Source organism: Quercus robur, chromosome 10 (assembly GCF_932294415.1).
Source record: "Quercus robur chromosome 10, dhQueRobu3.1, whole genome shotgun sequence".
Lineage (NCBI taxonomy): Eukaryota > Viridiplantae > Streptophyta > Magnoliopsida > Fagales > Fagaceae > Quercus > Quercus robur.
This window is the reverse complement of record NC_065543.1, coordinates 2,822,015-2,893,281: the sequence shown is the minus strand read 5'-3', so window position 1 is coordinate 2,893,281 and position 71,267 is coordinate 2,822,015. Positions and strand designations below refer to the sequence as shown.

General features: G+C 37.0%; 5 protein-coding genes and 1 long non-coding RNA gene across 25 annotated transcripts; 5 read left to right on the top strand and 1 right to left on the bottom strand.

Moving 5' to 3' along the window:
• Positions 1–12,946: 12,946 nt before the first annotated feature.
• LOC126702942 (uncharacterized) lies at positions 12,947–14,962 on the top strand. The gene is made up of 3 exons (XM_050401809.1): positions 12,947–13,165; positions 13,502–13,846; positions 13,961–14,962. The coding sequence occupies exons 1-3, from the start codon at positions 12,947–12,949 to the stop codon at positions 14,960–14,962; spliced, it is 1,566 nt and encodes a 521-aa protein (XP_050257766.1).
• Positions 14,963–18,790: 3,828 nt separating this feature from the next.
• LOC126702938 (uncharacterized) lies at positions 18,791–19,969 on the bottom strand. The gene is made up of 2 exons (XM_050401807.1): positions 19,415–19,969; positions 18,791–19,321 (listed from the first exon to the last, which is right to left on the bottom strand). Exons 1-2 carry the CDS (start codon positions 19,802–19,804, stop codon positions 18,791–18,793), a joined length of 921 nt encoding a protein of 306 aa, XP_050257764.1. The 5' UTR covers positions 19,805–19,969.
• Positions 19,970–26,560: 6,591 nt separating this feature from the next.
• On the top strand, positions 26,561–32,864 carry LOC126703523 (uncharacterized). The gene is made up of 2 exons (XR_007648110.1): positions 26,561–26,613; positions 32,407–32,864. It is a non-coding gene; the product is annotated as an uncharacterized LOC126703523 (long non-coding RNA).
• Positions 32,865–39,697: 6,833 nt separating this feature from the next.
• LOC126702936 (putative disease resistance protein RGA3) lies at positions 39,698–41,794 on the top strand. The gene has a single exon (XM_050401805.1). The coding sequence runs from the start codon at positions 39,698–39,700 to the stop codon at positions 41,792–41,794; it is 2,097 nt and encodes a 698-aa protein (XP_050257762.1).
• Positions 41,222–50,703, top strand: LOC126702295 (disease resistance protein RGA2-like). 12 transcript variants are annotated; one of them, XR_007647713.1, is made up of 8 exons: positions 41,222–42,881; positions 43,623–43,726; positions 44,023–44,060; positions 44,219–44,239; positions 45,390–45,721; positions 46,168–46,419; positions 46,978–47,309; positions 50,371–50,703. XR_007647713.1 is itself a non-coding variant. In XM_050400962.1 (3 exons), the coding sequence occupies exons 1-2, from the start codon at positions 42,019–42,021 to the stop codon at positions 43,717–43,719; spliced, it is 960 nt and encodes a 319-aa protein (XP_050256919.1). In that variant the 5' UTR covers positions 41,222–42,018; the 3' UTR covers positions 43,720–43,735; positions 44,146–44,243. The 12 variants fall into 12 exon arrangements, 4 of the variants coding, with proteins under 4 accessions (XP_050256919.1, XP_050256917.1, XP_050256918.1 ...); XR_007647709.1 differs by having other exon boundaries at positions 46,848–47,309; XR_007647708.1 differs by having other exon boundaries at positions 46,552–47,309.
• Positions 50,704–55,797: 5,094 nt separating this feature from the next.
• Positions 55,798–69,098, top strand: LOC126702848 (putative disease resistance protein RGA3). 9 transcript variants are annotated; one of them, XM_050401708.1, is made up of 13 exons: positions 55,798–56,097; positions 57,073–57,389; positions 58,165–60,884; positions 61,721–61,825; positions 63,180–63,274; positions 64,071–64,129; positions 64,271–64,401; positions 65,392–65,717; positions 65,903–66,002; positions 66,222–66,557; positions 66,648–66,746; positions 67,800–67,900; positions 68,541–69,098. In XM_050401708.1, exons 2-4 carry the CDS (start codon positions 57,084–57,086, stop codon positions 61,749–61,751), a joined length of 3,057 nt encoding a protein of 1,018 aa, XP_050257665.1. In that variant the 5' UTR covers positions 55,798–56,097; positions 57,073–57,083; the 3' UTR covers positions 61,752–61,825; positions 63,180–63,274; positions 64,071–64,129; positions 64,271–64,401; positions 65,392–65,717; positions 65,903–66,002; positions 66,222–66,557; positions 66,648–66,746; positions 67,800–67,900; positions 68,541–69,098. The 9 variants fall into 9 exon arrangements, with proteins under 9 accessions (XP_050257665.1, XP_050257666.1, XP_050257663.1 ...); XM_050401709.1 differs by having other exon boundaries at positions 65,370–65,717; positions 66,651–66,746; XM_050401706.1 differs by having other exon boundaries at positions 65,370–65,717.
• The last annotated feature ends 2,169 nt before the right edge of the window (positions 69,099–71,267 follow it).

Genomic DNA, 71,267 nt, shown 5'->3' with positions numbered 1-71,267 from the left:
TGGAGAAGTTCTTTCAGTTCGGAACTTAACTGCCTCCTTGGGAGAAGGAAGAGCTGATAGTGTTTCTTAAGAGGAATATTGACGTGTTCGCATGGAGTGCTCACGAAGCTCCTGCAATGGATCTGAACTTCATCTGCCATCATTTGAACGTCAATTCATCCGTCATTCCCAAAAAGTAACCACCTCAGTGCTCATCTAAGAACCATTCAGATGCTGTTAAGGACGAGGTAATTAAACTTAAGCAGGTTGGAGCTATTAAAGAGGTGTTTTACCTTGAATGGCTAGCCAATACTGTAGTGGTGAAGAAGAAGAATGGAAAGTGGTGAGTATGTGTAGACTTCACAGATTTGAACAAGGCCTGTCCAAAGGACCTTTTCCCCATGCCTCAGATAGATCAGCTAGTGGATGCAACTGTAGGTCATCATCGAATGAGTTTTTTAGATGTCTTCCAAGGATACCATCAAATACCATTGGTACTGGGTGATCAAGAGAAGACAGCTTTTGTCACTCTTATTGGAAATTACCACTACAAAGTGATGCCTTTCAGATTGAAGAATGCAGGGTCTACCTATCAGAGGATGATGACCACAATGTTTGAGCCACAATTAGGCAAAAATATTGAGGTTTATAAAGATGATATAGTAATGAAGAGCAAGGTGGTGTCCGAGCACGTGGGAGACCTTGAGAATATTTTTGAAATATTAAGGAAACACAGACTGCGCCTCAATGCTTCCAAGTGCTCCTTTGATATAGGATCAAGCAAATTTCTAGGCTATATGGTCACTCATCATGGAATTGAGGTCAACCCTGATCAGGTTAAGGTAATTAACCATTTACAACCACCTCAGAATCCTAAAGAAGTCTATAAACTAACAAGAATGACTGCTACCTTAAACCGATTTATCTCTTTGTCAGCGGACAGGTGCAGACCTTTCTTCCAGTTGTTGAATAAGTGGAAGGGATTTGAGTAGACCGAAGAGTCCGCCTTAGCGTTCCAGCAGCTTAAGGAATACCTTTCCCGGCCACCTGTTATGACCAGGCCCAAGGTGGATGAAGTTTTGTTTGCCTATATTGCTGTGGATTCCCATGCTGTGAGCTTAATGCTGATATGGGTTGACAATGGCGTACAAAGGCCAGTTTACTACGTGAGCAAGTCTTTGCATGAAGCAGAAGTTCGTTACTTACCACCAGAGAAGGCCATTTTTGGCAATAGTACATGCTACACGTAAACTCTCTCACTACTTCCAATCTCACACCGTTGTTGTTTTAACCTAACTTCCGCTTCGATCCCTACTTCGAAGTGCTGATTACACGGGTAGGATTGCTAAGTAGGGTACGATCTTAAAAGTTTTTGATATCAAATACATGCCTCACGCCTCTATCAAGAGCCAAGTCCTCGTGGATTTGGTAGTCGAGTTTGCTGAATCTCCATTAGAAGAGGAAATAGAGAAGTAGGACATGATGAAAAATCAGTTGGCTTGGTCTCCTTGCAAGAACCTTTGTCCTGGAGGGTATATGTTAATGATGCAGCAAATCAAAGAGAATCTGGAATGGGGCTAGTTTTGATATCTCCTGAGAAGATCACTATTGAGAAATCCTTAAGATTACGCTTCTCGACTACAAATAATGAAGCTGAGTATGAGGCTCTATTGGTAGGAATGGCTATGGTTTAGAAAATGGGAGGAAAAACAGTAGAGATCTTCTTAGATTCAAGATTGGTTGTAGGTCAGGTAAAGGGAGAATTGAAGGTCAGGGATGTGAGAATGCAAGAATATTTTAGTCAAGTTAAGCACTTACAATTAGGGTTTGAGTCTTTCAATTTACTGCACATCCCTAGAAATGGAAACACCCATGCTGATCCTCATTGGCACAAAGCTTGCCTGGGGCTATCCTTGTTGAGGACTTGTGCAAACCTGCTGAAAAGAAGAAAGAAATGGTCTATGTTCATCAAATTAGGGTGGGACTTGATTGGATGAACTCCATCATGCTCTTCCTTAAAAAGGATATCTTGCCCGAGGGAAAGTCTAAGGCTGACAAAGTGTGAAGAAATGCACCTCAATTTTAGTTGTCCAAGGACCAAAAGTTGTACAAGCGCTCTTTTTTCGGGCCATATTTACTATGCATACACCCTGAGGCATCAGAGCTACTCTTGGAGGAGCTACATGAAGGGATCTGTGGAAGCCACACGGGAGGCAGATCCTTGTCTCACAGGGCCCTCACTTAGGGATACTGGTGGCTGAACATGCAGAAGGAATCACAAGAGTACGTCAAAAAGTGTGATCAATGCCAAAAATTTTCCCCAAACATTCATCAACCAGGAGGTGTCCTTAATCCTCTATCCAGCCCTTAGCTCTTTGCTCAATGGGGTTTGGATATTGTAGGACATTTCCCTAAGACAGTAGGGAATAAGAGATGGCTACTGGTCAACACAGATTACTTTACCAAGTGGGTTGAAACTGAACCATTGGCAAATATCAGGGACGTGGATGCAAAGAGATTTTTTTGGAAAAATATTGTTACCCGGTTTGGGATCCCTCATACCCTCATCTCGAATAATGGCCTTCAGTTTGACAGCTAAATCTTCAGGAGGTACTGCTGTGACCTGGGGCATTACGAATAGATATTCTACACTGGCTTATCCACAGGGGAATGGACAGGCCAAGGCTGTCAACAAGGTCATAGTAAATGGACCCAAGAAAATGTTGGATGATGCAAAGAGAAAATGGGTGGAAGAGCTGCCACACGTCCTTTTGACATATCGGATTACACCTCGTAGGTTAACAGGAGAGACACCCTTTTCAATGACTTATGGAGCTAAAGTTGTGATTCCTCTGGAGACCGAATTCCCAACGCTGAGGACTAGTTCTTTCATTCCGAGCGACAATGATAGGCTGTTAGAGAAGAGTTTGGATCTAATTGAAGAGCGAAGAGAAAGTGCCATGGTGTAATTGGCGTTTTATCAACATAAGCTCAAGCAAGGCTATGATGCCAACGTGAGGTTAAGGCCACTAGTGCCTGGAGATTTGGTACTAAGAAAGGTTTTGGGGACTGCAAAGAACCCAGTATGGAGAAAGTTAGGATCCAACTGGGAAGGGCTATATCACATCACCTCGGTGGCTGGAATAGGTGCATATTATCTTAAAGATCTAAATGAAAATGTTGTATCACGCCCCTGAAATGTAAATAACCTACAAATGTATTATTATTAATGAAAATCTTTTTTGCCATATTTTTGTTTATTACATCATGTGTTATGCTCTTTCTTTTCTAAGTGTTAAACAGAACCTTAGTTATGTCTGGTTCCTTAGATCACATACTTTGGGTAAATTAATATTTCATGACATTTTTTCTAAGTGTTAAACAGAATTTTAGTCATGCTTGGTTCGTCGGACCACATATTTTGGATAAATTAATACTTCATGACATTTTTTTTAAGAGTTAAATAGAACCTTGGTTATGTCCGGTCCCTCAAACCACATGCCTTGGGTAAATTAACACTCTCCATTACCTATGTGAGTATTAAACAGAACATTGGTTATGTTTGGCTCCTTGGACCACATGCCTTGGGTAAATTAATATTTTGAATTATCCATTTGAGTGTTGAATAGAACTTGGGACATGTCAGGTTCCTCAGATCATATGCCTAGGGGAAATTAACACTTAGAAATTCCACCCTAGGTCTTGATTAAAGGATTCTAAGGATACATTAATAAGATACTCTTAAAGGGAAAAGCCTCAGGCACCCTCCCTTCCTACTATGTATTTTGTTTGTCTCTAAGGACTTAGTTATTTTTCTCACCATGTACACATGTTTAATTTATTTAAGTTAACGGCTAATTATTATTGCTAACTTTTATTAAAGTATGGGTGTTCACCTTTGGAAGCATTATCAGTCTAAATATCTTAGCAAAGGGCAAAGTAATGATTACAGCCAACCAACAATAAATATTGCAAGGAAAAAGAGAGATTCATAAGGTAAAAATTGAAGTCTTTTCATTAAACAAAAGAAGGGTACATTATAAACAATGGCAAACTGCCACTACAAAAGAAAAACTACAAAAGGGAAATAAAATCCTAAAACTAAGCCTTGGCCTATGGAGGCGGGTCTTCTTTGTTGCCCTGCTGAGAGGTAGGAGCATCTTTGACTTTGGGATCAGCCTTCTTGGATTTGGCCTCGGCCTCCTTTGCCTTGAAAGTAGCATCCTTGGCCTCTGATGGGGGCTTGACCTCCTTGCCCTTACTCTTATCCTTGGACACCTCAGCCCCCTAGCCTTGGTTTCCAGCTTGGCCGGGCCCTTTGGAAACCTCAGAAGGGAGAAGAGAGGCCTGGGTGATAAAGGGTTGTTCAAAAAAGACTGACGCAAGGGTAGAGAAAGGTGGGAGTGTAGCTAGGACTTCACGAATGTCAGGGGGATAGTAGACATTCCCAGCCTGCCTCCACTTCGAGGCAGTAGGGACGCCAGCAAGGTTGAGGGCCTCCATCCACACCTCCTTACAGTAGTTCCTATAGACCTCGACCAGCTCTTCTACCAGTCAGACCACGGTTTCTTGCACCCCAAGGTCGTAGGCTGCCTGCTTCGAAGCCTCCACCACTTCCTTGGCCGTTCGAGCTGCTTCCTTGGCCCTCTGCAGATCTGCCTTCAGCTCGAGGACCAATTGTCTCTGTGTGGCTAGCTCTATCTCGGTATGATAGAACTTTTTTCGTTGATCCTCAGCCTAATCCTCGACATTTTTCAGACCGGCCTCAGCACTCTTCCGCACCCTCTCCTCCATGGTCAGCTTAGTGACGAGCTCATGGTTTTCCTGCTTAGCGGCTCCCAAGGCCTTGTCGGCCTTAGCGCGGAGTTTGGCTTCAACCCTGACCTCGTTCCTAGCATCCTTGACCCATTCCTCGGCCATAAAAACCTCATGGGTAGCCTGCACATAAACAATAGATGGGTGCGTTAAAAAAAAAAAAAAAAAAAAAAGGGAATGCCCTTAGTAAGGCATGCCGAGGAACTTACTAGGGCTAAATCCCTCTTCAGGGACAAGAAGAGTTTTGGCTGCCTCATGTGTTTCAAGGCAGCCATATCTTTCAGAAGGAGGAGGGGCTGCAGTAGGGCCTCAGCTAGATAGTTGGCGTGCCCCTTCTAGAACTCCCTAATGGAAGAGTTTTGTGGAATGGCCGCCCCGTCCAACTTCAGCCGAGGGCCCCATGTAGGGTTTTGGTGGTGCACCTCGGCCATGTTTTAGTCCTCCATACTTTCCACTAAGGAGGCCCGCTCTTGGTCCTTGGCCGTCTTTTGCTGTTTCGCCTCCTTGTGGCAGACCACCTCCCTCTCCTCAGCTACCTCCGTCTCCTTTCTTTTCTTCTTTAGGTTAGGTATGGGGTGCAGGCCAACAATGGGGAGGAGGAGGGGGGGGAGAGTAGGAAGCGGTCAGGACCTTGAGGCATCCTTCAATGCCGACCCCTTGCCCCTATCCGCAAGGAGATCTCGTAGGCCCTACCTTTGTAGAGACATTCCTTCTTCTTCCTCCTCGGAGCTGTCATCTATATTCGCAACTACGAGGCCTGAGATGCGAACACCTGAAAACCTGTCAAACTTGTCCTCTGCGTCCGATATATGGATGACAGGATCTCCTTGCTCCTCCCTATCTTCCTCGAGTTGGAATTGGTCTATTTCTTCCTCGAGTGATAGACGTGATGCCGACCCCTTGCCCCTATCCGCAAGGAGATCTCGTAGGCCCTACCTTTGTAGAGACATTCCTTCTTCTTCCTCCTCGGAGCTGTCATCTATATTCGCAACTACGAGGCCTGAGATGCGAACACTTGAAAACCTGTCAAACTTGTCCTCTGCGTCCGATATATGGATGACAGGATCTCCTTGCTCCTCCCTATCTTCCTCGAGTTGGAATTGGTATATTTCTTCCTTGAGTGATAGACGTGAGGAAGCAGTCTCTTCCCTCGGAACCGCTACTTTAGGGAGAGCACGTCAGGAAGGCTGATCAATTGGCACAACGTCTTCTTCGATAAGGAACCCAAGTACTAAAACGTCTATCCTACATAGCCGACGATCGCCTGCCCTGATTGCGTGGCCTAATTCCTGGAACTTGTCCGATAATGGCACGAAGTCTAGGATAAGGTGGACAGCTCTCAACTACCTGTCCTCGCTCATAAACACCTCTAACCTGAGGACTTTGTTGAGGTCTATAATGTTGATGAAATTGAGATTGGGCGCAACGTGCCTTTTATCTACAAAAACAACCAAGGAGCAGAATCATGGCCAGAACGATGAAACCAATCATCAAAAAGAAATGAAATACTAAAGGGAAGAGTAACAAAACTAAAGAACTAAATCCCGTGTCAAGGGACCTAACCCTAGGGCACCACACCTGGCTCTTCCTCCCGAGTTGGGCAGTGAAAATCGTCATGCCATTCTCCAGAGACGATTAGTAGTCATCTTTCATGCCCTTATTGGACTTGGGAAGACACGATACAAGCCTAACAATTGGGGACCTATACTTGAGGTAATACCCCGAGTCAGCAAGCGAATGGCACATATAAACGACGTTGTGCTAGGTGAGTCTTAAACCCATTTGCTCGTTGAGAGCATCGACGCTACCTAAGACTCTAAATAGGTTAGGTGCGCATTGATGAGGACACAGCCTATGGGCAATTAGGTAGTCTTTGGTTATCCTACCCATAGGAAGCGTTGTTCCCCCTTCTATGAAGGCGATCATGGGAATGACGACCTCCCCTTCGTTCCTATATTTAAGCACCTGATCCAGGGCACAATACAGTAGGGAAACTCCCTGAAGAATGTGGTACATAGCCCTAAAGCCCTCCATACCAATGAGAGAATCTACAAGGTGCTTGAATCTACCCATCTAAGCAAGCTAAGGGGAAGTAAGGGAAATGTTTTTGAAAAAGGAAGTGAAGGTTAGAAGGCTGAGGAGGCTGGCCGATAAGAAAAGAACTTAGGAATGTGAAGACTTACGAAAATAAAAACATGTGATACTTCAGGAGCTTCTTGGGAGTTGGGAGATTTGGGAAGACTTGAAAGCCTAAGAGTTTGAGAAGTCTTAAAAGTTTGCAGATTTGTGAAGTAGAAAAAATAAACCCAGCAGGCGCCTTATATAGGAGGCATAATTGAGTGGGAGTTATCTCACTTAAAATTCGAGGAGAAATGTCAGCCGTAGGATCTACATCTCACCGTAAGATGAAGGGAATTAACAAAGTGTTGCCTGGAGCATTTAATGAGACATCGCGGGCTCTGAAGCGTTAGGAACAGTTACGGGACACACGAAGCGACATTCTCACCTGTGGAAATCAAAAAAACATATGGAATTAATTATCCAAAGTCAAAACCCCATTTTTTCTCCTTGGATAGGAGGGGAAAACCTAGAGTTTTGAGGGGCTATTGTAGGGATAAGGGGCCCAAGAATGTATGTTGGGCCTTGGGCCTTGTCTGAGGACGCTTAGTTGTCCGAGGACAGAAAAACAATAATGAAGATGTAAGAGTCAGAACTCCATGAGTAAGTCACGACTGAGAAGGCTGGGGAAGGTAGGCTGAGGAGAGGTCAGAAGGTGTGTTTTGTCATCCAGAGTAACATTCTAAGAAATTCTATTGATAAGGATACACATCATGAACATACAGAACAAATGGGAGCTGTGAAATATCTAAGAGAAAGTTGCTACCACCATATTGAATACTTTGTAACTAACTCTCTGGCCGCATTAATGAGGAAGTGATATCTAAACAATAATTTTCAACCTTCAAGCTAGTTTCTAAAGATTTCAAGAAGGTGCTGATGGGACAAGGATTAATACTAACAATCTAATTTACACGTGGAGGGTAGAGATGAAAGAAGGAAGATAGTATAAAATAGAAAGAACACCCTCGGGATAGGGGGATCGAAACATTATGGGAAGAATATTGTAGCAATAAGAACTGTATTTGTAATCAAATTCAGAAATTATATACAAGAACTGATCTCCTCAGATTGTGCCGAGGATGATTCTCTTTAAATAAAACCAATCCATCTTTCCTTTCTTGTGATCTGGATCCGTTATAACTCTTACTCAACTCATTAGAACCTAGTTTTCTGACCCACTCTCTACAAATTCATTGTATTGGGCTCTTTAGGCCTAAATCCTTTTACCTCTTGGGCCTAGGAACTAAATTGTGTCCTCACAATTCCTATATGTATATATATATATATATATATAATTTAAATACTATTGATAGTCATTTTTATATTTTGTCAACTTTTTAAAAATTTTTGTAAGGATATTATTAGGTATAAAATGTAAATTGTCCATTTTTTTTATAATTATTGTGAAGCACCTTTTTTTTTTACGATTCATTTATTCTAGACTCTTTGGTTTTTGTATTTAATAATTGACTTGGATGAATATTTATGATGTGATTCCACATTTGATTCTAAAATTAAGAAATAAAACTTTTTAAAAATAAATAATTTAGGACACATGGCGCAATATTGGAATTCTAATTTGAAATTATAATTTGAGTTTATTTCAGTTTTACTTATTATTATATATATATAGATATAGATTAATCAAAGTTTTAAAAATATTTCCAAAATCAATATTTTAAGAGAATTCATAAATTTTTTTCCATTTAAAAATGTTTAAAAGGTGAACTATTGTTCCAAAGAGTGGCATTCAGTCTTTAGAGAAGTCCACCAAACGAGCAATATCTTTGAAGATGAGAAGAAATAAAGTAGAAGGTGACTCATGCAGTCATGCACAGTGTACTATCAAAGAGACTTTAAAATCAATGGAAGCCAATTTGTAATAATGAAGGTGACATTTTTTCTGTCTAAAAATGTGAACATGAGAAAAAAAAAAAAAAAAAAAAGTTAAAAATTTTAGTGTGAATGTGAACATGAGAAATTAGAGAAGATAGCGATGGCTTCGGTCCTGCAAGGCTCCATTTACATTAATAAAAAAACGGACTTAATAGACGTGAAGTTCCCCTCTTCTAATAATAGTTGTTTCTCCTAGTCTTTAGCGTCACAATTCTTCTTTGCTTTCCAAATACTTACACCATGTCTGTCACTTTACTAGAGCACCAAAGTAAAAATGACTGAGACTATCCTTAATAATGGGTGAGACTATTCTTAATGTTGTTGCTGAGGAAATACTAGGCAAGCTGATTTCACTTACCACTGACCAAATCAGCCTTGCCTGCGGTTTCAAGGAACATATAGAAGAGGTCGTGTGTTATGGTTTGCGTTTTTCACTTTTGAGAAGGAAGGGCCCTTTTTGGATTGAAAATTCACTAATGAAGATTGGAGAACAATAGTTTCGACCAGGTGATTGGATGTAATTTTTCTTTTCAATTTTGAATATTTGTGATTAGTTTTGAATTTTTTTTTAAGACAGTTTTAACTTATGACGTTTGCTCCTGATAATTGATAGATTAGTTTTGAAATTTGAATGTACAAATGCATTAAAAAAATGACCACTTGTTTATGCTTTTCTCCCTAATATGGATTTTTTATTGACAATTTAATGTGATTTTGTCTTAAAATAAATGAATTGCCCTTTTTTTCTATAAAATTAATAATAGAGATTAGGCTAATTGTGTGCACTGTATCTGTTTAGAGGTTTTTTTTAGTTAAATTTTCCATTCATCACGATTTGAGGTTATCTCATAATCCAATGAGATTTATGCATTTGCCATATGCAAATAGTGCAGACTTCGGAATGGGATGAGACCTAGTCCAAAAAATGAATAAACCCACACCCACGCATTGGACAATAACTTCAATACTTTTTTTTTTTTTTTTTTTTTTAGAATCAAACTTCAATACTATTTTGTTCTTCATAACTTTTTCCTCTAAAAAAATCATTTTTAAAATTATGTCCCATTCCGTAAGGCTACTTTTAGAAAAAAGACACGGACCTGATAAACATGTGAAAAAAGATTTAGCATCATTTTAGCAACAATTTCTTAGACTCGAGTTCAATGAAGGAAATCGAGTCTCACACACTCAATTTTGATGCGCTGAAAGGCTAAGGTGGAAATTTTTATACGTGTAGAACTCGAGTCTTAAAGACTCGAGTCCTATTTTTTGTTTTAAAGATCTCAAAAACAGGGAAGAAGAATGACGAAGAAGAAAGAAGGAGAGGAAGAAGAGGAAGAGGAAGAAGAATAAGAAGAAGAGACCCATACCCACGACAAAACCAAACCCACCCTATGAAATCACCTGCAAAATCAAACCCACCCACCCACCTATTATCTCTGTGAACTCACCTGCAAAACCAAACCCACTTGCAAAACTCTTTCTTCTTTCTTCTCCTTGTTCTCTAGATCTATAATATTCCTTCACCAAAACAGAACTCAAGTCTTAAAAACTCAAGTTCCACAGGTACAAAAAATCCACATTGGCCTTTGCCAGAGCATCAAAATCAAGTGTACTACTCTCAATTTCCTTCATTGAACTCAAGTTTTAGAAACTTGAGATTTTTTTGACTAAAGAAGGTAGAAGAAACTTGAGATGTTAGTTTGCTAAAATGTTTCAAAAACATGGCCACTAATGAAATTGTTGCTAAAATGATGCTAAATGGAAAAAAAAAAAAAATCGAAAAGATGTTTCCCACTAAATTAAATAGCCAAAGATAATTATTTTGCCCCCAACTAGCCTAGGAGGTCTTGGCATCTTTCAAATGAGAGCTAGGAATGCTGCCATCCTTGCTAAGCTTTGTTGGAGAATTGCTTCGAGCCCGGATGCACCTTGGGCACTTTTGCTCACTTCTAAATGCCTTACCCCTGCTAGGTTAGGTGAAAGAGGAAGGAGATTACTTGCCTCAAGTACCTGGGTAGCTTGCAAAGATGGGAGTGTTATATTCAATAAAGGATTAAAGTGGTCTATCTCTAATGGGGAGGCCGTGAGTGCCTGGGATGATTTTTGGCTTGCCTCAGGCCCTCTTAAAAAGCTTATACAAGGTCCTCTTTTAGAAGGGGAAGGGAAGAAATCAGCCTTGCAAATGTGTTTGACTCTTCCTTTGTTTTCCTTGATTCAATCCTTAAGGAAATACAAGGAGTGTCGCTTGCTGCCAACCCCCTCCAAGATGATATAGCTATTTGGGGCTTCTCTAAGGATGGAAGCTTCAATCTTCAGTCGGCTTACCTTCTTGCTAAGGGTTTAAACCCTTTGAACCTGACCACTCATAAACTTTGGGTCTAGAAGGCAAAAACCTCTCCAAGAATCAAATTCTTCCTTTGGCTTTGCTTCCACTCCAGCATCCCTACAAAGGAAGTGCTGGGTTCAAGGGGTTTTAACTTGGATAATACTTGTGTGATCTGTGTGGAGTTAGTACGGAGTCTATTATCCATGTTTTGTGTGATTGCAATGTGGTTAGGGAAGTCTAGAGGAACTTGGGTTTTGATGATATTAGACAAGAATTTTATGGCACCACATTGGTGGATTGGCTTAAAAACAATTGTGAATCCCGTGAGTATCTGTCTCAACCGCGTATACCTTGGAAATATGTGTTTCCCTAAATTGTTTGGCAAATTTGGCTGCATAAGAATCGATTTATATACAAGACAGGAAGGAAAGAACACAACATTCATGTGCAAATCATTAAAAGGAGTGCTGAGTTTTTTGCACTCGTCCCAGATTGCTCTAACAAACCGCCTAGAGTGCAAGTTCAGATTAGTTGGAAGAAGCCTTTGGCTGGTTGGATGAAGCTTAATACTAATAGTGTTGTTTTTGGTAACCCGATCCAGGTGGGGGGAGGTGGTGTGATACGGGACAACAATGGTGAATGGGTGGCTGGTTTTGTGAGGAAGCTTGGAAGTATGTCCAGCATTTTGGCAGAGCTTTGGGCACTCAAAGATGGCCTCTTACTTGCTAGGCAACTTGATATTCCTAATGTTAATATAGAACTTGATGCTGATGTGATTGTACACTTACTTAATAACCCCTCCTCTCATAATCTCATGTTAGAACTCCTTTTGAATGACTGTAGGAACCTAATCAAAACCTTCCTTAGCTGCACAGTGGCTCACATCTTTAGAGAAGCCAATAGATGTGCTGACAAGCTTGCTAACATGGGAGCAACTCAAGCTGTTAATTTCCTTTTGTTGTATGAACCACCGCCTGTGGTGGTTGATTTGCTAGCTTTTGACAAAGTTGAGCTCTTTTGTAACAGAATGATTGTTGCTTAGTTTTATGTTATCAGCTTGGTTAACCAAAAAAAAAAATTTATTTTGCACGTGTTTTGTATAAAGCAAATGTCACAACATTATTCATGTAAGCCTCCAAATCCCTAAATCTTGACCAAGTATGCATATTTCATAATGAAATGGCATATGACGGGAAGATAACACTAGTGACGGCGGAATCATCCATGACGAGGTCATCAGAAACAACGAAGAAAGCCATCATCACTGACGAAGGCAGGGAGTTATTCAATGCAGTCAATCAATGACCTGAGCAGTTACTAAATCAACCAGGCAGACCGTTGGGAGCCTCTTAAAAGTCTAATTACTGGACCAGGGGCGTTAATTCAGAGAGCATTAACAGCCTCAACGGCTAGCCCTTAAGGCCTCAGGTATAAAACTCTCATACTACCAACAGAAGAGGAGATATGCAAAAATACTCTGAAATTACATTTGACTTCTTTACTGTTTTTAATTGTTATCCTAACTTTGGCATCGGAGACTTTGTGGCAGGCACCACACCGGTGTCCCTCGTCGAGCAAACCTTCACATTCCACAAGAGATTCCATCTGCTCACTCTTACTGACGGATTTGTGTTCCATCGGTTTGGCGCCGTCTGTGGGGACGAGTTTTCAGATTTACATTCGAAAACGTAGTTTCCATCAATTCTCCATATCCAGATGGAATCCAACCCAGATTCAACGACCTTGGCCCAGCAAGTTCAAGCCCTTGCAGCCACCATTGAGGAACTCACCAGGCAGAACCAGGAAATGAAGCTGCGGCTCCAGCAGGTTCAACAAGCTCAACAGGAAGAAAACCGGTCCAAGGGTAACACGGAGGGAGAGGGGGATAGCCAACAGAGGGAAACCCCCCGGAGACCAACTACTCCGGACGAACAGAACTCAGATCTTCTTCGGGAAATAAGGAAAGAAATGGACGAACTAAGGAGCGCTATTAAAGAAAAGACAGACCGGAGTGTAGACAAGATGGTAAGGGCTATAGATTCGCCCTTCATTGCAGCGGTACTTGATTGCCCCGTGCCATCAAAGTTTCGCCTGCCTCAACTAGAACCATTCGACGGACTCAAGGACCCTCAGGATCATCTTAATACCTTTAAGACGACTCTGGGTCTTCAGCAACCACCTGACGAGATATTGTGTCGTTCCTTCCCTACGACTCTCAAAGGAGCTGCAAGAGAGTGGTTTACTAAGTTGCCAAACTCGTCCATAGACAACTTCGATCAGCTAAGTAGTGCTTTCTTGCGCCACTTCATAGGGGGACAACGCCCAAGGAGACCAGTAGATTACTTACTCACCATAAGACAGGGAGAGAAGGAGACGCTGAGGTCATATGTCAAGCGATTCACCCGGGAAACTCTGGAAGTGGACGAAGCTGATGACAAGGTGCAACTGACGACCTTCAAGGCAGGGTTGAAATCCAGAGACCTTGTGGCCTCTCTTGCCAAAAACCCCCCGAAGACAATGGCTGAGATGCTCCTGAAGGCACAAAAATACATGAACGCGGAAGATGCTCTGGCTGCCATAAAAGATACTGAGAGGCTAGGAGACAAGTCCAAAAGGGAAGACGACCGCAGAGGGCAAAAAAGAGACAGACCAGAACGTCGGAACAATGACGGGAATAGAAGGAGAGATGACAAAAATCCTCGTCAGGTAAAATTTACTCCTTTGGTTATGCCTGTTGACAAGATTTTCACGCAGATCAAGGACGAGCATTATCTCAAATGGCCCAGGCCATTACACTCGTCCCCCAACGTACGTGACAAGAACAAGTATTGCCGGTTCCATAGAGACCACGGCCACAACACAGAAGATTGCAGAGACCTAAAGGAACAAATAGAGGAGTTAATACGGAAAGGAAAGTTACAGAAATATGTAAAGAAAGGAGAATATAGCAAGTTCAGAGACGACAACAGGACCCAACATGAGTCCTTTACTCGGGATGACGACCATCCGTCCCAGCCTCCACGAAAAGTGATCGGGGAGATAAACACGATCACGGGAGGACCATCCTCAGGAGGATCATTTAGATCACTCAAAAAAGCATGCCACAGACAGGTGAACAGCGTCCACACCGTGCCTCCGTCCAAGCACCGACGAACATACCAAGACATGTCCTTTAATGAAGGAGACGCCAGGGGAGTAAAGCAGCCTCACAATGATCCCCTGGTCATAGTGCTGAATATAGAAGGGTTCAATACCAGGAGGATCCTTATTGATAATGGGAGCTCAGCAGATATCATCTACCTCCCAGCCTTCCAGCAGTTGAGATTAGATCCAAAAAGGCTCCGCCCTTTTGACTCTCCGCTCGTCAGCTTCAGTGGAGACCGGGTCTACTCCAGGGGAATAGTGACTCTGACGGTGACGGCAGGGACCTACCCGTTGCAGTTGACCAAACAAGTAGACTTCCTGGTGGTAGATTGCCCCTCGTCCTACAATGTCATCGTAGGGAGACCCACCCTAAACAAGTGGAAGGCGGCGACGTCGACCTACTGTTTGAAGGTGAAATTCCCAACAGACAACGGCGTGGGTGAAGTGAAGGGTGACCAAGTCCTGGCAAGGGAATGCTATCAGGCCGTACTGGCAAGAAAAGAGAACCACACGTGGACGATTGAAGAAAAAGAGGAGGACGGGATGGAGACCCTGGAAGCAGTGGAGTTGGTAGAAGGAAATGCGGACAAGACAACCAGGATAGGGACGACGCTAAGCCCCGAGATGAGAACGAGACTCATAAAATTCCTTAAGGGGAATCTAGATGTCTTTGCCTGAGGTCACGAGGACATGCCAGGCATATCTCCAGAAGTCATCCAGCATAGGCTGAATGTGGACCCCAGCAGGAAGGCCGTTCAGCAACGACGAAGAACCTTCGCTCCAGAACGAGATTAGGCAGTAGCAGAGGAAGTAACCAAACTCTTGACGGCTGGATTCATCCGGGAAGTATATTATCCAGAGTGGCTCGCCAATGTCGTCCTGGTAAAGAAAGCCAACGGAAAGTGGAGAATGTGTGTAGACTTCACCGACTTGAACAAAGCATGCCCAAAGGACAGCTTCCCTCTACTAAGGATAGACCAGCTCGTGGACTCCACCGCCGGGCACAAGCTACTAACGTTCATGGACGCCTTCTCAGGGTACAACCAGATAAAGATGGCTGAAGAAGACCAGGAGAAGACTGCCTTCATCACAAGCCAAGGACTCTACTGTTACAAGGTGATGCCCTTTGGGTTGAAAAATGCTGGAGCCACGTACCAAAGATTGGTAAACAAAATGTTCAGCCAACAGATTGGCAGGAACATGGAAGTATACGTGGACGATATGCTCGTCAAGAGCAAGGAGGAGCTCGCTCATCTGGACGACCTGGAGGAGACTTTTGCAACCCTAAAAAAACACCAGATGAAGTTGAATCCAAGCAAATGTGTTTTTGGGGTAGCCTCGGGAAAGTTCTTGGGATTCATGGTGTCCCAGAGGGGAATAGAAGCAAATCCAGAGAAAGTACGAGCTATCATTGACATGTCCTCACCCAAGACCGACAAAGATGTACAAAAGCTTACAGGAAGGATAGCAGCTCTAAATAGGTTCGTCTCTAGGGCCACGGACAAATGCCTGCCCTTCTTCAAAACCCTCAAGCAGGCTTTTGCTTGGACCGACGAATGCGAGGCAGCGTTCCAAGAGCTGAAGCAATACCTGAGCAGTCCACCTCTCCTGAGCCCGTCCAAAGGAGGGGAGAACCTATACTTGTACCTGGCGGTGTCAGCCTTGGCAGTAAGCGCAGCCTTGATTAGAGAAGAAGGCAAGAAGCAACTCCTGGTGTACTACATCAGTCAAGCCTTTCAAGGAGCTGAGTTCAGGTATCCAAGGATCGAAAAGATTGCGTTTGCACTTATAGTAGCCTCACGCAAACTCAGGCCGTATTTCCAGTCAAATCCTATCCTTGTGATGACGGATCAACCAATTAAGAAATCAATGAACAAACCAGAAGCAGCAGGGAGAATGGTCCAATGGGCAATCGAACTCAGCCAATTTGACATCGAGTACCATCCAAGAGCAGCCATCAAGGCCCAAGCCCTGGCTGACTTTATCGCTGAATTCACTCTTCCAGACGAAGATGGAGTTACAGACGAAGGTGATAAATGGACAATATAGACAGATGGTTCGTCAGCCCAAAAGAGGGGGGGAGTAGGGGTCGTCATAACCACCCCCGACGGAGAAGTGATGAAATACGGGGTTCAACTGAAGTTCCCAGCCACTAATAACGAAGCCGAGTATGAAGGAATATTGACGGGCTTGAGGCTTGGGAAAGCTCTTGGTGCCAAAAACTTGCTGATCCAGAGTGATTCAAAGCTGGTAATCGGACAGATCCGTGGAGAGTACGAGGCAAAGGAAGAAAGGATGCAGAAATACCTTAAACTGACAAGGCAACTAACTCAAGAGTTCGACATAGTGGAGTTCGTCCAGATACCAAGGAGCCAGAATATTGGGGCCGACGAAGTATCAAAACTAGCGTCATTAGAAGAAGGGAAGACGAGCACAGACATGGCAATAGAGATCCAGAAACACCCGAGTATTGAAGAGGTGGCGGTATTCTCCATCCAGAGCACAGACACCTGGATGACGCCCATAATATCCTTCCTCCAGGACGGGCACCTACCTCAGAATACTGACGAAGCCAGAAAGGTCAAGAAGAGAGCAGCCAGGTTTACGATCCTGAATGACGTCTTGTACAAGAAAGGCTTCTCCATGCCTTATCTAAAGTGCGTCGACGAGGACGAGGCCAAATACATCCTGGAAGAAGTACATGGAGGAATCTGTGGCGACCATGCCGGCTCCAGATCCCTAGTCAACAAGGTGATAAGAGCGGGGTATTTTTGGCCAACCATGCAGGGGGATGCTGCTGACATCGTCAGAAGGTGCGATAGATGCCAGCGGTACGGGAATGTGCAACGGCTTCCAGCGGAGAAAATGACGACCATAGCCTCCCCATGGCCGTTCGCACAATGGGGAATCGATATCGTCGGTCCTCTGCCTCAAGGTAAAGGTCAGGTAAAATTTCTTCTAGTTGCTATTGACTATTTCACAAAATGGGTTGAAGCAGAGGCCCTAGCAACCATCGCCGAAGCTCGGATCCGGAGCTTCGTGTGGAAAAACATAATCTGCAGGTTCGGGATTCCCTTGACGATCATATCTGATAATGGGAGGCAGTTCGACAGCCAAGGCTTCAGAGACTTCTGCTCGGACCTCGGGATCAAGAATCAGTTCTCATCCCCGGGACATCCCCAGGCAAACGGACAGACGGAAGTAACGAACAGGACGCTGCTCAAGATAATCAAAACCAAGCTGGACGAAGCGAAAGGTGCCTGGCCAGAAGAACTACCTAGCGTCCTGTGGGCATACAGGACTACAGCCAGAACCTCAACAGGAGAGACGCCCTTCAGGCTTACCTGTGGCACGTAGGCAGTAATCCCAGTAGAAGTTGGAGTAACAAGCATCAGACGAGGAACTTTCAGAGATGGACTCAATGACGAGGAACTGCGGTACAACCTGGATTGCCTGGATGAAGTAAGAGACAACGCGTCCGGTAGAATGACGAAGTATCAAAAAAAGATGGCCGAGTACTACAACAAGAGGGTCAAACTCAGGCGTCTGGACATAGGGGACCTCGTCCTTCGCAAAGTCACTATAGCGACTAAAGACCCTACTCAAGGGAAGCTGGGCCCTACATGGGAAGGGCCTTATCGCGTCATTCACTACTCTAGACAAGGAAGTTACCATCTGGAAACTATGGATGGACAAAAGCTCCCTCGCCCTTGGAACATTGAGCATTTAAAGAAATACCATGAGTAAATGTAATACATGAATGCATTCGTTATTGAAGTTAATAAAAGTATTATTCCTCTGATGTTTTTGCGCAGGTAGTGCTGGTCGACCGTGAGGCCTATTAATCACTAAGTAACAAGATTCCGTCTTGACGGATCTAAGTTACTGACGACCATAATAGTATGGTTAAAAGAATAAGTAACAAGATTCCGCCTTGACGGATGTAAGTTACTGACGACCATAAAAGTATGGTTAAAAGACTAAGTAACAAGATTCCGCCCTAACGGATGTAAGTTACTGACGACCATAAAAGTATGGTTAAAAGACTAAGTAACAAGATTCCGCCTTAACGGATGTAAGTTACTGACGACCATAATAGTATGGTTAAAAGACTAAGTAACAAGATTCCGCCTTGACGGATGTAAGTTACTGACGACCATAAAAGTATGGTTAAAAGACTAAGTAACAAGAGTTCGCCTGGACGGACATAAGTCGCCCAGGCAGCACCCCCTAAAGTCACAAGTGGCAGAAGTCAGTTGAAGGAGAAAAGAGCGCAGTACATCAAATCAAAACAGGATGCCACAACTAATTAACAAAGCACAAAAATTGTAGACAGATGAAAATCAGCCAAGATATCTAGAGGAAAAGTAAGTACGCTTCATTCCAGCCCATTACCACTGGGCCACTATCATTGTTTCCAAAATAAAATTAACTGTTTTGAAATTAGATTTACAAAAAGAAAAAGCCCAAAACAAGACGGGCACCCACCATAAAACAAAAATTTTTCTAAGTATCAAAATCAGGCATCGGCTGTGCCTTCACTGGTCGGTACGTCAGCAGCAGGCTCAGGCGCGTCATCGCCAAGGGCAGAAGATGAAGCCGCCTCATCCAGAGCCATTTCCTTGTCAACTTCTTCCAAGTCCAGACTCTCCAGGTTGACTTGACTCCAGAAGGATGCTTGATCATATACCTCCGAAGAAGCTCGAAACCTTTGAAATACCAACTGAAGAGCACAGTATTGTACTCGTCAGTGGTCTGGAAAGCCTCCACAGATCGAGCAGCGATGGTCACAAGTTTCTCCTTGGCTGCAAGAAGCTGCTCGTCCTTCTCGTGAGTCAACCCGCGCTCAACTCTGAGATCGTCCTCCAGCACTTTAACCTTCTCCTTCAAAGTCGTTGCCTCATCCATGGAAGTGATCAGGTTCGTCCTCAGGTCAGAGTTCTCTTTCTCCAAGGCCTCCATCCGGGTTGTCAGAGACGCCACCTTGGCCCCTTGAGTGAGGTATTCAGCGGTAATATGGAGGCTCTCTCCCAACACCTGGAGGAAATTATGAAGTCGTCTGTAAAAAAAAAAAAAAAAAAAAAAAAAAAAAAAAATGAATGATGAAATATAAAAGGAAGAACTCCATACCTGGACGAGTTTGTGGACATGACGAGAAGCCACATCGTTTAGGGACATGTCAGAAAAAGCCTTCAAGTCCGCTGGAGTGACGACCTCATGAGCCCTCTCTATGGCCAACTTCTCGTCATCCCAAATGGTGGACGAACGAGTATCGGTCTTCTCCTTCCCTTTGCTAACCACACGCAGCCTTTTGGAGCCAGGAGTGGGAATCTCCTCTATCGAGACGGTCGGGGAGGCAGTCCTCGTCGTTTCGGAAGCTATGGAAGGGACGATACTAAGGGGCATGGAAGCAGGACCTTTCCCAGTAACTCGCACTGCCTTCTTCCCCAGATTGGACAGTGGTTCGTCCTTCTTTGATCTCATCTTTGCATACATGTCCTTGTTGAATTTTGTCGTCATCTCTGCAAGAAGAAAATGCCAGTCAAAAATTGCTTAAGTGTACATAAAAAGAATCAAACATTGACGAAGTCAAAACTTACTCTTTTTGCCTTCAATGCCAAGCTGACGAAGAACGAAAGGAGATGGGTCAGGACCGAGATTGTAAAACGCAAGAGACCAGGGGTCAACCAGCTCGTCCCAGCTTTCAATCGTCTCAGCGTACCCGATCGCAGTCTCTATGCGTTCCTTATACCGTCTCTTCAGTCCGAGCCGTCTCTTAACTATACCAAGCAAAGAAGTAAAGAGGTTAGCAAGACCAGAGTCTCAAAATTGGCAAAATTGAAACAACGGGGAGAAATACTGACGCACCTAAGGTCGGGGTTCCCCACCGACGGAGCAACCTCGGGATATCACCCCAATCACTGCTGGATTGAGTCTCGAAGTCGTCCCCAGACACAAAGAAAAATCGCGACTTCCAATACCTGAATGACGAGGGCAATCCCTTGACGATCCTAGTCTTTCTCTCCCAAGGGACCAATTCATAATACCCCCACTCCTTAGACTCTTTCAAACGATACAGGTAGGTGAGCTCGCCTATCCTGATCATATCCCCGTTGGAAGCCAACCATATTTGCATACAGTTGATGCCGATCCTCCACGAGTTAGGCATGAGCTGCCCAGGAGCTATACCAAAGTGATCTAAAAGTTCCATCAGGAACGGGTGGACGGGAAGCCTAAGCCCACAGGTGAAGGTTGACTCGTAAAAGCAGATTTCACCTGGAAAAAAGTGACAGGCCCTATCTTTTTCCCTGGGTAGACGAACACGAACCCTAGACGGAAATTGAAACCTATCCTTGAATCTATTCACGGTCTCGTCATCCAGACCACAAACCTCATTAAGGGCATAAAAAGCCCTAACCTCTCGAGGGCCAGAGACGGCTGTATCTCCTTCAGCCGGGCCACCACTGGATGATAGCCCAGTCTCAAGGTCACTAGACCTAACCTCAGACATTAATCCTCTCCCTCCTAAACCCTCGAACCAATTAAGCGATTGACGGAGCAAGGGCAACAATTCGCTCAAAACGACGCTCAGACTATTGCCTTCGTACACAAAATTTTCTAAAAAAGGGTAAGTACCCAAAGACCCCCCTAGACGCGCAAAAAGGAAGGAGATCGACGGGCAAGCTATCCTAACCTCCAAGCTATCAACCATGGAAAATACAGAAATCGAAGGGCAGAAAAATAAGGTACGAAACTGAAACCCTAAAAGAAAAACAAGAACCAACAACAGAATAGAAGCGAAAGGGAATAGCAAATCAGAAATTATGCTACAGTAAAAAGAAGAAAATGAAGAAAGAAAAAGGAAAGAAAAACGTACCTCCAATGGTGGAACAGCAGAAGCACAGCGCAAGGAAATGTGGAGAATGTAAGAAAATGCTCTAAAGAATCGGTCTGTCTTTACTCTCTAAGAAGTAGAAGAAAAGTTAAAGAGAAGTTTTAAATGTGGGCCAAAAAACGATTGAAAAACCAGCGGGAAACCCAAGGGTCATGCCATTAATTCCACAGACCATCACGCGCCACGTGGCCATGATTGCGTGTAGCGCCGCCACTAAGCATTAAAAGCGGAACAGAACCCCAAGAGTCACCAGAAAAAACTTTTCATCTTCTGTGATCGTCATGACGTGTCACTAACGACCCCAGAACCTGGGGGGCAACTGACGGGAATGACGATTCTACATCCCGCTGACGAAGATAACACTAGTGACGGCGGAATCATCCATGACGAGGTCATCAGAAACAACGAAGAAAGCCATCATCACTGACGAAGGCAGGGAGTTATTCAATGCAGTCAATCAATGACCTGAGCAGTTACTAAATCAACCAGGCAGACCGTTGGGAGCCTCTTAAAAGTCTAATTACTGGACCAGGGGCGTTACTTCAGAGAGCATTAACAGCCTCAACGGCTAGCCCTTAAGGCCTCAGGTATAAAACTCTCATACGACCAACAGAAGAAGAGATATGCAAAAATACTCTGAAATTACATTTGACTTCTTTACTGTTTTTAATTGTTATCCTAACTTTGGCATCGGAGACTTTGTGGCAGACACCACACCGGTGTCCCTCGTCGAGCAAACCTTCACATTCCACAAGAGATTCCATCTGCTCACTCTTACTGACGGATTTGTGTTCCATCAGCATAAATAGTATTCAATGTGTACGTTCTTGTCTGTTAAATTTGTTTTATCATTTAATTCTTTTTTCTTTCATAAGGAAATGGCATAAATATTCTTTCTTTCTTTCTTGCCAATTTTTTTTGGGCTTATAAGTTAGAATTGTTTAAATTTAAGCAATCAAGCAAAATTAATAAAGAATCTAAATTTTGAGGAACCAAATTGGTTTTCTTTTTTAAAATCCAAATATGCGCTAACAAGAAATAAAATTATAAAAATAAATAAAAGTAATTAGTTGGGATACAAAGAATAAAATCAAGGACTTAATTTTGTTATGTTTGCAAAAAAAAAAAAAAACAAAAAAAAAATGTTATCTTGGAATAAAAAAGAAAATTAACAAAAAGAGATGCTTTAATGTTTTTATTTTTTCTTAAATTGTAACAAAATAAAAATCAGTTTTGAAGTTGAGAGTACCACTTGCTCTAAGTTTGAGGGGTAATTATTGGGTACTCCCAGAGTATTATAAATGTATATTCCTTTCTCTCACATAACTGTGAGTCCTATTAATTAAATTTATGGTGGGACTTACAATTCATATGAAAAGGGAGAGTACGCATTTATGGTACTCCCGAAGTATTCAATAATTTGCCAAGTTTGAGATTGATTTAGGTTTTAAAACATTTGCGACGTTGTTTAACATTTAATAGCGGCAATAATAATGTGTAATGAGCATTGATATATGGGAAAAAATTAAACAACTCTTATTCTTATACAACAAGATTGAAATTGTTTAAATTTAAACATGGCAAAACAAGTTCTTAGTTTTGTTATAGCAAAAAAAGTTCTTAGTTTTGTGCTTGGGTTCTCGTTAACTTGTAATTTTTATTTCTCATTAATTCATATTTGTCAAATTTATATTTGTTATCAATTTGATATTTAAAAATTAGAAGTTAACCAGAAGCAAAGCACAAAACTAATAAGGACTTGTTTTGCCATGTTTTGTGAAAACAGTTACTAAAAGAGCAAGATTTAGATACAGTACTTATGTGCTGTTTCTTAGATTATCTTTTTAAGATTCTGTCATATGAATTTTTTCTTATAAAATGAAAGTATTTTTTAGTTAAATAACCATATGGCTAAATCTTAAGAAAAAATTCTAAAGAAAAGCACATAAGATATTGTGCCTAAATTTTATAATTTTTAAAATACCGGTGTTGGTCTTGCTTGTTCAAGCCTGGGCCCCATCTTGAAAAACAACACAGCCCATCTTCTTTCGGCGTATTAATTGATGGTCCTACTCGTTCTAATAATTGTGCCATTCTTTGATTCGGCCAGTGCGGAGTGGGTTGAAATTTTAGCACAATTCACGAGCTCCTTGGCCTAAATATTTTACCTTTTTTAGATCGGCCCTCCAAACTTCTCTTTTCACGTGAAGATTTAACTGTTGAAAATAAATACATTTAAGGCTATTTTTTAGAATAACTTATTTAATTGATATTAAAAAAAATTTGTTGTAAGTATTGTAAATAAAACTAATGTGGTGTTTGGAATGGAGTAATATTTAAAGATTCCAATGTTTAATATTTTAAGATTTCTTGGTACGGGGTAATATTTTAAGATTCTTAGAAATGTTTAAAAATTCTAATGTTTGGTTACAAATCACGTCAGAGAATCAGATACTTGGAGAATCTGAATTCTCCCTTTAAGCCTCTCTTAGTAGAATTGTAGATTCCTTTTAAAACAGGTAGGTATCCAGATTTCTAAACTTAAAAAAAATTGTATTTTTTATAAATTGACAATTTAACCCTTTTTCCTTATATTTAAGCAATTAAGATAAAATATAAAACAAATCATCAATATATTTTCCTATCTTTATCTTTTTTCCACCAAAATAACATAAACAATATAGACAACTCTGTTGATATATTATTTAACAAAATTCTATTTAGGTTTCACGTATGAATTTTTTTTTTTTTTGAAGGGGGCCCTCCATTGTTGCCAGGTATTCACTTTTGCTGTTGTGTGTGTGTTGCTCAACAAATTATTAATAGTTTTTATTTTTTTTTTCATTATTTATTTAGAGGAAGATTTTTTTTAAAGAACTTGGTAGTTCACATTCAAATTGAATGATAGAATAGGAAAAATAAATAATTTATTTAAGATTTCTAGGAATAAACCAAACATTATTATCTTATATTCCTAGGAATCTTAAGAGATTCCGAATGAAACCAAATATAGGAATAACTATATTCCTAGGCATTCAGATTACAAGAAATTACATTTCTAAGAATCTAGATCCCAGGGGTAATGTGGATTTTCCCGTACCAAATGCCATATTAGAAGTTAGTTGAAATAGTACAGTGAGATCCATAAATAGTACCAAAAAGTGCAATGAAACTCATAAATAGTAGCAAAAATAAGCTAAATAATAATATAAAAAAAAACTACCCAATATAAGCTTGTCCAAATGCAACCTAAGAAAGAGATGAACTTTTGAGATGATTAGGATTATTACACACTCACTAATTTTTTTTTTTTTTTTTTGTGTATATAATTCAAAGGGTGATTAAATTCCCCCAATACACTTACATTGATACAATGTTGCACACTCACTAATACACCCAAAAAAAAAAAAAAACTGAAATAGGTTCGTGTGTGCAACATTGTATCAATGTAAGTGTATTAGGGGAATTTAATCACCCTGTGAATTATCCAAAGAGTATTTGTGGGAAACTCTTTGCCAATGTCTGTGCACCCCCAAAGATTAGTTGGGACAAAGTCTTGGACACTTGTACCGATCAAAAAAATAAATTGTATATGTAACATAATTTTCTCTTTTGATATTATAGCCATCGGAAAATAGACGAGAAATAACTCTTACACACGCATTTTAAACTCAAATAGTGACTTCAAATTATGATTTTAGATGATTTCAGCGTATAATTTCTCGTTTGGTTGAGTCTGGACATGTAGCAATCTCTTCAATAATTCCAAGGTTGAAATGTAGCCAACAACCTGGGGACATCACATTGGTCCTATCACATCCCAGCTACACTTTATTCACGTGATCTGGTCTGATCTGCTTCTGAATTTGACAAGTCCATTCAGATCTCGGAGCTCACTTTTCAGACAACAAAAGGTTAAGGCAAATTTTTTGATAATCAAAAGGTTAAGGCAAATTAATTAATTGTATTAACAAATCGGAGTTAAAACAATCTCTTCTGTTCTGTCAGCTTCTAGAAGGAAATGCTAACCCCGTGGGTATAAAAATTTTTAAAACAAATTATACGTAATTGGTTATTATTAATTGTTATAAATGAGAAAAAATAATTTAAACAATAAATTCAAATTAGAAAAATTAAACTCTTAGTTCTTTTTTTCAACATTTGTTGTCCTTTATGGCTCAAACCTTTAACAATCATTAATAAAAATAAATAAATAAAAATAGAAGACTTTTTCATTCTTTTTCAAATGAAGTCTGACACATAAAAGAAACAATAATCTATTAATTATGGTATAAATAAAAATAATAATTGCATAAATAATCCATAAAAATGAAGGAAAACTTAAAAAAAAAAAAAAAACTTTATAAGATGGGTAAAGTGGGGTGGTGTGGGGGACAAATTTATTATAAACTCAACATTTGTGATAATATAAACTCTTTCTGGGTGAGTTGGTTGGGAAAAACCGAAAAACCAAAGAATCTCATGAGGCTTTTTAAAACAAAGAAGGGTCATGGTAATTAGTTGGAACTCTTCTAAAATTTCCAAGATAAGAACCAAATTAACCTCTGAATTAATTTATAAATGTGTCCTGAAATTTGTGATTATGTAAATGCATTGTGTCTGGGCGATGAGCGATGAGTTAGTTGGTAGTAAAAGTAAAACAATAAGGGTTATTTGGTACAAGATTTTTAATAACAGTTTTTAATTGTCAAACATTAAAAATTATTGTTAAAAAAAAAAAAAAACATGTTTGGAAAGTGTTCTAAACATATTTTTTGTATTATGAATATTTTAAACATGTATTTCTATACCACTCTTTAAATTACAATTTTCAAATCTTTTTAAACAAAGCTGTATTTAAAGGGACTGCGATTAATGCTTTCAGTGCTTTGACACATACATATTAAAAGTAAATTGGTGGGCCAACTTGTTCTGATAATTGAGATAAGGAAGGAAACTTTAGCAAAGGTTCAAAAACGCGTTTTATTTTTATACATTGCCAGACCATTACGTCTTTCTCTTCTCCTCCTCTTTATTCTTCTCAGACTATGAGTCTGATTTGATTGAACTTATTGTTACTGAAATTGAAAACTAAAAATATAAAATATTGTAGTAAAATAATTTTTAAATATATAAATAGTACGGTGGGATCCATTTTTAATATTTTTTAATGCGTGAACAGTACTGTTATAGTGTGTGAACAGTGATTTTTGTCTCTGCACAGGAACTTCATGTGATTTTACTATTCATGCGCTGAAAAAAAAAAAAAAAAAAAAAAAAAAAAAAAAAAAAACCCAAAACGTTGAAACTGAATCGCGTAAAACGCGCCATCCAAACCGCCTCTATATATCTATTTCCTTCTCTCTTTTTTTGATAAGCTCCTCTCTTTCTCTCACTCTTCCTAATTGCATCTACCTATTTGCAAGGTAGAACAGTAAGGGCATGGTTGGTAGATTGTAATAAGTGCTGTAATGTAATAGTTATTCTTATGGTTTAGTTTTTCTTTAGTTTGGTTATATTTTTATTACAAGGTATAATTATTCCTTATGAATAGCTATTTTTCAAAATGAAGAATAATTATTCCTCTTTAAAAGGTTGTATTAGCTATTCCTTAGTAAGTGCAATAATTTCAAAACTTAATATATTTCCAAAAAAAAACAAACTTTCCATATACATCTAACCATTATAAAAATAAAAAATTATAAAAGTAATACATATCTCTCTTAAATTTAAAATTAACAATTTTTAAGGAGATATAATTGTATGAGTAAGATATTTCCTAAAATAAATGTTAAGTTTCATTCTAATGTTATAACTCATAACCAAACTAATGAATATGTTTAGTTATTACATTACAACACATTTTATTACTAGTAATAAAGATTACAATTCATGTCGTAATCTCCATTCAGTGTACCAAACGTACTCTAAGTGCATCCTGACATGTCTTTCATGCTATTCAATTTTATTATTATTTTAAATTGGCTGAATATATAGGTTTAGTTAGGGATGACAATTTAGATCCGACCCGTGGATATTCGTCCTGACCTGACTTTAATGGGCCAGATTTTACCTAGCCCGATAAAGAATAGAGGTTGGATATGGATTTTAAAAAAAAAAAAACTCGAAGCGGATTTGGGTTGGGTTTGGGTTTTATCAAAAACCTGGCCCAAAACCCGACTGGGATATGACCCAATTAGCAAGAAATTACTAAAAACCCCTTATATATATATATATACATACATATAGCTGTAAACCCATAAGTCACTAACCCAGTACCCATCCGCCTCTCATAATCTCATTTCAACTCTCGCTTCAGTGCCTCACGCCCTCGCCCTAACCCTCAATCTCTCTATCACTCACGCAGCCACGCACAAGAGCACGAAGCCACGCCTCGGCCTCGCTCTGACTGTCACTCACATTCAATCTCACAGCTCACACAGTCACTCACTCACTCTCAAGTACTTTCCTCTTGAATTGGTTTTGGGTCGTGATCTACTTGTTTCTCCATCTGTTGAGGTGATTATCCTAATGTTATGATTACTGTTACTCTCCCTTGTAATAATGTTCATTGTTTTTGTTCTTGTGAACAAGTTATGTTCTTTTTGTGAAATGTAAAAATTGTCTTGTGCATGATGTCTTTAATTACATGAAGCAAGTTATGGGTATTATCTCGCTCCTCTGCCTACTGAACAACATAGTTATGATAAATCTTCTAAAAGTTTATAATGGCTATTGACAGTTAATAGGATGGGGTTACTGCACAACATAGTTTTGATATAAATGTTTTAACTAGTTGTTTCTGTGGTTGTCATCCTGTTACTTTGGCTCTTGATAATGCTCTAATATATCATTTCAACAATGTTGAGACATGTATTTTCAGTTTATGTTGAGACATGTGTGTGCTTAGATCCTTATTATTGCTGCAACCATTTTGTGCTAATGGAAGAAATTGTTTATTGTTTTTTCTGTTTGTTGGGAATGCATAGCCTAAAACGGAGATGGAAGACACTTTTACTAATCATTAAATCATTTTGATCCATATATTAAATAGGAAAAAAAAAATCAAATCTACTTTATTCAAGTTATTTAAACTAGAAGAAAAAAAATCCAAGGGTTTGTTTGGCACATGCACTTAAAAATATGTGTTTTGTTATTTGAAAACATGTGTGAAAATGTGTGGATAAAAAAGTGTGTGGAAATACATGTAATGTTGTTTAAAAACTGAAAATGATTGTTTGAAATGGTGTACCAAACACCCCCAAATCTTTATTATTATTTTTTTGGGATAAATTGCACATATCTTGTATATTCTTAAACTATGCAACCAATATATGATTTATTTTTGATATACTTTTAGTACTTTTTTTAAATGGTCATTTTTTTTCCTTTAAATATACTATGGCAAGTGGTAGTGGGTTTAATCTCTACATTTTATTTAGTTAGTAGATAATGTGGTAATTTCTCATTAAAACAAAAAGAAGATTTCAGTTAAAAAAATATTTGAAGTAAGTTAAACCCTTCATTTTTTATGACACTCAGGGACTTATCTCTTTTGTGATTTTTTTTTTTTGGTTAAATGTCTCTTTTGCGATTTGTTTCATGAAGTATACAGACCATTTTTATCTAAGTCATGTCTATTTGTTTCAATGAAAAACCTTCTATAAAGATAATTTCTTTTTAGTGCTTAGTAGCATAAGAAAAAATAGGCCAAAAGAAAACTATTTTTGGTCAACAGAAAAAGTATGACTTATTTTTTGAAACTGTTTTTCATTAAATGTTTTTAGAAAACAATTTTATCTCACAACAAGCTAAATAAGGGAAGTTTGGAAATTGTTTTTCAACTCATTTAAAGTTGCTGCCAACATTAAAAAATGAGATAGTTTTATAGAAAATATTTTTTTTTAAATAACTCATTTTTTAGAAAATATTATTGTCGAAACTCGAAACAAACAGAGCATTGAAAATAGAAAACCTCGAATCTAAACTTGCTTTTTAATATATCAACCTTGTTCAATCAAGAGCAAGACTAGTGGTGAAGCCAAAGCGACTCTCATATGCATTCATATGTATATGAGTACTTGAGTCTAATCTAAATAATAATAAAAAACATTCATATCATATTTATTTGCTTGAGGGTTTTATTTTTTATTTCAATGAATGTGTTACGCTTGAATAATTCATTTTGTTTTTTTCTTTTAAAAAAAATTTCCACTTCTCTCATGAAAGGAATTTTAGTAACTTGACAATCTCATATAAAACTCGTGTCAATTCTGAAATTTTGGTTAATATACTCAAAGAATGATCAAGTTGCAATAATTTAACAACTAATGTGAATATATATACTTGAAACATTATAGTCAACTTCAAAAAAATATTAAATTTTGACCACCCTTATAATTCTTATTTGTGCACAAATTTATGTGAAAAAGAATAAATTATTACATGAATTTTTTATTCTTAATTTTTTTAAGTTATTGCTCTCAAAAGTTAGTAATAATGTTCTTTTTCTCTCTTTTATTTTTATTTTTATTTTTAATATTATAACTTTTAGTTCTTTTTTTTCAACTTTTTTTTTGGCTTGGTTTAAACCATTAACAATCTTTGATAAAATAAAAAGACTTCTTATTCTTTTTCAAATGAAATTTGACATTTAAAGAAATAGTAATCTATTAATTATGATATAAATAAAAAAGAATTGCATAAATAATCCATAAAAATTGAAGGAAAACTAATAATAATAATAAAAAAACTGCAAGATGGGTAAAGTAATATAGGGTGAGTTTGGTTCAGTTTTTTGTAAAAGTGCATAATGAAAAAGTGGAGTTTTGTTAAAAGTGCATAATGAAAAAGTGGAGTTTCAAAAAGCTCAGTGTTTGGTAAAAGCTGTTAAAAAGTGCATAATGAAAAAGCTGAGTGTTTGGCCAGCACTTATAAAAGTGGCAGTTTGAGGGATAAATTACCAAAAAGGACAATGTGTATATAAGGGAATTTATTTCATATATATATATTTTTTTTTAATGTGAGTTTGTTTCATACTTAAATCAACTACTTCATTATACTTAAATCAATTTTTCTCTTTCTAAAAAAATTATTTTTTTTCTCACCAATATTAGCTAATAATAACCTACCACTTAAGATTTATTATGAAAGTATTGTGAAAATATTGTGATAAAAATTGATACTGATTTTAATTTTAACATACTATTAAAATTATTTTTTTCTCTTTCTAAAAAAATTATTTTTTTCTTACTAATATTAGCTAATAATAACCTACCTTAAGATTTATTATGAAAATATTGTGATAGCGTTTCTTTTTTTCTCTCTTTTTCTCTCCACACACGTGGGCTCTCCTTACTTTTTTTTTTCTTTTTTTTTTCCTCTCTTTTTTTCTCCTCCACACACGTACCCACGCTCTTTTTTTTTTTTTTTTTTTCTTCCTTTCCTCTTTGATTCATTTCATACCACTTCCTCTTCAGTCCAGAACGTTCCACCACAGCTCTCCTTCTTCTTCTTTTTTTTTCCTCTTAGCACTTCAAAACGAACGGAGGATTTTTTTTTTTCCTCAGTCCTTTTCTTTCCAGAAATTTTTTTTTCCTTTGTTCATTCCACAGTGAGCTAAACCAAACTCACCCAACTCATCCAACTCCAGAGTAAATTTGTATCCTTTTCTTTCCAGAATTTTTTTTTTCCGTCCTTTTCGTTCGTTCCTTTTCTTGTCAGATTGGCTTCTATTTTTTTTTTCTTGATCTTTTGAAGTGAAGGCATTATTGAACGAAAGAGATGCCGGGTCGGTAAATCTGTATCCCATTCTTCAGGTATAGTTTTGTTTGATCACAGATCGGCAGGTGATCCGTCCTTTCTCCCCTCCCCCCCCCCCCTTTTTTTTTGTCAGTCGTCTTGATCTGCCAGAGGGTCTTGAGCTAGCTTCCTTGAAGAGGCTTGATGGGAAAGAGTTGTTGTTCTATTTTTTTTTTTTTTCTGTTCTTGATCTGCTGTTGTTGTTGTTTTGATTTTAGATTTGTTGTTTAATAGAGGGTAATTTGGTAATTTCCTGTGAGCCCAACGGATATATCAAAACGCCCAATTCACGTTTTGATTTATGGACCTCAAGAGGTCCATAAATTTTGCACGTTTTGGATGCTATTTTTGCCTGAGTCCAAAACGCAACTTTTATCAAAAAGTTGCGTTTTGGGCTGAGCCAAACACATTTTTTCTTCAGCTTTATCTAATATGCGTGTTTTGAGCTCCTAAAAGTGCAAACAAACGCACACATAAACTCATTCCGGGTGATGATTGATGAGTTGGTTGGGGGAAAAGCCAAGAATCTCATTCCTTTAAAAAAAATTAAAAAAATAAAAAAATAAATAAAAAAAATGAAGAAGAGAATCTCATGAGGCTTTTTGAAACAAAGCTGTATATAAAAAGGGCCTGTGTTTTGACCCATATAAGGAAACATCTGTTATATATGTTTGTGCTGTAATTCCCATTTTGGTAACAAGAGTCTTAATTTGCAGGCTGACATAGTAATTATTAGTTGGAACTCTTCTAAAATTTCCAACAACATAGGAACCAAATTTACCTTAGAATCCAAAACAGAAAGGCATGTACTGTAAAACATGTTAAGTTCAATGTCTATGGCATTTCTCTAAGTTGTCATTTACACATCGAATCCAAAATCATCTTCTTTCGGCAGAGTGTTAGTCTTACTACTTGTTCTAATCATCTGAGCCTTTCGGCAAGTGATATAAAACACGTTATAATCATCAGAGTGTTAGTCTTACTTATTTGTCTTCATTCTATTGTTCTCAGACTTTGGAGTAAGTGCACTCTGACATGTCTTTCATGCTATGGATTTTATATTTTCTTGGCTAAATATAATATATATAGTTTATTAACACAGTAAACAAAATAAGATGAAAAGTTTGATGGAAAAGTTTCAAGGATTAGATTTATTGATCGTGATATTGCTATTTGTAGAAAGGTTCCTAAAAATACACGAATTCCAAGCTTATCTAGCTATTAGAGGGCTTAGCAAAAAACTACTTGAAGGTGATTTTGATAGACATAAAATAATTATATAATATTTTTAAAGAAATATAACTAGCTTATTTTTATTATTCTATAGATCTATATTATTTAAATTAATTTTATTACTCTATAGATCCATTTTTACTATCAATTTTTTTATATTCTAATATTAAACTCTTTATATATCTGTTGTAAGGGAAAAGAAATATGGTTCGAAAGAAAGATCGATTTTGGGAGCATGTTGAAAAACAAAATAATGGTTGTTTCAAATGTAAGTATTGTGAAAGTATTTTTGCTGGGGGTGCTACAAGGATTAAATATCACTTGGCTGGAGCAAAGGGTCACGATATTAATATTTGTACAAAAGTGCCTAAAGAGGTCCAAGAGGAAGCTTCTCTAACAATTGGTGAACCTAACAAAAAAGTTAAGGGTGCATCAACTTCAAACAAGGATAACAAGAGGAAAATCAGCTCAACTTTAATATCAAAGGATGACATGTTAAGCGGAGTGTTTGAAAAGGTGAGTAAAGATGTAAATATTTTATATTTAGATTATATTTCATCATAATCTTAGCAGTGAACTTGTGATAACATTTTCAGTTATTGATTTTAATTGTTTGAATCAAGTAAAACATTATTATTAATTTCTATGTTATTAAGTGAATTTTTTTCCTTGCAACAAGTGGGGAAGGGGAGTTTGAACTCATGTTCTCTTCCATTGGAGAAGTGTAATGTCAGTAAACTACAAACTTCTTAGCATTATTATTATTTTATTTATTCATATAATTTGATAGTTATAACATAGGGAAGAGGGGATAAGTGTGTTTGTTTCTGAAATTTAAGGGTGGAAGAAGGGGGGGGGGGGGAGAAGGTGGAGAATAATGTGGAACACAAAAAATGGGACAAAAGATTTGTATTAAATACTAATCTATACAATAGCTAAAAGTTAAAGTGTAGCATTTATTATTGTTAGGTTTTTGTTGAACCACGTCGGCGGCCAAGTTGTCATTTTCTTTCCATCATTTTTTCAAAAAATATGTATATAAATATTAGTGCATGCAATAATACATTGTGCCTTTACTCAATATTAATGTGATAACAAATTTGATTGATATTACTTCAACAACAAACCACTTTCATCACATTGGAATACATTACTTATCACAAATAATGGTTTTACATTGCTTTATTATTGTGGGGCCCGATAGTTTATAGGCCAGGCCCACCTGCTCGTGGGGAGCCCGCAAGCCCAAGCTGAAAAAAGTTATGGCCCAAGCTTAAAAGTATAAAGCCAAGGATGGTCCAGATTTGCAGCCGAGGACGGTTTAGTCCTCGGCAAGCCTAAAGCTCCCTTGACAAAAGGGGTAAAAGAGAGCTATAAGAACAAATCTGTAAGATGATCTAAAATATCTCAGGGAAGTTGTCCTTAATACCCTTCATTGATAAGACTTTACACCTAACAGAACCTGATTTTTAGGCTTTATTAACCATCCCCAACAATTCTGGGATTAGATTGATGGGACAAATGTCAGTCCTGGAAAAATTGACCCTACACGTGGACGAGGGACAACAAACGTAGGCTAGTATAAAAGGAAAGGTAAACTAATTAGAAAAGGGCCCCCATCTCACTTCCTGAAAAAAAAACTCCAGGGATGAGAATGCCCGGATAATATATGTACACCACCACGAAAAACCCCCCGCCGGGTAACCGGAGAAAAACATTAGTGCTCCTCGGACCTGATCCGAGGAGTCCAATCCCTCGAGTTATAAAGCTGTGGGGCTTGGATATCCAGGCTGAAGCCTTTTCTTATCTGAGTTCCTTAAAATCTAGTTTGGACCAACGCCCTGTGACCAAATGCTAGCCTTTCAAGCCCACTCTCTACAAATTTTATTGTGAGGGCTCCTTCACGCGCGAGCCCAACGTCATTGTTGGGCCGTTTGAGAATCGTGTCCCTACAATTGGCGCCGTCTGTGGGAAAGGCTTGCGCGTTGGCACGGGTGGCGCATGAGTCAACTCTCTAGCAAGCAGAGATTTACAAGTTTTGGACAGAACCAAGGCCTTGTATGGTCCTCGGACCCAAGCCTATGGGGAAACCAAGTACAAAAAAGAAATCTTACAAGTTTTGGACAGAACCAAGGCCTTGTATGGTCCTCGGACCCAAGCCTATGGGGAAACCAAGTACAAAAAAGAAATCTTACAAGTTTTGAACAGAACCAAGGCCTTGTATGGTCCTCGGACCCAAGCCTATGGGGAAACCAAGTACAAAAAAGAAATCTTACGAGTTTTGGACAGAACCAAGGCCTTGTATGATCCTCGGACCCAAGCCTATGGGGAAACCAAGTACAAAAAAGAAATCTTACAAGTTTTGGACAGAACCAAGGCCTTGTATGGTCCTCGGACCCAAGCCTATGGGGAAACCAAGTACAAAAAAGAAATCTTACGAGTTTTGGACAGAACCAAGGCCTTGTATGGTCCTCGGACCCAAGCCTATGGGGAAACCAAGTACAAAAAAGAAATCTTACAAGTTTTGGACAGAACCAAGGCCTTGTATGGTCCTCGGACCCAAGCCTATGGGGAAACCAAGTACAAAAAAGAAATCTTACAAGTTTTGGATAGAACCAAGGACTTGTATGGTCCTCGGACCCAAGCCTATGGGGAAACCAAGTACAAAAAAAAGAAATCTTACAAGTTTTGGACAGAACCAAGGCCTTGTATGGTCCTCAGACCCAAGCCTATGGGGAAACCAAGTACAAAAAAGAAATCTTACAAGTTTTGGACAGAACCAAGGACTTGTATGGTCCTCGGACCCAAGCCTATGGGAAAACCAAGTACACAGAAGCACAATCGGAGTTCCCTGCTTCCCAGTCGACTGCTCGGATGGATTATTTAGAGATTATCAGCCTTGGACGGTATTCACGCGCTTATCACAGAATATTCAACTGTTATCCCGGTTAGTTTCCTAAGTTTGATTTACTATGAATTATCGATATAATGCCTGGTAGTATTAGTAAATTGGAGTTAGTTAGATTATGTTTCAAGCTATTTTGCTCTAAATATTCTTGAAGAAACACACACATAAGGCACACCCATTCACAAAGTAGTGTTGTCAAAGGAACAGTATTCAAAACAAGTAAAGAAATTTCCATTTTTACTAAAACAAAGAAATAGTACAGCGTACAATGAAAAGCTGGAATCAGTTTGTGTCAAAGCTCACTACATAACCAAAAAGAAAGGAAGATACAAGAGAATAAGATAAAGCCGAGGAAGTAGATCAGAGGAGAGGTTGGCTACAGCTCCAAGACCTTGTTCTTCCTCAATGCTTTCACATGCCCACAACTCAAACAGCAAAAGAGACCCAACTTGAGCCTAACACCGCTGAAGGAAAGGTGCAGGGAGTCGGAAGTTGAGGGGCTTTCTCTAAATATTTGCCTGCCACAAGGCAAAGGCGCTGATGGCGGAGAATCTTTCTTCTGACACACCAAAATTCTGGCATGAACAGAACCTGCTTCGGATTTTGACTAAAAGAGGGAGAGACACCCTTTCCCCTCGATCGAAATGGAGTATTCCCCTGAATTTATGCTTCCTGTGCCCATACCTTACTATTTTGAGCCTCATGAGGACACGGCGCTTCTGTGGCGGAGAGAGTTCTTCCTTCCCAACCTTCGCCTCAAACATGTTGTGTTAAGGGAGGACAGCACTGAATATAGGAATTGTGGTTTGGGAGGAAACTGAAGGAGCTGTGTGTATATAAAGCAACTCTTTCTCCCTCCTATTTATTTGAAAAGACAAGGTGGTGGCAGTCAACTCACGCAGCGTCCCAAGGAACGCTACAGACAAAATGGCTCTGGCCCAACTTCCAACGTCAACTGCAACCACAAGATTAAAGGAGCCTCGTAAAGGCGCACCTCGAACACTGGGACATCAGAAAGTGCCCGTGGCCAGAGATTGCATAAATACCTCTTAATTCGTGGGCCTAGTGAATTCGCGGCCCGGGCCCGTTCTGCATAAGGGCCCAAGGACTATGGCCCACGCCGAGGAATAGCTGCTGCCGAGGGCAACCTCCTGCTCGGCGCCTCGTGATATACCTGAAGAAAGGGAGAAATTGAACTCAAAAAGTTTTGGACAGAACCAAGGCATTGCATGGTCCTCGGACTCAAGCCTATGGGAAAACCAAGTACTCTAAAAAGTTTTGGACAGAATCAAGGCATTGCATGGTCCTCGGACTCAAGCCTATGGGGAAACCAAGTACTCCAAAAAGTTTTGGACAGAACCAAGGCATTGCATGGTCCTCGGACTCAAGCCTATGGGGAAACCAACTACTCTGACGGGAAAGTCCTCGGCTCAAATACTGTAAAATGTTAAGGCCAGTATGTTAAGATGGCAAAATGACCCCCTATTCAATAGCCTAAGGAAACTGTTCGTTTTGCAGATGACATGTCCTCGGATAGTTATTCCTTACACCGTATCGAATACTCAGTCCTCGTCTTGGCTAATTTTGAGGTAAGTGTCATCCCTCCCTGGTCGGCATTGCTATGTCAAGTAATTCTGTTAAAGTTATGGTGGCATCTTTTTATTAGCAAAAATTTTGGCCTTAGTTGTCATTGATTCGAATGCTATACTATTGTGCCGAGCAGTGTTTGCAAATTTATTAAAACATATAAACAGAACATGCGAAGTAGAATAACAATAACTTTTATTAATATGAAAAATTATTACAACGTACAAAGAAGGGCTTAAACAAGCCTATACAAAAAAAAAAAATGAATTGCTAAAGCAACAATAGCATCCGCAATACAGATCAGTAAACGGTCAGGTGTCTTTTAAACTCGCCTTCAAAGTCTCTCCAATCTCTGCCTCAATACTGCTCATATCAGGAGAAGAACCTTCTTTAGAAAAAGATGAAGGAGAAGGAAGAAGAATTGGAACACATGGAAGCACTTCAGCAAGCTCTTGTCAGCAAGGAGCGCAAAGGAAAAAGAAGATGGAGGACATGAGCAGAAGATGGAGGAGATGAATGAAGAAGATGGAGGACATGAGTAAGAAGGAGGAGAAGAAGAGAGAAGAGATGAAAAGAAAGAGAAAGGAGCAAAAGAGGGAAAAGGAAAAGCACCAGGATGGATCTGGTGGTGGAAAGATGAAGAAGGAGAGGCAAAGGGGGGCGCCAGTGAACGAAGAGAGGAAGAAGCAGGGGCACTTGGTCCCTGCCCCACTCCTGACTCCTGACACGCTGGCGCCATGTTAGATATGCTCGTGAAAGAGCGGATGGTGGTGATAATGGACGTTTTTGACTCAGTCACACCGAAAGTGAGATGTGGCGAGTTCCTGCTTCGGATTTTGGCTAAAAGGAAGGAGAGACAAATCTTGAGTCTCCGCCATCGTTGCCCTAACCGAGCCATCTCAAGCTTTATTAGGACATGACGTTTCTGGGAAAGGAATGGTTTATTCATGGCTGACTACTATGGTGAACGTATTATTGGATAGGGTATAACTAAAGGGAAGAAGTGAACTCTGGGAAAAGCCTGGGGGATTCAGATATGAGGGAATCACCTTTTGTCTTCTCTCTTTATATAAGGGACAAAGAAAAGGGTGCATAACACGTTCAGATCCCCAGGAAAACCTACGAATAAGAATGCACTGTTTCGTTCTCCCACACCATCAATAACCGTCAAATCTGGGAGGTCTCGTAAAGGGAGGATATTAAAGACGCGCCTTGAATACCCAAATGACATAAGGGCAACGTGCGCAAATTAAGGGGAACAGCTCGTAGACCGGTACATTCCTTGGGCAAGTGAAGAGTTACCCGTGTCCTTCAAGGGCTGAAATGAATGAGCCACAATAAAGGCTCAGCATTACCAAAACCCACCTTTCCAACCAAGATGTTGGACAGCAGGGTTTTGAGGGGCTATTGTGGGGCCCGATAGTTTATAGGCCAGGCCCACCTGCTCGTGGGAAGCCCGCAAGCCCAAGCTGAAAAAAGTTATGGCCCAAGCTTAAAAGTATAAAGCCAAGGATGGTCCAGATTTGCAGTCGAGGACGGTTTAGTCCTCGGCAAGCCTAAAGCTCCCTTGACAAAAAGGGTAAAAGAGAGCTATAAGAACAAATCTGTAAGATGATCTAAAATATCTCAGGGAAGTTGTCCTTAATACCCTTCATTGATAAGACTTTACACCTAACAGAACTTGATTTTTAGGCTTTATTAACCATCCCCAACAATTCTGGGATTAGATTGATGGGACAAATGTCAGTCCTGGAAAAATTGACCCTACACGTGGACGAGGGACAACAAACGTAGGCTAGTATAAAAGGAAAGGTAAACTAATTAGAAAAGGGCCCCCATCTCACTTCCTGAAAAAAAAACTCCAGGGATGAGAATGCCCGGATAATATATGTACACCACCACGAAAAACCCCCCGCCGGGTAACCGGAGAAAAACATTAGTGCTCCTCGAACCTGATCCGAGGAGTCCAATCCCTCGAGTTATAAAGCTGTGGGGCTTGGATATCCAGGCTGAAGCCTTTTCTTATCTGAGTTCCTTAAAATCCGGTTTGGACCAACACCCTGTGACCAAACGCTAACCTTTCAAGCCCACTCTCTACAAATTTTATTGTGAGGGCTCCTTCACGCGCGAGCCCAACGTCATTGTTGGGCCGTTTGAGAATCGTGTCCCTACAATTATTATAATTATTATTAATTTTTTTGAGTTATGTTTACTAATTACGATTCGGCATTTGGTCCATTTCAATCCAATTTGATCTATTACAGTCTAGTTTGGTCCAATTCATTCTAGTTCAGTCCATAATGATCCAGTTCAATCCATTTCGGTGTACTTAAAAATAGGAAAAAAAAAAAGGTTTGGGTTGGGAGTACTATATTGCTATCAATTATTTGAGTAATATTTATTGTAACTATATGATCAATTTTGATTATCATGACAATCTTCTTAAGAGAATAAAAAATTTGAATAATATATTTGAAACTTACAAATTTTAGTTATACAAAAAGAAATTAGGAAAATATAATGCATAATAACAATAGTTAGTAAAATATGGACAACTTAAAAAAATAATATCAATCAAAAACACCATAAATGACAAAATTATATATTTGTAAAAATAGAGAAATATAAATTACTTTTAGAATTTGTTTAATTTTTAGGGAGAACAAATTATCTACAATAAAATTTAGATAATAAGTTATATATTATACCACATTTAAAAACAACTATATATTTCCATGTATCGCGTGTGTTTGCGACTAATTATTATAAAACTCCAAAAGAGAAAAAAAAAACTATTACTTATGGTATAAAAATTAAGAAGGTAAAAATCGTAATACAAGTTTTTATATTTCCAATATATAAATATATCTAGACCCACCTTGTTTATTTTTAATAGAATTGTACTCTTCACTCCATAAACATTTTCAAACTATTGTCTCTTGTGCAGAGTAAGGCAGAATACATAGCTGAAATTTTACTTGGTGTTTTTATGGAGGGACTTCTAGCCAAGTTGAGATCAATTTTTGTAGAGCAACACATTAGTATTGAGTTGGGTTTCAAGGAAGGGCTAACAGACCTTTTTAGCTTGTTAACCAAAATTCAACTTGTGTTAAATGGTGTTGAGAAAAGACAAGCAAGTGATGAGTTTCTGAGGAGTTGGTTAGAAGAGCTTAGACGTGTTGCTTATGACATTGATGATGTGCTAGACGAGTTTGGCTATAACATCCTTCAGCAAAAGGTACTAAACTACTCTTCATCCTCTAATGAAATTATCAATATGGCAAACGAAATTAAGACTATCTGCAAATCATTAAATAGACTTAAAGGTGACATTGCTAGTTATGAATTTCGAGCAGAGTTTGAGAATTCGATTCCTGAGATTAGCTTTAACATGGAGATAGACTCCTTCCTCGATGATTCAAAAGTTAACCAAAATGTTAGAAATAACATTGTTGAAGCAACCTATTGTGATAGAGTGACAGAAATCACAAAGACTTTTACTCAATATGAATTAACAGAATATGAATGTTGGCTCAAATTCAAGAAAAGAGCATCTGCAAATGAAAGACTTTTAGCTCTAGATTTGGAGAAAATTGGAAAGGAGATTGTTAAAAAATGTAAAAGGGTTCCATGGGCTGCAGAATTTTTAGGGAGAATAATGTACTTTATACATGATAAAGGTGAATGGCTATCAATTCAAAATAATAAAAATTGGGATTTACTGGACGATAGAAATAATGGAGTGTTTCACATATTAAAGTTAGGTTATGATCATCTTCGAACACCATCTTTGAAACGATATTTCGCATACTGTGCAATTTTCCCTAAAGATTATAACATGAAAAAGGATGAAGTAATTCAGTATTGGATGGCTGAAGGGTTCCTTGAACCATCAAAAGAAGGTAATACAGTGATGGAAGATATTGGTAACACGTATTTCAATATTTTGTTGGCTACTTCCTTTTTCCAAAATGCTAGAAAGGATGCCTGTGGTGATATCATTAGTTGCAAAATGAATAATTTGGTGCATGATTTTGCCATTTCAATTTCAAAATTTGAAATTCTAATTTTGGAGGGAGATTCTATGGATAATGTTAGTAAAGTACAACCTTTATTTGTTCGATCTGATGGCAAAACAAGACCAAGAACTTCATTTAGTGGAGATAGTTCCATAAAAATGCGCACATTAATTTCAGAAAATCTAAACTTTGATGACATCTTATCAAATTTTAAATGCTTACGTGTTTTAAAATTATCCGGGCATAGTATAATAAGGTTGCCAAATTCAATTGAGCAGTTGATAAATTTGAGGCTTCTTCACATCTTGCACACTGAAATTGAGGAATTTCCAAAATCCATTACCAAACTCTACAATTTGCAAACTTTAAGAATCGAAGATTGCCCTAAACTCATGAAGCTTTCGGAAGACCTATGCAATTTGATTAACTTGAGACATATTAGTATTAATATTGGTCTTTTGATAAAGTCATGGTACAGAGATAGTCTACTAAAAAATATGGGACGGTTGACTTGCCTTCAAACATTGAATTCTTTTAGTGTGGGTCGAGATGAAGGTTATAGGATTAAAGAAATGGGACCCTTAAAGAATCTCAGAGGAGAAATAAACATATACAATTTAGAGACGGTGAAAGATGAGGAAGAAGCCAAAAGTGCAAAATTAAAAGAAAAGGAAATATTCAAGTTGGGATTATTTTGGAGTCGTTTTCATGGACAATTGGATAGGTATGATAAAGATGAAAAGGTGTTGGAAGGCCTCCATCCTCACCCAAATTTGAAAAGCTTAACAATCGCATGGTATGGAGGAAAGAAATTCCCCTCTTGGGTTAATGATTTGTCGCTATTTCACAATCTGATTCATATCATATTGAATTCGTGTGAGGAATGTGAAGAAGTTCCCACTCTCGGGCATTTACCCTGTCTTAGGGTTCTTGAAATAGAAGGCATGGGGAAGGTAAGAAGTATAGGAAGTGAGTTTTACGGTAACAGTGATGGGAGTTATAGAAATGCTACTACATTATTTCCGGCATTGAGAATACTCAAATTGGAGTACATGAGTTTACTCTAGAAGAGTGGAAGGATGCAGGTGAGGTGTTGTCGGTGTTTCCTTGCCTTGAGGAGTTGACCATACGATACTGTGAGAAACTGAGATATTTGCCAGACTCACTGCATACCTGCATTTCCCTTTGGGATTTGGTAGTAGTGCGTTGTACTAACCTGAGGTATTTGCCAAGTGTCCCGTCAGTTATTCGACACTTGGAGATAATAGGGTGTGATATTGATGAACTACCCATGAAGCTACAATTCTGTACATCTCTTCAATATTTGAAGATTGAGAAATGTCTGAATCTGAAATTTATTCCAGAATCACTGCACACCTGCCAGAAGTTTTTAGTACAGGATTCTCCTGAGCTGAGGTATTTGCCAGGTGTCCCGTCAGGTATTCAACACTTGGAGATAATAAGGTGTGGTATTAATGAACTACCCAGTGGGCTACAATCCTGTGCATCTCTTCAGTATTTGGAGATTAGGAAATGTCAAAATCTGAAATCAATTCCAGATTTAGGAGAAGTATTTCATTCTCTTATTAATTTAAAAATTAGCAACTGTCCTGATCTAAGACTGAAGCTTTTGCGAGAAGGCCGCTTAAAGACTTTGGTAATCGGTGGGTTTATTGAAGAGTTGGATGCTTTCCCAAGTCTGCGTTATCCTTTCATTCAATACTCACACGCGTCCCTCAAAAAGCTAATATTGCGTGGGAGGCCTACGCTCAACTCTCTCCCGAACGAAATTCAACTTTTCACTGCCCTTGAAGAGCTGCGGATACAGAACTTTAACGGAATGGAAGCTTTGCCTGATTGGCTAGGCAATCTTTCTTGTCTTCAAAAGCTGTCTCTTGACTATTGCAAAAAGCTGATGTATCTTCCCATTCTACACCTCACCAATTTAAAACATCTGCACATTGATAATTGCCGCAATTTAGAGAAAAGATGGGCAGAAGGGAGCGGCGTTGAGTGGTCCCAGATTGCCCATATTCCAAACATCAAAATCAATGGTAAATACATCCAAGGGAAGAATTCTGAGGACTTTGATAGCTTTTACGACGCTGATGAAGAATTTGACGTCATTGACGACTCTGATAGCTTTTACTACAAGTATATTCCATTCCCTACTGGCCCCCAATTTATTTATGTAATTTTTTATTTTTAGAAGGGCTATTCTTAAATTTCACATCTTAATATTTTTGATTAATTATTAAATATATATATATATATATATATTTTAGATTAATGCTTCTTGAATTAATTAATACTCTGATTACTGGAATGTTGCAAAAAATCTGATCTCAGCCAATGCTCATAAAATTTGTTAGATTAATCCATTCATGATAACATACATGCTCATTCTGTTTCTCAGCATTTCTTTTAACCTTCACTTATTGGTGTCAAATTGATTATGTCCATTGATGAAAGCATACTAATTCTTTTCAATTTCATGAGCTGGAATTCTAATAATACATGGAGCAGTTCTTATTTTTAGGTCTTTGTAAAAGTTGGAAATAGATTTTGTTAATTTGGGCTGCTGGGTCATAATTCCAATGTTTATTTGAGTGAATTTATTGTGGGAAAGTGGAGTTGGGTTGCATAAGAATGAGATTAGACATTGGGTGGGAGTAGGTCTTGCTTATTTTTGTTTTCATCTTTGGGTTGGAAGGTCAATTTTACTGGTCCATGAAGTTATGTGATCCCCAGTTCTACTAGTGGAAGCAAAACTTAAATTTCTTAATAAAGTTTAATACAGCACTGAAGGTGTTGATGGTTCTAATATATTTATATGTCGGTTTTAGCTTCTGAAGGTTTCTAACACCTTTTAATTTTTTTGGCTAAATCATGAAGCTGGCAAGAAGATTCCATCTTGGAAAATAACCAACTCAATGACAACTGGTGCGAAGGTACTTCAGGTTTGGAAAATAACCAACTCGATGACAACTGATGCCAAGGTACTTCAGGTCTGCTTTCACTTTACCATTTCTGATACATGCATATAACTTACTTCTTAATTAATTGGTGCTTTACGAGATCCAATTCAGTTAATATATATTTGTACAGTGACTGGGTTCTGTACCCATTGTGCCTATCTGCATAAAAAAAATTGTTAGTCTATGTAAAGGTGTGCATGTCAACTCCATATATGTGTTCATATGTCACCAAGACAATGTGTAGAGTTAGATTGAGTAGTCAGATCATAGAATTATGGTTTGACACTCTTTGACATGAAAGTCATTCTGTGCATCAGGTATTACTATAGCTTAACCTGAACAAATGTCCTTTGCTTTCACTCTTTTAATTGCTCATGTATATATTAAACTAATTGCTAGGAGCATGGGATGTTAAAAAACTAACAACATGTGTACACTAGGGACAGCATATCTATTGTGTTCAGCCAGAGGAAAAATTAATTTACTTATGGAGTTTTAATCTAGCCGCAAGCTAATGGAAGCTTATAAGATTTGGCAAGTTTTCTCAAATCATCTCTTATGTCTGAATAATTAGAGTACTAATTCAATCTGATAAGTATATCATTCATGCCAAAAAAGTTTAACAATTTTCAGATCTTAATGGTCAAAAGTTTAAAATAATCTCTATTGTTTTGTGTGGTGGGTGAAGATGACACACCATTAGCACCAGCTGCAGTGGTTGAAGTTGCATGCTGCCTTTTCTATGATTTTCATGTCCCTTTACTGGTTGATTTACACCCGGGTATCACCTGCAAGGTTTCTCTGTTAATTATTCAGAATCTATAAGCAAATAATTAAAGATAACAACAAATTATAAAAAATAAAATAAAATAAAAAATTGAGAGAAGAGAGAATGAGAGAGTGAATACAATATTTGCAACACTTTGAAACCTTGAGTAAAAGACTATGAAGCCTTTTCTTAAGTCCATTAAACCCTCATAATATTAGATTCAATTAAGGTTTTCCATCTATTTTGGTGTTTTCTTCCTGTAAGCTTTACATTATTTTCATTCCCAACAGGTGACCATTCTGATTGCTCTAGATCATGCAATTGTTTGGAGGATAGATCCCACTCACTTGCATATATGGTGATGGACCAATATCTATAAACTGATCACGTTCTTGATACATTCTGACAACTTCCATAGTGATTTAGAAAAGGCAAGATGCAATAAATGTTAATATCTCACTGAAGTGCCTGGTTATGCTTAACTTTGCTAGTTTCTTAATTATTTTATATTTATTTTATTTTAACAAATGGGTAAGTTGTGATTCTTGTGAATGAGTTGGATGTTATTGGTTAATGAGGATGCTAACCAAAAACGGATCACATAGATTCAGGTTCTACTTGGTTTAATATTTATTTTTTGAAACTATAGACAATTAATGACCTCTTAAGTCCTGTGATGAAACCTTTGGTGCCATTCATCACAGATGAAACCTTTTGTCAATCTTAGTTAGTCCCCACAAGAGATAAAAGGAGCTTTGGAGATTGAGGACTCTATTTGGATCTTCCATGATTGTTTTGGGCATACTTTTGAAATAGGCAATCAAACTTCAAGTTGACTCCTATTTCTTCATTCCTCTATTCTGTTTTCCCAAGACTCTTTACTTCATGACATAACTGTATTCATGTCATGTGTAGGCAAATGCAATTGAGACAATATGCCTATTGTTTCCAGCTGGTGGAACAATTGATTATAATTGCAAGCTGATGAGCAGAGGAGGAATGTATATACTTATTATTGAGAGAGCAATCTTCAAGGACAGGAAGCTGGGGTTGGGCTGATAATCAGAGTTGCACAGGGACTACTTATAGCTGTGATGAGTAAGAGAATTTTGTGTATGAATCCAACGAAATCGAGGTGATTGTTGCTGACTACTGACAGAGAGTTTTGCAAACTATCAAATATATGAAGGTACATATGATCTGTTTGCATCTGGGAAAATAATCAACTCGATTCAACTGATGGCAAGGTACATATGATCTGTTTTTTCTTTACCATTTGGGATTTGTGTATATAATTTACTTCAAACTGTATTTATATATAGTCAGTGTGTTCTGTAGCCAACGTGCATATCTACATGAACAAAATTTTTAGTCCATGTAAAGTTGTGCATGTGAACTCCAGATGTGTGTTCATATGTCACCAAAACAATGTATAGATTGAGTACAGTTGGATTGATGAATTGTAGTTTTACAATTTTTGATTTGAAAGTCATTCTGTGTGTCTAGTATTGTTATTGCTTAGCTTGAACAGTGTGAAATGTCCTTTGCTTTGACGCTTTTATTTGCTGACATGGATATGAAAAACTAATTGCTAGGACCCTAGGATGTTAAAAAGCTAAGAACACATGGATTCTCATTGTTGAAAGAATTAAAAGATTATTCAATCAGTTAAATATGTTGCCTTGATATGCAGGCATGGGGTACAACATATCTATTGTGTTTAGCTGGAGGAAAAATTTATTCATGGAGCTTTAATACACTGCTAAGAAAACGGAAGAGAAGAATATCCGTCACTGCCCCAAATTAAAGGAAAGATGTGCAAAGGGGAGCGGTGCAGAGTGGGTGGTCTAGGATTTCCTTCCCACATTCCAAATATCATTTTTTGTTGAATTTATCAAAGAAGAAGCAGTTTGAAGATCGTATACATTATTAAGATGGATGACCGGTAAGTTCTCTCACCTCACCCTCCTTTCTTTTCTAATACTCTCCTTAACAACAACATAAGAGTGTTTTTTTTAATTGCTCCCAATTCCTTCATTTCTCCTTTAATCAATAAAAAAGTTGCCATTAAGTGCAGACACTAGGGATAGCATATCTATTGTATTTAGCCAGAGGAAAAATGAATTAACTTATGGACTTTTAATCTAGCCACAAGCTATGGGAAGTTTATGAGAATTGTTAAGTTTCTGTAATCTTCGCTTGTCTTCAAATATATGAAGTACTAATTCAATCCAATAAGTATACCATTTATGCCAATTATCCCCTCTTCCCTTTCACTTTTCCTACAATAGCATCTATTTCATCTTGGTATTCTGATGATATTCTAATACTATTCACGTGTTGATGTCATTGTATCAATGTTGTAAGTGACAGGTAGCACTTGACATTTCTTCTAATGTAAAAAGCCACCAGAATTCCTTATTTATCAGAGGATTTTTTTTCCAATGTCAAGGATACTTCACACACCACCCATTTTGGAGCCTAATCTTCTTTTGGCTGTCAGAGCTGTTTGGCCAGCTTTGACACCTATATGTGCTTAGTTGGAGGCATTAAATTCTGACGATGTTGGAGCCTCTGCATATGTTCTGTGGTAACTTTTCGTCTTTGTAAGAACTGAAGTTCTGGAACAAGAACTGCTACTACCTACCAACAATGCAGGAGGTGCCCTCACTTTCTATGGAAAGCTAAATGGAAGATTCCTGGAGTGGTTGTCAAAGCTGGATGCTTTGTTTCTTACTGTTTGCTAGAGTTCCATTGGTAGAAGATTGGTCATACTCCAAGAATCACAGTGGGGAAATTTAAATTGGTTCCAATGCAATTGACTTAGTGAAATTTGTAAGTTCTCTCATTAACACCTTCTTCTCTTTTGATTTCTCTCTTCCAACAAAATCTATTGTCAATTCTAATTTTTGGTTCTTTTATACTTTCAATGTTGTATACAAGTTTCTAAATTTGTTGTTCATGTACTATTTCCATATTTGGTTATCCATCTGTAAACACGAAATCTCTACACCTTCATTTTCCAATTAGCAATATCACTTCAATTTTATTTCCAACTTGTTTCCAATGTAGTGCAACAAATTTTTCTGGGTAGTGAATGTAGGCCCTAAGATATATATATATATATATACTCTTTTTTTTTCAATCAATTTATTTATTTATTTATTTGTTTTGGTTAGTTCTTATTAAAAAAAAAGAAGGTTAGTTTTACATATAAATTTCTGGTCTACTTTTTTTTTTTGGAGAATCCTGGTCTACTTCTTACTATTGCATTTTCCCTATAAGTTTTGACTTGTCAGTTTTCTAATAATTAATGTGCTTTATTTGTACAAATTTCAAGTCATTTCTATAGTATCACTTTGACCCTTACTGTGTTAATGTCAAGAATTTTTTTGAATTTTTTTTTTCAAACTTTAGACTAATTGATTGCATCAATTATTTATTTTACCCCAATCAGAGTTGTGCATAAACTTAAAATTCCTGTATATTGTACCCCATAAGGAAGCATCTTGAGACTCAATTCAAATTGAACCAGACAATGATTGCATTTTGTTTTTCTGAGATCAATTTATGACCAAGATACAACATAGTACCAGTAATTAGAATACTTGAAGATTGCACTGAAAATATATTGATTTTATTGTCTTGGGTTCTCTCTCTCTCTACTAAAAATTTTTGGTTGTAGGTCATATGAAACTATATCATATACTTGTTTTTAAGTTTTTACCAGAATACATAGTTGACAACACTTCTGACAAAGCATTAGGTGAGGCCAAGGATTTTCTTGTGCATAGGCCATAGTTTCTTCCATTCTCTATATAACTAGCAATATATATTTTCCTTCCTTAATATACAGATTCTTGATAATTCTTCTGCCTTTCAAATCCTATGTTATTTGTTACGGTTTCCTAACATAAGACTTTCATGCAAATGACTTCAACAGCTTTCGGGATTATGAGGTAGAGATCTATATATAGTCTTTTTACTTGTTGGTTGTCATTAAATTCATTTATACACATCTCTATTAGGAAATTTAAAAGTACCATATTCAGTTAAGGTTTTCACGTACTATTGTGTGGTTTTCTTCTTGTAACCTTGACATGATTGTCTTACCCAACAGGTGACCATTCTGGTTGCTCTAGGTCATGCAAATAGTTGTAGGATTGTTCTCAATACCTTAGATATAAGATAATGGGCCTTTTCCCTAGAAACACTAAATGTCTGTTATTTGATAGTTTTAATACTTTTGGTTGAGAATTTGGTTTTGTAATACCTATCAAAAAAGTTACTATTTTTAGTACTAATATAAGTAGTTCAAGCTACCACCGTGCTGATACATTTTGATGACTTCCATAACGATTTAGAAAAGGAAAAATGCATCATATGCTCCAATATTGTTGTTTCTTGATCCTTTTTACACGGCGGATTAGTAAGGAAGTTGCCCCCGAAACTGGATAAATGCATGACTCTGATAGTTTCTTAATTTTTTTGGATATGAACAAATGGGTAAGCTGTGATTCTTGTGAATGAGTTGGATGTCATTGGTTGTTGAGGATGCTTACCAAAAAAAGATCACATAATTTCTACTTTTTTGTGGTTGATCACATAAGTTATACGCACAACATGCGTAAAGCTTTTTGAGTCATTAGACAATTGATGATGAACCATGTCTTGCTATGACCTCTCATAATCTTTGCTGCTGTAAATTGCAGCTTAAACTTTTTGTCAATTGTCATTAGTCCCTTGCAAGAGATAAAAGGAGCCTTTGGAGATTGAGGAGTCTATTCGGATCTTCTCCAGATTGTTTTGAACATTCTTTTTTCCCTACTTATAATTATATTGTTGTCATCTTTACGCACTTGAGACAATTTGTCAAAGTGTGTGCATGTACAGATATATAAATGATAGCAGATATTATCTAGCAAGTAGAAGTTGTGATTAGAGCTTTGAATATTTGTTCACTGTGATGCACTTGAACGTCTTCATCACACTTGAATTTCTCACCAACAACGCATAATTAAAATCTTTCACATGGGAAAAATTCTTTTGTAATATAATGAAAAGTGAAAGAATCATTCTCATTAGTCAATATCGTATTGATGGTGAAAAATAGGCTGTTATAAATGTGGATGGACTAATCTTTTATCTCCTCTTCATCTACTTGAACACACTACGCTAACGTATTTGAAAATCACATAACCTAATAGGGAGAATATTTTCCACAGTAAACTATAAATTTAGGATAAGCTGCAATATCTGCTTATGGTGTGAGTAGCTCATTGCATCACTACATTAAAATATCAGTGATCTTTCATTGTGTCAATTAGAGGTCATGTAGTTTAGCACAAACTGGTCAAAGATTGCTCATTTTCCCGTTATTAAGATAATTATTTGATACATCCTACTCTAAGGTCAAATAATTTAAAACTAGTATGTTCTCTCAAACCTCCTTCTGTCTAGTGTCTGCTGTTTCACTATGAATTCGTCTAACTGCTCATGATTTGTTCTCTGCTGTGCTTTCTCTTTTTTGCCCTATATATATTGCCATATTCTTTGGTTAATGATCTCTGAAGAGTTTTATGTCAAACCTATAATCCATATATGTGTTCATATATCACCAAAACAGTTAGATCAATGAATTGTAGTTTGACACTATTTAATATGAAAGTCATTTCTGTGCATTATATTAGTTATTATACTCCCTATGTGTGTTATTATACTTAGCTTGAATAGTGTGAAATGTCCTTTGCTTTGACACTTTTAGTTGCTGACATGGATTTAACGAACTAGAAGCTTGGGATGTTAAAAAGCTAACAAAACTAACAACACATGGATTCTCATTATTCAAAGAACTAAAAATTTATTAATCAGTTAAATATGTTACCTCAATATGCAGGCACTGGCATATCTGATGTGTTCAGCTGGAGGAAACATTTATTCATGGAGCTTTTAACCCACCCTGAATCCAACCGAAGAGCTAAATATCCTTTCATTGCTCCAAATTAATTGAAAGATGTGTGCAAAAGCATGTGGTGCAGAGTGGTCTAGGATTTCCCACATTCCAAATATCTATTTTAATGAATGTATTAAACAAGAAGCTGTCTGAAGATCATGTACATTATTAAGATGGATGACCAGTAAGTTTCAGACAATTAAAATCTCTGACATGGTAGAAGTTCTTTTGTAATATAAAAGGAAATGGAAAAGAATCCGTCTTCTTTTTGGTCAATCGTATGTCAATGGTGAAAATTAGGCTATTATATATGTGGATGGACTCTACCCTAACATATTTGAGAATGTCTTTGACAGTAAGTGGAATGCCACCTATTGCTCTTACATGATCTGCACATTTGCAAGAAGCCGCAATATCTACTTATGGTGTAATTGGGTCATTGCAATATCTACTTATGGTGTAAGTGGCTCATTGCGTTACTAAATTACAAATACCTATGATCTTTCATTGTCCCAATTAGAGGCCATGTAGTTTAGCACAAAAGGTTCTAAGATTGCCCGTGTTCCTGTGATTAAGAAAAACCTTTGATACATTCGACATTCCTAAAGGGAAAAGAGTGTAATTTGTCCTTAATTTTTTTTTTTTTTTGGCTAAATATGCTCGCTTGGTTTGGGTTTCGTATAAAAGTATCAAATTTCATCCACATAGTGGAATGTTAAAAAATTATTTATCTTTTGAATAGTACACATGATTGTAGGATTAGCATATGAATGAAACTACCTTTGGTAATTGTTGAATTTTAAATAAAATATCTAAGAAAAAGAGGATATGAGAATGAATGAACTAAAATAAATATAAGTTATTTTGTGACATTACATCAAATTTGATACAACACTATCTTTTTTTTTTTGACCTAATGTGAAAAAAGAATAGAAAATTGATATAACACTTTATTTTTTAACTCTTAATGTGATGTGAGATATGACAAAATTACTATTGTAGGGCCCTTGGGCCCGTAAGTTCATTATTTATTCATATATTGGGCCTGTGGCCCAAGTCGAGAACGAGGATCTGCCTGAGGAGGAGATGTCTTCGTCAGAGGAGATTGCGCTGATGATTAAAAGGTGAGGTTTGGTCATAATGGCTCTGGGGAGTGTGCCGAGGATGAAAACTTTAGGTGAGGTTTGGTCATAATGGCTTTGGGGAGTGTGCCGAGGATGAAAACTTCCTCGGCCGAACTTGGCCGAGGTCCTGGAAGATGGATTGACAGTAAGGATGACAACCCTTGAAATTCAGTTGGGGTGGACAAGCACTACAGAGATATAAGATAAGGATGAGCCCCAAAAAAAATCTGGGGAGAAAGCTACTACCTCCGCATTAAGTGCACTACAGCTAATCCCCTGACCGCATTAATGTAGAAGTGATACTTAAACAGTGTATTTCAGCCTTACAGCTACTACCTGAAGACTTATGAGAAGTGCTAATGGGACAAGTATCAACCCGAACCATCTAGCATACAGGTGGAAGGTGGAAATGAAAAGGGAAAAGAGTATAAAAAAAGAAGGAGAAAAACAAGAAAGGGGATCGAAAAATTGAGAGAAGAAATACTATAGCAATCCACAATCAATCTTGTAACGTTATCTAAAAGCATTATATAAGAACTATTGTCCTTGGATTTCGCCGAGGACGTTCTTTCTTCATTTTATAGTTGTCCATATTTATCTTTTTGTCATCAAGCCTATCTAGATCGTTGTTTGACCAACTAAAGCCCAGTTTTCCAACCCATACCTCTACAAATTCATTGTTTTTGGGCTTTTTGGGCCTAAGTCCATCCACGTGCTGGGCTAGGAACTTAAGTCGGTTCATTACAACTATTATGTATAACCGTACAACCTTACTTATGCACGCCAAAAGTGAGGCTAACGGGCCAACCCTCACTTGGGCTCACAATCTATTTGTAACGTGGGCTTCGGATTTCCTACCTTGGGTAGTTCCTTGTACAGAGACCCAACGGAGCTGCCTTTCCCTCTTATTACTGCACAAGCTTAATTCTCACTTCTTCCACTGTTAGTCTCTTTTAGAACTTTTCCAATAACCCCCTTTTCTTCCTTAACTTCTCATATTTATAGCCAAAAATTAGTAAGGAGTTATGATTACTTTCATGGTTAGTAGGAAAGAAGGTCAAATGTCGTTAACCTTAAGTGGGTGTTTAGTTGGGAATGGGGTGTGGTAAGAGTGGCATTGGAACTGGTTCCCACCTAAGTTAAGCTGCTTGGCAGCAATATTCCCTACGGCACTGCCGGGCAACTGAGAAGAGGTAAACTCGAGCAGTTATCTTAATGTTCGGTAAGTCGTTCACTGGGCGTGGTCCGGGTGATGAAGCATGGTGCGTACTAATTAAGACCATTTGCTCAATGGACTTTAAGGTGGCATGAGACCTAGGCATATGGTCCTTGTGGACCTAGGGTCCGGGCCTTCGGCAAAAAGAGGTTGGCGTCATGGGCTGTGTTGTTGGGTCAGAGCCCAAGGCCCAATTGGGCCTGGGGGTTCGGGTGCCGTACATTACCATTTTAGTAGATGTACTTATTTTCTTTTTTATAATATATATTCAATTTAACTACTCTCTAAATCAAATTCAACTGCACACATACAACTATGCTTTAATCAAGAGGATGAGGTAATGGTATTATTTTTATATTCTACCATTATCCAGGTTGAAAAGATAGCAGATATGTATAAACACATATTTCATGAATACATGTCTTCTTTCCTTTCTTTTTTTTTTTTTAAATTTTTTGGGGAGAGGGGGTGGGAATACTCTTTACCTTTTTATGCTATATCATATTGTTGTAAGATCTACTGCACATTTCTTTCGTTTTTCAAATAATTTAAATTGTGTAGAAGAGATTATAAAAATAAAAAAATCTTACCCAATGTACAAAATTTTTACTTTTGCGTGATCTTGAGAAGATCATGGCAAACAACTTTATCTACTTTAAGCACACTGAACAATCTAACATTTCATTTTATAAGAGCACCCACAGTAGATGTGGGATATGTGCCAAATGCTAAATATTTGGCACATATCCCACACCAAATACAAAAATCAGCTCCCATCAGATGTGGTATATGTGCCAAAATTATACCATTTATGTCCGTACCATTGCAAATTTGCAATGGTACAGACAGATGTGGTAAAACCAAATAATGTTTTATATTTGGCTTTCTCTTTCCTCTCACTTCCGGTCTTGACTCTTGATTTCTTCCCTCTCTCTTCTCACATTAGACCCAAGCTTCCCTCAACAGCTCAACAGAGAAAGAACAAAACGAAAAAAATGACACTCCGATCGGATCCGAGGAGAAGCAAATCATCTTCATGGGCGAAGCCACTCCGATCGGATCATCGGCATCGTCATCGCCGTCGGAGGTGCAAGCGACATGGGCAAGGCCACTCTGATCATCGCCATCGTCATCGTCGTCAGAGGCACAAACGGCATAGGCGAGGCCATTCCGATCATCGTCACTTTGATCGGATCATCGCCACTGTCATCGTCGTCAGAGGCGCAAGCGGCATGGACGAGGCCACTCCGATCATCCACATCGTCATCGTCGTCGTCATCGCCATCGTCATTACCGCTCCAATCTCGCCAATCTCTCTCTCTCTTTTTTGGTGGTTGGTTGTTTTGATTGTTGGTGGTTGGCTGATTTTGGTTGATGGTGGTAGGTTGATCGGGTTGTGGGTGTGAGATTTGGGTTGATATTGGTGTTTGAGTTTGGGTTGATCGGGTTGGCTGATTTTGGTTGATCGGGTTTTGATTGTAGTGTTTTTTTTTTTTTTTTTGGTAGCAGTGGCTGATATTAGTGGTCGGTGGTTGATCTGTGGGGGTGGCCGGTGGTTGTGGGCTGTGGCTGTTGATTTGCGGTGTGGGTTGCTGTTGCTATTGCTGTTGTTGATGATAATGGGGGAGGGGATAATATATTATTTTAATGTGTAGTAAATATTATTTTAATGTATAGAATTGAATTATAAAACATCTGATAAATGAAATGTTGCAAAATGATATGGTAAAATAATAAAGTAGGCATTTGATGTGGTAAAATGGCATAATATTTGCATCAGCTGCTACGGATGCTCTAAGAAAATATTTTTGTTAAGTTAGACTTTTTTATAGTATTGCTTTGATTTTAAATGCTTCATAATAGCCAGTCTTGAACAAAAACAATGAATTAGAGATCCATACAAATGCATCCATACATTTTCACCTTATCCAATTGATACAAGGAAAAGAGTTGACTTTTTGTACTTTGAAAAAAAATTATATATAATAATTTAAAATTTTATATTTATCTATCTTTAAAAAAGATTTGTGACCGCTCTAAATTTTTTTTATAAAAAAAAAACTCTATATTTTAGTACATTTCCAACAAAAAGAAAAAGGCAAAAAAAAAAAAATTATGAACTAAAATCTGAAAAAAAAATTATAATAATAGCAAGCCCAAATGCCAAATAAAAACCCAACAGAAAAAAAAAAAAAAAAAAAAAATCCTCACTTGCTACTCAAGACAGATTTTCAAATCAACAAATATATTAATAATAATAATAATAATAATAATAATAAAATTTCTATAAACTATATTAGGGTTTTCAGCAGTCAGCGACACAGCAACAGCAAAACCAGAGCAGGCGACGGCGACGGCGAGATAGGAAAATAAGAACTTCAGCCTTCAACGTGCCGCCGCCCCCGACCTCAGCCCCATCAACATCAAGGTATTTCAGTTCTCTCTGTTTTTCTCTCTATCTCATCACTGCTCTGACTGAGAGCAGCGCTCTCTCTCTCTTTTTCTCTATCTCATACTCATAGTCTAACTACTGATGACTTGTGTTGTGACTTAGACTTAGACAGGCTCTTATCTTTTGACAATATAAATTGGCTTTTCAGCTTTTGTCTTTTTGGGTAAGTGTATGTAAAATATAAAACTGTTGATTGGCTCTTGTCTCTTCCGTGGGGGTAGATGGGGTCATGGCATTGAATATTTGAATTGGGTTAGTAAGTGAACACTGAACAAGACATTACAAAAAGACAAAAAAAATTAAACCATGTTAGGCAGTGGGTTTAGCCGTGTTTGTTGGTTGTTGTTGTTGTCGGCAATATATGAATTTCTTAAGGGACTACCTTGGAAAAAAATTCTTGGAGGCATCTTCAATTTGTTTTCTACCTATCACAGTCAAACAATAAATTAAGGGCACCTTAATCAAATGTTGTATTAGCAATAAGAGTTTAAAATCATTTTGTTTACTTTTAACTCCAAAATGTTACAATGGGTTTACAAATTAACAATTCAGAAATACTAAATTTACCATCGTCGTTACTAGTTTTAATCTGGGTACATCACTAATATCACTTTTTTACCTAGCAATAACTTGCTAGTTAAGATTTGTTGTTTAGCAGTTATGAAAATGTTGTCGATATATCATTTTTCTTAACAATATACATACTATACACGTAAAAACATTAAATTGAAATGAATGAGTATAAGGATATCAAACAAGTCACAATTGCTACACTATTACTTCTCTTCTTCATCCTACCTCTTCTTCTTAGACGTTGTTACCTCTTCTCTTTCTCTTGGTGTCCACTTGCTGCATCTACCTGTTTGTATACTGATCCAGTAAGTTCACTCTTAACATGCCATTGATTTTATTTTTCTAGGCTAAATAAATAGTTTATTAAACACAACAATTAAAATAAGATGAAAATTTTAATTTGATATTTACCACTATTGAGAAAACAGACCAATTTGGAATGAGTATGGATCTATAATGTTTAAAGCGTGCTCTTAATTTCATTAAGTGAATAAAATAATTCTCAATTGTTTTAATATTTTATTTTATTTGAAGTTTGAACTCTCTCATATATATATATATATATATATATATATAATTGGGAGAGAGAGAGAGAGAAAAATAATTAATTTGATTCTCAAAAAGAAAAATTTTGTAATACTCCTTTATAGATCCTTTTTATTTTTTGCAAATAAATTTATATTTGATCTTGATATGATATTCTTTATGTATTTATTATAAGGAGAAATAAATATGGATAGAAAGAAAGATCAATTTTGGAAACATGTTGAGAAATTAGATTGTTGTTTAAATGTTTTCAAAATAGATTTTTGTTTAAAATATAAGTTTTGTGAACATAAGTTTGATGGAGGTGTTTCAAGGATTAAATCACATCTGGCTGAAGTTATTGATCATGATATCGTTATTTGTAAAAAGGCTACTAAAATTGTTCAAGAAGAAGCTTATCTTTCCCTCAAAAAAAAAAAAAAAAAAAAAAAAAAAAAAAAGAAGAAGAAACTTATCTAGCCTTTAAAATTTAGAGGGCGTACAAAAAGTTAAGGTGATTTTGATTTAATTATATTTATAGTATATGCATGAGCTATAGAGTATAAAGAGAAAAAGACATAACATAATTATATAATATTTTTAAAAATTTAGAAAAAGCTTTTTTTTTTTCATAAAAAAGCTTATTTTTATAATTCTATAGATCCATATCTTTTAAATTATTTTTTATTATTCTATAGATCCAAGTTTACTATCAATTTTTGAATCCTAATATTATATTCTTTATTTATTGTAAGGCAAAAGAAATATGGTTCGAAAGAAAGATCGATTTTGGGAGTATGTTGAAGAACTAAATGGTTGTTTCAAATGTAAATTCTGTGAGTGTAATTTTGCTGGGGGTGCTACAAGGATTAAAGCACACTTAGCTGGAGTTAAAGGTCACGATATTGATATTTGTAAAAAAGTACCTAAAAAAGTCCAAGAAGAAACTTCTCTAAATATTGGACAGCCTAACAAAAAACTTAAAGGTGCATCAACTTCAAGGGTTGAGGAGAGGAAAATCGGCTCAACTTCAATAATGAAGGATGACACATTAAGTGGACTCTTTAAAAAGGTGAGTGATGTTTGTAATCAATGATGTAAATATTTTATTGTTAGTTTATATTTTGCCACAATTTTGGTTGAGATAACTAATTCAATTAGTGATTTTAAATGTTTGAATCAAGTAAGACATTATACTAAATTTCATTAATGAATTTTTGTTATAAGAAGATATTGTGGGGGGGGGGGGGGGGGATGTCAAAAAGTCACGCTTGCACACACACTTTGACACAACTTAGACATGTGGCAAGCGGTGATTAGATTACTTTTCTCTAAGTTCCAATGGTGGACATATATGTAAGTGACATAATTTAATCACACATTGACAAATGTGTAAGTTGTGTTAAAGTGTGTGAGCAATTGTGTGTCCCTAGAAGAACATTAAGTAGTCTAGCCAATTTTATAATCTTTGTACAACCAATTTTTTTGACTACTAATTTTTTACAATTTAATAGTTACAATAGGGGAGAGGAGATTTGAACCCTGGATATCTCAATTAGAAACATAGTCGATGTCAACCGGTTGATCAACAAGACTCTTGGCACTTAGTCACTAACTACTAATTATTCTATGAAAAATTTAGAAGGGAAAATTTGTCATTTTAGTTTTTATCTAGCCTCACTTATATACTTTTATATCTAGACCTACCTATATATGGTTGTTTATTTCTCTCTCCCCCCTCCCCCTCCCCCTCCCCCTTTGGAGTCATATGGTTGTTTATTTATAATATAATTGCACTCTACAATCTACAGTCTACAAATCTTTCTATTATATTTTCTCTTATGCAGAGAAAGGAAGAATACAGAGCTGAAATTATACTAAATGTTGTTGTGGAGGGACTTTTAGCCAAGTTGAGATCAACTGTTATAGAGGACCATATTAGTCTAGAGCGGGGTTTCAAGGAGGGGCTAATGGACCTTCTTATCTTGTTAACCCAGATTCAACTTGTGTTAAATGATGTTGAGAAAAGACTAGTAAGTGATGAGTTTTTGAGGAGCTGGTCAGCAAAGCTTAGAGATGTAGCTTATGACATTGATGATGTGCTGGATGAGTTTGGCTATAAGATTCTTCAGCAGAAGGTACTAAGCTCCTATTTACTCTCCAATTGCATTGTATCCCCCCTCAATATGGCAGAAAATATTAAGACCATCAACGAATCATTAAATATACTTAAAGATGACATTGCTAGTTATGATCTTCAAGCAGAGTTTATTAAATCGATCCCTGAGATTAGCTTTAACATGGAGATAGACTCCTTCCTTGATGATTCAAAAGTTAATCAAAATGTTGGAAATAACATTGTTGAACCAACCTATTGTGATAGTGTGACTGGAATCATGGAGACTCTTCCCCAATATGAATTAACAGAATATGATTGTTGGTCCATATTCAAGAAAAGAGCATCTGCAAATGAAAGACTTTTAACTCTAGATTTGGAGAAAATTGGAAAGGAGATTGTTAAAAAATGTAAAACGATTCCATGGGCTGCAAGATTTTTAGGGGGAATAATGTACTTTATACATGATAAAGGTGAATGGCTATCAATTCAAAATAATAAAAATTGGGATTTATTGGATGATGATAATAATGGAGTGTGTCACATATTAAAGTTAGGCTATGATCATCTTCGAACACCATCTTTGAAACGATGTTTCGCATATTGTGCAATTTCCCCTAAAGATTATAACATGAAAAAGGACGAAGTAATTCAGCATTGGATGGCTGAAGGGTTCCTTGGACCATCTGAAGAAGCTAATATGATGATGGAGGATATTGGTAACATGTATTTCAATATTTTGTTGGCCACTTCCTTTTTCCAAAATGCTACAAAGGATGCCTATGGTGAGATTATTAGTTGCAAAATGCATGATTTGGTGCATGATTTTGCTATCTCAATTTCAAAATCTGAAATTCTAATTTTGGAGGAAGATTCTGTGGATAATGTTAGTAAAGTACAACCTTTATTTGTCCGACTTGATGGTGAAACAACACCAAGAACTTCATTTAGTGGAGATGGTTTCATAAAAATGCGCACATTGATTTCAGAAAATCTAGACTTTGATGACATGTTATCAAATTTTAAATGCTTACGTGTTTTAAAATTATTTGGGCATAATGTAATAGGGTTGCCAAATTCAATTGAGCAGTTAATACATTTGAGGCTTCTTCACATCTCACATACTAAAATTGAGGAATTACCAAAATCCATTACCAAACTCTACAATCTGCAAACTTTAAGAATTGAAGAATGCCCTAAACTCATGAAGCTTCCGGAAGACCTAAGCAATTTGATTAACTTGAGACATATTAATATCATTGGTTTGATGGGGTTATCGTACATGTATAGATTACACAAAAATATGAGGCGGTTGACTTGCCTTCAAACATTGCCATTTTTTGGTGTGGGTCGAGATGAAGGTTATCGGATCAAAGAATTGGGACCATTGAAGAATCTCAGAGGAGAAATAGGCATTTACAATCTAGGGTACGTGGAAGATGAGGAAGAAGCCAAAAGTGCAAAATTAACAGAAAAGGAAATATCCAACTTGGGATTATACTGGGAATATTCAAGAGCAGTGGACAGGTATGATAAAGATGAAAAGGTGTTGGAAGGCCTCCAGCCTCACCCAAATTTGAAAAGCTTGAGAATCGAATTCTACGGAGGAAAGAAATTCCCATCATGGGTTGGTTTGTCGCTATATCACAATTTGATTCATATCTATTTGAATCAGTGTACAAAATGTGAAGAATTTCCCACTCTGGGGCATTTACCCAGTCTTAGGGTTCTTGAGATATTTGGAATGTGGAAGGTAAGAAGTATAGGAAGTGAGTTTTACAGTTACAGTGAAGGGAGTTACAGAAATACTACTGCATTATTCCCGGCATTGAGAATACTCAAATTGCTTTTTATGAGTAGCTTAGAAGAGTGGAAGGATGCAGAGGAGTTGACAAGTGTAGGTGAGGTGTTGTTGGTGTTTCCTTGCCTTGAGGAGTTGATTATTAGAGGGTGTAATAAACTGAGAGATTTGCCAGATTCACTGCACACCTGCGTTTCCCTTCAGAAGTTGGTAGTACAGGATTGTCCTAAGCTGAGGTCATTGCCAGGTGTCCCGTCCATAACAACACTACCCAGTGTGGTACAATGTTATACATCGTCTGTTGAATATATGGAGAATGGGGATTGTCTGCCTTCTACTTCCTCCATTCACCCCTCCCTCCAAAAGCTCAAATTGTATGGGTCTGTCCTGTTCCTGGACCAAATTCAATACTTCAAAGCCCTTGAAATTCTGTGGATACAGGAATTTGGTGAAATGGTAGCTTTACCAGAGTGGCTGGGCAACCATTCCTCTCTTCAAGAGCTGTATATTGTGGATTGCAAGAACTTGGTGCATCTGCCCACTGAGGAAACCATGCGACGCCTCACCAAATTGAAAACGGTGATGATATATGGTTGCCCCAAATTAAACAATCAGATTGACCACAATCCATTTATTCAATTTCCCAATTTGTAAGTTTACATATACCTTATATCCTCTTCTGTTTGTAATGGGTGAGAGTATTAATACTTAATTGGACACCACTAAGAAAATGTATAAATGCTACAATTTTGGTTAATGATTCTTGAAATAAATAGTAGATATTAATATTACCAACCACTCTGTTAATACTTGAAAATTTCAATTTATGAAATTACTCTTTGCAGTCATTTGTCTTGCTGCTATTTAAATTTTGGTTTTTGCAAATCATCACAAGACTTAAAAAGTTGCTAAAAGCATAGTTTACTTGTACAATTTAGGTCAACCACATTTCGGTTGTTGAAATAGCTGACTCTATTACCAATTTGTCTTGCTGCGATTCAGTTTCTGTTTGCTAAGCTATTTTCTTTCTGCAATTTATTGAAAATTGAAATTTTCTGGAGATTGGGAAATTTGGAATATTGGATTTATCAATTTTTTCAAATTAAAATTTTTTTTTCTCTCAGCATTTCTTGTAACCTTCATATTTTGATATTGTAAGAGTTCATGGATCAGTTCTTTTGCTTAGGGCTGTCTAAAACTTGACAGTAGATTTGGGCTAGGTTATAATTGCTCAGTTTATGAGGGTCAGTTTATTGTAGAAAAATAGAGTTTAGTTGCATAAGAACGAGAAATTGGGTGGGTGAGGGTCTTGCTGATTTTCTTTTCACGTTGCATGGGTGAAGGTCAGTTTTACTGTTCACTGTTAATGAAATTATGTGATCCCCAGTTCTATTAGTGCAAGCAAATTTTAACTTAAAAAATTTCAGACAGCACTAAAGGTGTTGACAGTTCTTATATATCTATATATGGTTTTTACCTTTTGAAGGTACCCACATTGCAAAGATTTTGAAGACTAACTCAGGAAGCTGGCAGAAAGTTCGCATCTGGGAAAATAATTAAGTTGATGACAACTGTCGCAAAGGCACTTTAGGTTTGCTTTCTCTTACCATTTGGGATATTGATACATAATTCACTTCATAAATGGTGATTTACAAAACCAAATTCAGTTTATATATATTTGTAGTGTCACAATATCTGTAGCCAATGTGCATATCTACAATTTATAGAGTTATGTTGAGTGCAGTCAAATCACTGAATTTTGGTTTGACACTCTTTGACATGAAAGTCATTCTGTGCTTTTGGTGTTATTATAGCTCAGCGGCCTCAGCCTGAATAGTGTGAAATGCCCTTTGCTGTGACTCTTTTAGTTGCTGACATGGATATAAAAAAGTGATTGCTAGTCATTTATTTGCCATTAGTCAGAAAAATTACAAATGCCTTTGTGTCACTGTCACCATTAATAACAGCAAATTCTGTCAATCATTTGGATAATTTGATTTGGAATTTACTTTTTTTCTTCTTTTTATTTTATAGTAGAAACTGAGGTTAATGAATTATAAATATTCACAAATGGGCTTCTGTTAACAACTCAAACTGTTCATTCTATAACATAACTTTTAACATATTTACCACAATAATCTTAAATAAATCTAAGAGTAATAAATGTAAAATTTTCATGGCAACAAAATAGACTTGCAAATTTTTTCCTTAGCTTTCCTAGTCTTTTTGTACTTAAGAAACTTAGATTCAAACTGATTGTCAAACTCAGATTCAAACTGAATTGTCAAACTGAATGCTTTTTCATTATAAGGGCCAGTACTCTTAATCAGATTTTGATGCTCAAACTTGTAACAATTATCTGTGCTACGTTTTGTGTGTGGTGGGTGAAGATGACACACGATTAGCAGCAGCTCAAGTGATTGAAATTGCATGTTGGGTTTTCTATGGTTTTCTATGCCTTTTGCTATCAGACTTAGGCCTGGGTCACTGTAGCTTCACTTCTTGTATCACCTGCGAGGTTTCTTTGTAAATTATTCAGAATCCAAAAGCAAATTACTAAAGATAACAACAAACTTAAAAATAAAAATAAAAAATGAAAGAAGAAAGAATGAGATAGTGAATTACATATTTGCCACACTTTGACACCTTGAATAAATGACTATGAAACCTCCTTTTTAAGTCCATTAATCCTCATAAAATTTATAAGAAATAAAAGAAAAAACAAAAGTTTTGTAGTATTGAGAAAAGAAAGGGAGATCAGTTTTTCTAGCATAATTGTTCCAAGACTAAATACTTTGCTCTACTTCAATACTTTCTCCAAAATGAACCTCAAATTACTCTCAGATTCCCATCCTTATTTAGCAGAATTAATAACACCTGGATCCGCATTACTAATAGACCTAAAATACTATTCAATTAGTTAAATATGTTGCCTTGATTTGCAGGCACTAGGGACAGCAATTCTCTTGTGTTCAGCTGGATGAAAAATTAAATATTATGATGTTTTAATCCCCTCCCAAGCCAACAGATGTTTTAGTTGGTAAGTTCTCTCAATTTTCTAATGTTTTATAGTATATAAAGTATTGATTCAATCCAATAAGTGTATTATTCATTTCAATTGCCCCCTCCTTCCTCCCTTTGTTCCAACAACATTTTCTAACCTGTTACTTAGCAATAGAAAAAAAAAATTGATAATCCGTTATATTTTTAGGAAATTATTTTTGCATAATTGGTGTTGGTAGTAGCTTCTCAGTCAACTGAGGAAAGCCTTCGTGAGATCTTTTGCTCATTTTCCAACATTTGAGACCATTTCATTATAATGTACTGCCCTTTACAATTTAGGCATGAAGGTATGCTTGGCATGCCATCACCAACCTCATTTTTTTCACTGTTTTTGCTATTTTAAATTAATAATGTGTTGCCACTGCTTTTTCGTGAATCTAATTATGTCTTTTGTTCTTTATATAACCATTCAATCATTGCCAATCAATATTGCATACATTAAGCTTATCCATTTTGAAAATTTGAAAATCCAACTAAGTAAATGGAGAGATTTAGATTTCAAGATCATGTAAAAGTTCCTTATGCATAAAAAGTGTAGGATTTTTTCAAGTTAAGGGGGGAAATGATTAATCTTTTTCTTGATTGTGGTGTGAAATTTGCTTTTGAAATTTTTTCTGCTTACTGTTTTTCCCATATTTATATTTCGAATGTTTTAGTGGATTGTTTGGACTAGTGATTTACCTTAGTAGAATGATTCGCCAAATCATTTGGATATTAATACCTGGAAACTTGCATCTAAAATGATGAACTCCCGAGTCTTTTATGCTTGTCAGGTATGTGAGCTGCTGCATTGTTTTCATATGAGATGGTTATTCAGAATCATTATTGCATGGTATAACACTTTGTTTATTGTTGTTAAAATTCTGTTCAGCAGTTAAAATTACTTTATCTGTTACTGATGGCCCTAATCTTCTGCTCTTGATGAAGACTGACAATTTTCTTCAAAAACTGCATACTGTACTTATGATTGCAGAAAGCTGGTCCATCTGCTCCCACACATTGCCTCACCCATTTTGGAGGTCCAAGAGTGTCCATTACCAATAGATAGCTGGATCATTCAACTGGTAGCAACTGAATTTTATGTGATGTCATTGAAAGCCAATAGTATGTCCGTGTAAAACAGACTTCCTACTTTTTCTGTTCTCCAAATCTTACTTTTTATTTTATATATATGTGTGTGTGTGTATATTATAGCATCAAATACCAATTCTTCAACTTATTCACAAAATTTGGGCATGATGTGTCTGTAGGGTTATTTGTTACTTGTTTCTTTTAATTGAGAGAATTTTGAAGTACTTCAACTAATGCACCAATAAGTTCAAGTACTTCAACTCTCTTGCTTGTGAAGGCTTATCCCCCCTTCCACTGACATAATTAATGCTTGAGAATTGTATTGTTTTCCATATTTAATTCTAATGCTTGCTTAAATGTGCTGGAAAAAGTTATACTATGCAAGTGATTGATATTTTAAAATTTGCAAATATTATATTATTCTAGGATGTCAACTAATAATCATTTTTTTTTTTTTTTTTGGGGAGGGCCGTGGGGGGACAACTTATCCTATAATTCCTCAATTTACTAGAAATCTAACTTTTTAGTTGCATTTTAAAATCCTAGCATTATATTTATAGTTGTTAGCTCATTCTTAGAAGTTAACAAAACTTAAGCTAAAATGAAATCGAAAATTAAGAATCACTAACTACCATGAACTTAATTATGTTGTTATTTGGGCATTAATTTGTTAGCCTTAATGCACCCCTTTATCAATAACCACCATGACTTGCTCTTCTTGACCAATCCCAAGACAGGGGAAACAAAGAATATGATATTGCTGAAAATAAAGTATGGCTCAGAAAATTTTCTTCTTCCGATACTAATAACAAATTCCAAGACCTGCACAATTATAAGGTGAGTTTGTAATTTTACCTATAAAAAAAAATTAAAAAAAGGTGAGTTTGTAATTAGTTTTGACATCATTGCATCTTTTCTATCTTGATATTCTTAAATATGTATTTTTGAAGTGTTGATGTCATTGCATCATTGGACAATATATCAAAATTTCTAATCCACAGGTCACGCTTGGCAATTCTTAAGGTATAAGAGCTAGCCACTTCTAGTTTCTGAATCAAAGGAATTTGATGGAATGGAAGCTTTTCCTGAATGTTTAGGACCTTTCAACTGTTCAACTATAGAGTCTTCACAATTGCAAGATCTAAATGTATCTTTCCACGGCACACGAGCCATGCAATGCCTCACCTTGTTAGAAGAACTTATTTGTCATTGCCCCTAATTAAAGGAAAAATGTGCAAAGGGGAGCAGTGCAGAGTGGTCCAAGATTTGCCATAATCCAAATTTCTGCATCAATGAATGCATTAAACAAGCAATTTGAAGATCATATACATTGTTAAGACAGATGTCCAGTAAGTTTTCTCCTAGCTCATCCTCTCTTCTTCTCTTATAGCTTACTTTATAGTTTATATCGACCTAAGAATATTTTCGTAATTGCTCCCATTTTTTTCTCTCTCTTCAGTTTCCCTAAATCTTTTTGTTTTTGTTTTTGGTTATTTTCTATTTAATGAGTTCAATATGTTGCCTTAACGTGCAGATACTAGGGATGGCGTATCTATTGTGTTCAGCTGGAGAACAATTAATTACATTATGGATTTTTAATATACTCCCAAGCTAGAGGAAGTTTATAAGAGTTAGTAAGTTTACTCAGATCTTCTCCTCTTGTCTGATATATGAATTATAAATTCAATCCAATAAGTATGTCATTCGTGGTAATTATCCTCTTTTCCCTCTCACTTTTCCAGTTTTCCTACAAATCCTTTGAACCTGTTACTTATTATATTTTCCATCTTGATATTCTGATAGATGTAGTTTTCAAGTGTTGATGTCATTGTATCAATATTTGTAACCCACAGGTAGCACTTGACAATTTGACATATAAGAGCCAAAAGTAATTTCTGATGTATCAGAGAATTCTTTTCAAATCCCAAGGATACCTCACATACCACAATCCAGGAGCCTAACCTTCTTTGGTGATCTAAGTTGTTGGGCCAACTTTGGCACCTATATGTCCTTTGTTGGAGGCATTAAATTTGTGATGATGTTGGAGCCTTTCCAGATGTGTTGGGGAAACTTTTCATCTCTTCAAAAACTGAAGTTCAGTTACAAGAACTGCTACTACCTACCAACAAAGCAAGAAGTGAGATCCCTTTCCATGTGGTGTTGAATGAAAGTTTGCCAGAGTGATTGAGGTAAGAGATCTTATAGCGATGTGAATCCTAGGAGTTCTGAACAGCTAGATGTTTTTTTTCTTACTGTTTGCTTTGAAATGGATATGGAAGTAGTGGGAGTGGCCCATCGGTGGAATGTTGTTGATAGTCCAAGAATCACAATAGAGGGAATTCTAAATTGATTTCATTGCAATTATGTCATCGAAATTTGTGAGTTCCCTCATTTCTCATCTACTTCTCTTTTGATTTCTCTCTTCCAACAAAACCTATCAATGTTCCTTTGTTCTTTTTTCTACTTCCAATTTCCCATACTATTTGCTAAATTTGTTGGGCATATACAATTTACAAACGCTGGTTATCCTTCATTTCCCAATTAGTGTTCATGTACTTTGGCACAGAGTGGTCCAAGAATGCCCTTGTAACATCACAATAAATTGTGTGTTCTCTCACATGTCCTTGTTTTTTTCTTTTCTTTTTTCTCTAACACCACTTTCTAATAAACTGCTATTTCCAAATATCTAGTTATATCATAGAGATATCCCTTCATTTTTGGTGGAAACTTCTATTTCCATGTGGTGCATCATATTTTGCTGCATAGCATTTGTAGACCTTCAAATTTTTGTTTCAATCAATTCCATTAATGTTGTTTTGTATTTAAAAATTCTGGTCTACTTCTTATTATTGCATTGTCTCCAGTATAAATTTTTGACTTGTCAGTTTTCTAATAATTAGGGCTCTTTCTTTGTATATATTTCAAAAGTCATTTTATTGTATCATGTTCACCCTTAGGTGTATGTGTAACTTATGGGAAGAAATGCCGAATGTATGACTGTGGCTTTTAACATTATCATTAAGTGAACCTGGAATTTTAAAGTCCATTATATTTTGTTAATATCATAAATTATTTTTTAAGTTAATTTTTCAATGTTGAGAAGTAATCAATGACATTTATTTATTTAGTTTGTCCTGATTGGAATTGTGCATGAACTTAAATTCCAATTTACTGTACCCCATAATCTTGAGATTCAACTCAAATTGAGCTAGACCCTGATTGCATTTTTTTCTGAGATCAAGTTATGACTTTAGATATGCCATATTGCTTATAATTAGATTTCTTGAAGATTGCAATAAAACCATGTTGATTTTTTTGTCTTGAGTTTTCTCTCTCTCCCCTCAGAAATATCTAGTTGTCAGTCAACTTGAACCATATTGTACATTATTTACATGTTTTGATCAGTATATTATACATGACAACACTTCCAGCAAACCAATAGGTGAGGCCATGGATTTTCCTGTGCTTATGGAATAGTTGCTTCTATCAAATGACTTCAACAGCTTATTGGATCATGCGGTGGACATCTATAGTTAAGTCTTTTTACTTGTTGGTTGTCCTCATAAGTATTTCACTAAAAATCATTTGTACCTATCTCTATTAGGACATTTAAAAATACAATATTCTATTAAGGTTTTTGATATGAGCCAAGATAATTGAAAGATAACTTAGACTACTTAGTCAATTCGAGGAGACTAAGCTCCTGAACTTGAAGAGAAGGGATTGTCAGGATTTTATGATCAGTACTGATATAAGTGGTTTAAGCCACCATGGTGTTCATACATTCTGATGACTTCCATAATGATTTAGAAAAGGCTAGATGCGACACATGCTTCGCTATCTTTTTTTTCTTTTAACAGAGCAGATTAGTAGTAACTTGCCTTTGAAGTGCTTGGATGATATCTTTTTTGGGCAACACTAGACAGTTCATGACCAACCATGCCCTGTAATGACCTCTCACTGTCTTTGGTGCCATTAATCACGGATGAAAGGAGCTTTGGACATTGAGGACTCTATTTGGATCTTCTCAAGATTGTTTTGAGCATGCTTTTAAAACCGAATATCATACTTATATACTCATATTTCATCATTCCTCTATTCTGTTTTCCCAAAACTAACTTTTTCTCTTTCTTCCTTGCTTTGCAATATGATTATATTGTTATCATGTGCAGGAAAATGCAATTGAGACAATGTCTATTGTTTCCAGCTGGAGGAACAATTTATTATAATTGCTAGCAGACGTACAAGGAGGAAGCTGGAATGGGGGCAACTTTGAGTATGAATTCGATGAATTCAAGGCAATTGGCCCTAAGTGGAGGAGAGCTATGCCTAACAAAAGTCAAACCCTAAGTGTATCCAAGCTTTGTTAAAAACTCTGCTTCCTTGTTCCCTTTACAGTAGGGATGATTTAGCTGGAGATGGGATATCAAGCTTGTGAGGGGCCACTAGTCTCTAACCATACCAGCATAAAACTTTGTTGACGTAACAGTATCAGTAAAGTCATGGATGTATGTATAATCCTATAATAAAATTTGTTACCTTTTCTTAATTAAAAAAAAGTGCTAGTTGAGCTACTAGGCTCTTGGCATGTTGGTGAATTGTTTGTTTAAGGTAGAAGTGGAATTAATTTATGACCGTGCTAATAATCTGGTTGATATGAACAAATTTGGGTGAAGAGTTGGTTGGGGAAAACCAAGAATCTCACGAGGACTAGACCAATTTGTAACTTTACCTTTGTAACTTTACCTTTCTTCCAACCTTTGGTCCATTGGTCATAATTTTTTTTTTCCCGTAATGTTATGTTTTCATTTTCCCCAGCTAAAGTTTGACCACGTGAATCTATTGCCACTAAATCCTAGGCTAGTAACTCCTTGTTCATATATGAATTTTCTACTGGCATCACTATTAGTTCCACAAGGTCCACCAATTTGGAATCTTATGTAATTAATTTTTTGTGACAACTATATATATATATATATATATATATGTGTGTGTGTGTGTGTATATATATATATATATATATATATTTTGTTGAATTCTTTATATCGATCAGTTTGTAAAATGATTATATATGTGTAAGAGGCTATTTAACAATAGTACTTGAAATGTGACGGCAATTGTTTTGAATTCTTTCATTTTCAATCTAATATCAAAATCGACATTGATATGCTCAATTGTTTGTTGCTGAAATGTCATGCAATGATAATTTTTAGTGGCTAATCGAACATGATTCATGAACCTTGAATACTAGAATATGGATGAAATGTTAGTTTTGGGCCGTTACTTCTATATCAATGTCATTTTCCAACCGAAGTTGAGTCCACTTGATTTACCCATAGCAGGGAATCAAAATATGCCTTGCAAAACTAAAGTTATCAATTATTGATTTCATTTTATTAACATCTACTTTAGTTTCTTGACCAAAATTTAGTTTGATTAAAAATTTTTCATCATGCCAGATTCTCCTTTTAGGCAATCCTTAATCTTTCTCTATGGACCTATACTTGAGTCTAGCCATGGGACAATCTCTTCAATTTCATTAATAACTGGACTGGCTTTATTTGGTTAGGTTGAAAAGTGGGTGGATAGAAAATGAAAATGTTTTTCCCATAAAAAAAAAGACAAAAAAAATATTATTTGTTTTCAAGAGAAAATGGGAGTTTGAAGTATCACTAGGGCCCACCAAAAGCCAATAAGATTACTTTTCTATCCATCCTCCAACTTACTTCAGCAGCTCAATTGCATTGTCCTCTTCCTCTATTCAGCATTGTGCTGTTTTTTTTTTTTTTTTTTTTTTTTTTTTTTTTTTTTTTTAAATTTTATTATTATTATTATTTGTTTTAACAGACTTATTCACCACTGTGCTGTTGTTCTGCAAATGCAAATTTCAGCTGACTACCCTATTGAGAAAATGTTAGATTAGATTATGTTCTTTTCATTTCATACTTCAGATTTTGCTTGTATTTTCAATAGTCCTTCCAAAATGTTGTAGGCCAATTCTGTTCATTTCATGTACAATTGCACACAATTACACAATTTTGCTTTCTTAACACGTACAATTCGAAATTGTTTTGAACTAAGTAAATGGGTTGAGCCCAGAAAAGGAAAAAAAAAGACTGTATGGGTTGAAAACCAAAAGTAATTGCTGAGCCCAAGTCCAAATAAAGGACCGGTGGGCTTGGAACAAAGGTTTTGGGTAGTATAAGAATTGGAGAAGCGGCTAAAATTGGTGCGACAATTGTTGGAGGATCTTCAGTTGATCTTAAACAATAAGATATTAAGATTCCTCATATTTTGGGAGGATCTGAGCTTTTGATAGATTATTGTTGAGAGCCTCTTTAACTTTCTTTGTAATGTAAAATATCTTCATGCACTCTTTTTGATAACGTTAGATGAAGCCTGAATTTTTTTTTTTTCCAAATAACATTAAATATCAAAAAATTTAGTTAGTTGTCACGTTTCAAAACAATGTTGTAAACTGACATCTCGAGTGTCTAAAACTCAAGTTTCAAGATAAAACTCCAGTTTTTAAGTCTCAATTTGTAAGTGGTGGGAGATGATGTGGAAGAAAATCCACGTGGAACTCGAGTTTATAAGACTCGAGTTTCACCATTTTAACTTCTTCCTCATGTTCTTCTGAGTTTTGACCTAGCGTTCTTGATCGTGTTCAAAGTCAGATTCGTGCTCAATGGATTCGCCACCATGGCTGTCAAAAACATTGCCGATGAAATCACCGACGTCTGAAAGCACGTGAGCATCAGCCATGATCCGAGCCGCTCCTCGGTCCTATCGCCGACGTTGCTGCCGCAAGCGACGCAGAGTGACTTCGTCTTTGTTCGTCATCAAATCCTTCCTCTGTTCTTCATCGTTAGATCGTTCTTCCTGTTCTTATTCAGGTC

Bases quoted from the DNA above. Each gene is read 5' to 3' on its own strand.
- LOC126702936 (XM_050401805.1), top strand. From the start codon at position 39,698: ATGGAGGGACTTCTAGCCAAGTTGAGATCAATTTTTGTAGAGCAACAC.
- LOC126702942 (XM_050401809.1), top strand. From the start codon at position 12,947: ATGAAGCTGCGGCTCCAGCAGGTTCAACAAGCTCAACAGGAAGAAAAC. The intron at 13,166-13,501 runs GTAAGGGCTATA...ACCATAAGACAG, and splicing joins ACCGGAGTGTAGACAAGATG to GGAGAGAAGGAGACGCTGAG. The intron at 13,847-13,960 runs GTAAAATTTACT...GTACGTGACAAG, and splicing joins ATGACAAAAATCCTCGTCAG to AACAAGTATTGCCGGTTCCA.
- LOC126702848 (XM_050401707.1), top strand. From the start codon at position 57,084: ATGGTTCGAAAGAAAGATCGATTTTGGGAGTATGTTGAAGAACTAAAT. The intron at 57,390-58,164 runs GTGAGTGATGTT...TCTCTTATGCAG, and splicing joins TAAGTGGACTCTTTAAAAAG to AGAAAGGAAGAATACAGAGC. The intron at 60,885-61,720 runs GTAAGTTTACAT...TACCTTTTGAAG, and splicing joins TTTATTCAATTTCCCAATTT to GTACCCACATTGCAAAGATT.
- LOC126702938 (XM_050401807.1), bottom strand. From the start codon at position 19,804: ATGACGACAAAATTCAACAAGGACATGTATGCAAAGATGAGATCAAAG. The intron at 19,322-19,414 runs GTATGGAGTTCT...AATTTCCTCCAG, and splicing joins ATGTCCACAAACTCGTCCAG to GTGTTGGGAGAGAGCCTCCA.
- LOC126702295 (XM_050400962.1), top strand. From the start codon at position 42,019: ATGAAGCTACAATTCTGTACATCTCTTCAATATTTGAAGATTGAGAAA. The intron at 42,882-43,622 runs GTATATTCCATT...TAAATCATGAAG, and splicing joins TCTGATAGCTTTTACTACAA to CTGGCAAGAAGATTCCATCT.